The sequence below is a fragment of the Dama dama genome, chromosome 32 (assembly GCF_033118175.1).
Source record: "Dama dama isolate Ldn47 chromosome 32, ASM3311817v1, whole genome shotgun sequence".
NCBI lineage: Eukaryota > Metazoa > Chordata > Mammalia > Artiodactyla > Cervidae > Dama > Dama dama.
In genome coordinates this window covers 13,578,419-13,649,963 of record NC_083712.1, presented here as the reverse complement: position 1 = coordinate 13,649,963, position 71,545 = coordinate 13,578,419, and the positions used below count along the sequence as shown (strand labels likewise).

At 45.7% G+C, this 71,545-nt stretch overlaps 3 protein-coding genes and 1 pseudogene across 3 annotated transcripts; all 4 read left to right on the top strand.

Moving 5' to 3' along the window:
- The first annotated feature begins 2,939 nt into the window (after nt 1–2,939).
- Nucleotides 2,940–3,942, top strand: LOC133050637 (beta-defensin 103A-like). Its single transcript, XM_061134927.1, has 2 exons — nt 2,940–3,047; nt 3,737–3,942. Exons 1-2 carry the CDS (start codon nt 2,990–2,992, stop codon nt 3,880–3,882), a joined length of 204 nt encoding a protein of 67 aa, XP_060990910.1. The 5' UTR covers nt 2,940–2,989; the 3' UTR covers nt 3,883–3,942.
- A 17,303-nt stretch (nt 3,943–21,245) lies between these two features.
- On the top strand, nt 21,246–22,128 carry LOC133050660 (beta-defensin 103A-like). Its single transcript, XM_061134959.1, has 2 exons — nt 21,246–21,303; nt 21,983–22,128. The coding sequence occupies exons 1-2, from the start codon at nt 21,246–21,248 to the stop codon at nt 22,126–22,128; spliced, it is 204 nt and encodes a 67-aa protein (XP_060990942.1).
- A 14,984-nt stretch (nt 22,129–37,112) lies between these two features.
- LOC133050572 (beta-defensin 103A-like) lies at nt 37,113–38,272 on the top strand. The gene is made up of 2 exons (XM_061134816.1): nt 37,113–37,242; nt 37,927–38,272. Exons 1-2 carry the CDS (start codon nt 37,185–37,187, stop codon nt 38,070–38,072), a joined length of 204 nt encoding a protein of 67 aa, XP_060990799.1. The 5' UTR covers nt 37,113–37,184; the 3' UTR covers nt 38,073–38,272.
- Nucleotides 38,273–53,351: 15,079 nt separating this feature from the next.
- LOC133050431 (beta-defensin 103A-like) lies at nt 53,352–54,213 on the top strand (annotated as a pseudogene).
- Nucleotides 54,214–71,545: the final 17,332 nt, after the last annotated feature.

The following is a 71,545-nucleotide window of genomic DNA, read 5'->3' as shown; positions in this document are numbered from 1 at the left end:
CCAGAAAGCTCCTCTTCCATCATGAGGCTCCTGTACCTTCTCTTCCTCTTACTCATATGTCTTATCCAGAAGACATCAGGTTACCAGTGGCGAAGCTGGCTCCAAACTTGGAGCCTGGAGTAGGGAAAGTCAGGTTGATTCCTCATTCAGTGATATGCTGAAATATATAGCGACTGAATGATATATCTGAAAGAAGCATGCATATACAATATGCTCCATTTTTCAAATAAGGAAAGAGAAGCTTAAAGTGAAAAATAATCTCCCATGATTGCCCTTAACTAGTTGGTAGTAAGTCCATAAATTGTAAAGCTGATAGATAACATTTACAGGAGACTTTACAGGTTCCAGATCATTTCATGTGACTAACAGTAACACTAATAGTAATAGCAAGTTATATTGACCACTTCCTCTTTACTGAGACACCAAAACTTTTAATGTCTTCTCCCAAATGTATTCCTCACAGCACTATTTACCAGATAGGTGTTTTTAGCCCAGTTTTTCAGCTCGGAATTAGAAATAAGGTAATTTGTTCAAAGTCGTGCAGGTTCTGTGAAAAATAGCCTTGGTAGCTTGATAGGGATTGCATTGAATCTATAGATTGCTTTGGGTAGTGTAGCCATTTTGACAATATTGATTCTTCCAATCCATGAACACGGTACATTTCTCCATCTGTTTGTGTCCTCTTTGATTTCTTTCACCAGTGTTTTATAGTTTTCTATATATAGGTCCTTTGTTTCTTGAGGTAGATATACTCCTAAGTATTTTATTCTTTTTCTTGCAATGATGAATGGTATTGCTTCCTTAATTTCTCTTTCTGTTTTGTCATTGTCAGTGTATATGAATGCAAGGGATTTCTGTGTGTTAATTTTATATCCTGCAACTAAACCACAATGAGGTACCATTACACGCCAGTCAGGATGGCTGCTATCCAAAAGTCTACAAGCAATAAATGCTGGATAGGGTGTAGAGAAAAGGGAACCTTCTTACACTGTTGGTGGGAATGCAAACAAGTACAACCACTATGAAGAACAGTGTGGAGATTTCTTAAAAAACTGGAAATAGAACTGCCATATGAACCAGCAATCCCACTCCTGGGCATACACACTGAGGAAACAAGATCTGAAAGAGACACGTGCACCCCAATATTCATCACAGAACTGTTTATAATAGCCAGGACATGGAAGCAACCTAGATGCCCATTAGCAGATGAACGCATAAGGAAGATGTGGTACATATACACCATGGAATATTACTCAGGCATTAAAAAGAATTCATTTGAATCAGTTCTAATGAGATGGATGAAACTGGAGCCCATTATACAGAGTGAAGTAAGCCAGAAAATAAAGACCATTACAGTATACTAACACTTATATATGGAATTTAGAAAGATGGTAATGAGAACCTTATATGCAAAACAGATAAAGAGACACAAATGTACAGAACAGACTTTTGGACTCTGTGGGAGAAGGCGAGGGTGGGATGTTTTGAGAGAACAGCATCGAAACATGTATATTATCTAGGGTGAAACAGATCACCAGCCCAGGTTGGATGCATGAGCCAAGTGCTTGGGCCTGGTGCACTGGGAAGACACAGAGGGCTCGGGTAGAGAGGGAGGTGGGATGGGGGATCGGGATGGGGAATACATGTAAATCCATGGCTGATTCATGTCAATGTATGACAAATACCACTACAATATTGTAAAGTAATTAGCCTCCAACTAATAAAAATAAATGTTAAAAAAAAAAAAAAATCGTGCAGGTTGTATGTAGGGAGGACTTTAACTCAAGCACAGGTGGGTTTGATTCCAAAGACCATGTTTTTATTAAGTATTCAACAATCCCAAAAAACAAATTTACTTACTGAATTATATGAACAACACATTTATAGATTTGTTTAATATATTTATATACATATAAATTTATATATTTGTGTATATAAACAAGTACTTTAGCTTGAGTGTGATCTCTGAATCACTTGGGACATACTTATCCTACCAGATTGTTTGTTGATCACCTGAAATCCAAGTTAAACTGGGTGTCCTGCATTTTCCCTGAGCCCTCCTCAAGTGACAGCATGCTCCAGGCTGTGCTGTAGTGACAGTGCCTCCAGATCATAGGACCTAAAAAGAGCCAAAGTTGATTCTTGCTCTAACGACACCAACCCGTGAGGGACCAGGTGATTTGATCAGGCCCCATCCCCGAGGAGCAGCCACCACCGTGGGCGCTGCTGGTCCTGTAGTTGAGGAAGGCGCTCTCAGGATGCTCATGCTGGCGATTAAGGGCCCCAGCTCTGAAGGGAAACGTCAGGCACCTTCCTGACTCACGAATTTGGTGGTTTTCAGACTGCAGTAAAGAATAAGCTATGTTTGATCTGAAATGCCGCACTCCATCACAGGCCAAGGACACAGGGCAGAGTCTCTGGAATGCAGCCCACTTTCCTTCCCTTACCACACTACTTAAAAGCTGATTCCATTTTGGGCGTATCCATGCAGGCTCAGGGCATGACCCACCCCAGTCTACACCTAGATTCTGAATACACCAGCCTTGGACTGGACTGATGGGGCTCAGGCTCTCCCAGGACTTTAGGAAGAAGGCCAAAGCTTAGAAAACCACAGTGGGCACAGGTGAGCTCCCAGCTACATGCCCCAGGACTGCATCCAGGAGTGGGCAGGTCTTTCCCGTCTCAGACAGCCAGACATGAGCCAGCCTACATGAGCACCCAGAGCTCAGAGGCATCAGAACAGGCCTGTGCTCACATCAGGCTCTGAGTCTCCCTGAGGTTTGTAATTAACTCCTGGGGGGAATGGGCATGGTCTGCTTTGTAAGGGACCTTGGCATGAAGCTTAAGGAAATGCATCATATTGTCATCCCTGTAATATTACAGGAATTGCAGCTGCTGAATGCTTCTCCCTAGGGCTGCGGACCTGGAGCCTCTATAAAGTCAGCGAGCACACCGTCCTGTCCAGTCTCACCTGGGAAGCCAGCCAGCCATGAGGGTCTACTACCTTCTCTTTGGGTTGCTCTTCTTGTTCTTGCTGCCTGTTCCAGGTAAGATGGGCTGGGAAATGACAGGACTGAATGGATTGAGAATTTGTCAGTCAGAGTCAGCCCTCTCCATTCATTTGGGAATTTTAGATAAACTAGTTTTGTTGCTTGAGAACTGGACATTACCAGTTTTTCTCCTTTATTTTACTTGACAAAGACAATCAAGAAGCTCAAAGTAGGGTCTCCATCCCTTCTGATTCACTCTTAAGAGACTAATCAGCTCACAAACCATCCCTCTATGGGAGGACTGTTATACCTATTCATGAGACAGGAAGAAAGTGATTTAAATCTTTATTTATTTATTTATTTATTTTAAAATCTTAATACAACAGGAGAAAAGGAACTTAATCTGAGGACAGAAGCACAGGTTCCCTTTTATTAGCTTAGCAGTTGGAGGTAGAGTCTTTAGGCCTCTTAGGGACCCGGGGGACCATAGTGGCCCCTGGCTCCCAGGTATCAGTTCACAAAGGGGCTGCCACGGTCACACCACTTTCTCAGCTGAGTCGATCCCACAGAATCATTGTTAGCAGCTAGCCCCACCATCTTCTTTACTCCAGATGGTAAAGAAAGAGGAAAAAGACATACAAGAACAGAAAATGGCAACACATAACCTATTAGAGAGATTTCAAAAGCCTTGGACTTGCACCTCAGCCTTCCTAAAACGTTCCGTGTGCTCCGTTTCTTCACCGCAGGCAATGGCGGAATCATAAGCGGGTTACAAAGGTATTACTGCAGAAGAAGAAGCGGGCAGTGTGCTCTGATCGGCTGCCTTCCAAATGAGGAACAGATAGGCTGCTGTTCCCTGAGTGGCCGAATATGCTGCCGGAAGAAGAAATGAAAAATCCAGAAACAGGAGGAGAAAGTTGCATAGTGTGAAAATGCCTCCTTGAAGACTCCAGAAGCCAAATCAAAGACTTTTTACAAAATTTAGAGCTTGATTATTATCATGATTATTTTTTAACATTCTGTTTATTGTGCTGCTTGTTACCAAATAGGCAACTTAAAAAATGTTAATGACTCCCCTTTAATTCAAATAAAGTATAATCCCTAGAGGAAGCCACAAGAGGCTCTCAACTGATGTTCCTAAGATTGTCAGATTTTATTCCTCTTTCATAACTTTTACCCCACAGTGACACTGGACCACTTGTTCTTTCTGAAACACTTCCTTTGCCTTCTGTCACCCATCTTAGCTTCCAGGCTGTCCATCTGTCATAGCATCTCCACACCAAATCCATCTCTGAAACTTCAGGGCATCCCTGAGGGTCTTTCCAAGTCCTCCTGAGCACTTTACAGCTCAGAGACACGGGATCCTGGCTCCTCCTCGACCTTGCCTTCAGCTTTCCTCTCACTCTTGCCTCTGTTCTGACTGACCTCAGGCCTGGATAAAAATCTCTCCTCCAGCTATGTCTCCAAACTCATCTCTCAGGGGCACCTTAACTTCTACCTCCTTCTTAAAAACATATTTGTTTCCCCAACGAATATGATCTTTCCTTGTAAAAGGGTTCTGATCTGAGTGCTCCATCTATGAGTCCTGCATGATTTTTACATTCACTACATTTGCATATTTCCAATCTCCATATTTGGCTGCAGGATTTTGAAGGGCACTTCATCATTTAATCACTCCTGGCCCAATTGTTTTCACACAAAACCTGCTCAACAAGTGTTTATTGTGACCCCATGGGCTGGGGCCCACCAGGCTCCTCTGTCCATAAGATTCTTCAGGCAAAAATACTGGCGTGGGTTGCCATGTCCTCCCTTATGAGAGCAGAAGAACACTCCAAGGCCCTGTAACTATTCAGTGGTCTCTAGAGGTTGATACAGAATGATTCCAGCAAATGTGGTGGCAGGCCCATCACCCCCAACAAGAGCCCCCAGTCAAGGAACTGAGTTCTCAGGAAGAAAGGGCAAACACTCAAAGACAAGAGCTTGGAACCCACAATTCAGCGTCTAAAAAAAAAAAAAAAAGGACGTGATGGGACTGTATGCTTCCCTTCTACAGTACACAACTAAGGAACCAGGCAAAACCTGTGAAACCACTGATTCAGACTCTGGCACAAGCAATGCAGGACCATAATTGAGGAGAGTAGAATACAGGTGAGGTGAGGGACTTCCCCACTGGTCTGGGGCTGGGATTCTGTGCTCCCAAGGCAGGTGGCCTGGGTCCACCCCTGGTCAGGGAACTAGATTCCACATGCTGCAACTAGATTCTGCCTGCCGTGATTAAGGTCCAGGGCACACAAATTAATGAATTCGCTAATTAAATTTTTTAAATCCTGTGCTTAACCATTTATAAAAAAAGGAAAAGGAAACAAGTCAAGTGACACTTATGGCATCTCCAGCCTCTACAGATTTCCAGGCCTAAAGCATAGGGAACAAGAACTCAAACAGGCCAACAATTCTCCTGAGTTGAAGAGAGTGGGGTCAAAGTTCAGAGAGTGCAGACATCTTCACTTCTGGACAGAAAACCAGCAACGGGCATCAGGATCAGGGCTGTGTGCCTGTGTGCTAAGTCGCTTCAGTTGTGTCTGACTCTTTGCCACTCTGTGGAGTGTGGAGTTGCTGAAAGCATATGGGAAAACTGTGGTTTTCATTCAATTCTAAAGCTGCTCTAAAACAATGAAATCTATGATACTAGGTGGAAAGTTGGATCCGCCTTACGGGATAAACTGTGATGCTAAGATTCAAGACACTATCTTAAGGAAAGAGATGATCATTTCAGTAGAGAAGAAAAAAACATCAAGAATCAGATATAAGTTATCTGTAATAAACCCACTTGAGATATCATATATAAAGGGAAATGGGTTAATAATGAAAGGATGGAAACAGATCTGCTGCTGCTGTTGTTTAGATGCTCAGTTGTGTCCAACTCTCTTGAGACCCCTATGGAATCATCCAGGCAAGACAGCTGGAGTGGGTTGCCATGCCCTCCTCCTGGGACTCTCCCCACCCAGGGATCAAAACCATGTCTCTGCATCTCCTACATCTCAGGAGATTCTTCACTGTTGAGACAACAGATATGCTATGGAAACATTAATTTAAAGAAAACATAGGAGATTGTATGGTTAATTAACAGGCTTCCTGGTGGTTCAGATGGTAAAGAATGTGCCTGCCACGTGGGAGACCTGGGATCGATTCCTGGTTTGGGAAGATGCCCTGGAGGAGGGCATGGCAACCCACTCCAGTGTTGTTCCCTGGAGAATCCCCATGGACAGAGGAGCCTGGCAGGCTACAGTCTATGTGGTCACAAAGGGTCAGACACGACTGAGTGACTATGCATGGAACACAATCAAGTAACTTTTAGAACAAGGACCAGATATAGAGAGGGGTATTTATCCTAATGATAAAATGTTTAATTCATCAAGAATACATATTATTACTGAATCAGAATGTACTTAGCAAAGGAAGTTTAAAATTCTTAAAGACAACCCATATGAATAAGCATAGAAACAGACAAATTAGCAATTACAATTGGAATTTCCCTGGCAATCCAGTAGTTAAGATCCCTAGCTTTCAATGCAGGGGGCACAGGTTCGTCCCTGCTTGAGCAAGTAAGATCTCTTATATCATATAGAAAATTCAACCCAAGATAGATTAAAGGTTTACAAAAACCACACAACTCCTAAAAGAAAGCATAGGAGAAAAATTCTTTGGCATGGGTCTCCACAAGGATGGTTTTGAGCTTGCCAACAAAAGCACAAGCCACAAAAACAAAGCTAGACAGTAGGATCCCATCAAACTGAAAACTTCTGCACAGCAAAGGAAACAATGAACAAACTGAAAAGACGGTGTTCTTTTAGCGCTCCAGGGATCTCTGAGGCTGGAGGAGACCGCAACAGCGCTGCGGGCAAGAGAGTGGGGTGAGAGAGGATGGTCACATCCCAGGTCATGTCTGAGTCCCTGGGATGGCCACCAGGTGTGGGTACGTGACTTCACATAGGCAGGAATTCAAGAGCCAGTCACGGTGACGTGAAAGAAGGTCAATCCAGGGAGGAAACACTCTATACAGAGAGCATTGGCCATCCTGGAAGGCAAGCGCAGCACCAGGGTATGGGGCAGTCAGTGTTTACAGGGGTGGGTCATTTCATAGGCTGATGAGGGGGAGGAGTATGCCAGCTATTTTGCAGAAAGGGTGGGGATTTCCAGGAACTGGGTCAGCACCCACTTTTTGACCTTTATGGTCAGCCCTGGAACTGTCATGGTGCTTCTGGGTGTGTCACCTAGCTGCCGAATTTCAAAGGGATTTAAAAATATATATTTACTTCAAGTCTTAGTTGTGGTATGCAGGATATTCACCTCAGCACACTGGCTTTGATGGCCCACGGCAAGTGAAGGAAATGGCGACCCACTCCAGTATTCTTGCCTGAAAAATTCCATGGGCAGAGGAGCCTGGTGGGCCAAGGTCCATGGGGTCTCAAACAGTCAAACATGACTGAGGGACCTCACTTTCTTTCTTTCACGTGGAATCCTCCTTCCCAGGCCAGGGACTGAACCCACATCCCCTGCGTTGCAAGGCAGATTCTTACAACTGGACCACCAGGAAGTCCCTATCATTCTTTAAGAGGTAGTGCCCCGCCCACTTCCGGTCTCATCTGCACCAGATAGCGGGCCTTTGACAGCGCTATGGGACCTCTCGCCTTACAGGAGAATGTCCAGGTGAGGCTCTCAGGACGCTGTGTTGACTGCAGGCGGCAGGCAGGACCCTGTGAAGAGAGGGTGATTTTGCTCCAAGTTAGACGATTGCCACTTAGCATGCTGAGGCCTTGGACACACATTTTTGTTGGATTTGCAGTCAATTATAATTGACTTTTTAAGTCAGTTTTGCCTGTGGCCTCACACATGGCTTTCTAGTCCTCAGGACCATCTTGTATAAAACTTGGGTCATACCTACCTGGTGGCTTTGTTTAGGGGAACTCAAAGTGGTAACTTGAATACAAGTGGCCAGCTACTGAGCAAGGCTCATTGCAAAATATAAGTGTGGGACAAGTGCAAAGAAAAAACTACTAAAAGTGTCAGTGGGGGAGCACAGAATTAGACTTAGCCCTAGTCCCCTTCTGAGGACAGGTCTGACTGGGGTGTGACCCAAGTGACCATCAGAAGCCATGGCACCCACCCCATCCACAGGAGAAGGGAACGGGGAACAACGGCCTCTGCCCATTAACACCCAGGGCTCTGTGCTGAGAACACCTGAGTTTGTGGAGTCATAGATTGAAGGGCTTTGCTCTTCAAAACCTTATCTGTAGGACTGGGACACCCCTTCTTGCCTGAGGAACTGATGCACTCTCCCAGAAAGACACTGCCTCAATTTCCTACACACAGGTTAAAGGTTTGGGGACACAGCATTTATCTTCCCTTTAAAGAATGAAACCCTGAGTTGACTCTCAGTCCAGGCATGAAGCAACCATGATCCACATGGCCTTGTTTGTCTTTTAAACTGTGAAAACTAATAATCCATTTAGACTTTACCTACAATGAACCCTTCCCGCTATCTTATATTAAGTCATCTCTGGTTTCTGGTGAGCCACCCCATGGTTTCTTGGGTGTGTGACCTCCTTGCTGAAGCAACAGGACCCTTCCCTGTTGGACAGAGATGCCCCTGGGCTTTATCTCCAGATTAACAGCTCTGTAAAGGAGTCGTCTTTAGATCTCGCCTAGGAAAAATAAGCCACTGCAATTGGAGAATTCCTACAAGGGCCATGTCCCACTAGTGAGGAACTGTGGCAAGAAACTCTCTTGAAACTCACCATGGCACCCTGCAAGCCTTTTGGAAACTTCCTCCTATGAAAACTCATGCCCGGTCTTACACATAAAACTGCATCATCTTCCTTACTGCATCTTTCTTAAAAGAAAAAAAAAAAATCTGCATCTTCCTTAGGAAAAAAAAAAAAAATCTGCTGTGCTGCCAACCATATATCATTAAAACACACCAATTTTTATTTTGTTTACTTATGCAGGCTACATCAGGTCATTGTTCTGGCATGATGGTTCTAGTTCCCTGACCTGCTATGCTTGGGAGTACAGTCTTACCCACTGGACCATCAAGGAAGTCCCAGAAAACAGCATTTTTAAAAATTACATTTAAAAAACACTTTGAATTGGAGCATAGCTGACTAATAATGTTGTGATGGTTTCAGGTGGACAGCAAAGAGACACAGCCATGCATATACATGTATCCATTCTCCCCCAAACTCCCTTCCCATCCAAGCTGTCACATAACATTAAGCAGAGTTTCCTGAAAAACAGCATTTCAAGAAGATCCAATATAGACAACGATTTAGTCTCACTTCTTTCTCCAGTGTAGTATCAGAGCGTGTATGTAAATTAACCCTGTAGCATAGATTTTGACTGCAAGGTCCATAAATAAACAGATACATATATATATCTTATGTGTCAGTTCAGTTCAGTTCAGTCACTCAGTGGTGTCCAAGTCTTTGTGACCTGAAAATGACAGCACGCCAGGCCTCTCTGTCCATCACCAACTCCCGGAGTGCACCCAAACTCACATCCATCAAGTTGGTGATGCCATCCAGCCATCTCATCCTCTGTCGTCCCCTTCTCCTCCTGCCCCCAATCCCTCCCAGCATCAGGGTCTTTTCCAGTGAGTCAACTCTTTGCATGAGGTGGCCAAAGTATTGGAGTTTCAGCTTCAACTTCAGTCCTTCCAATGAACACACAGGACTGATCTCCTTTAGGCTGGACTGGTTGATCTGTATAAATGAGTAGATGATGTCTACCTCTCTCAAATATCATTTACAGCTAAAGCTCTAAACCAAGCTAAAACTAAACCCAGTTTCTCCTTATCAGAAGACTAACTGATTATGCTAATTACATCCAGCACCTGTGGCCCTCCATTTCTGCAGGAGCCACATTCTATATCTGTTATCCTTTAACTGAGTCTAGCCACATCCTGATACTTTATCACATCATAAACCTCCCCTTGTAGTTTAATTTCCCTTCTTTGCTCTGTTACCTCATGTTGATACTTAACTTTACGGTACACTCTGTTTGGAAGCCAACCCCTAGTAGTTTCCCTTCCCCCTTCTGTATTACAGGAAGTAAGTCGCCAGGAAATTCCAAAAGGACAATGGACCCAACAACCAGGACCAACTGCCAGACCCAAAAACCAGCTACCTGACTCTGGCCTATTGACTGTTTCCAGACAGTGCAAAAAGAGAGCATTCAGGACCCTAACACCTTTTGTGGTGTATCTCCAAACCCTGACTGTGAGCACCAATTGTATGATGCCCTCGATTCCCAACGGAGGAGAGGCAGGCTCCTTGAGGTAAGAGCCTACTGTGTTCTCCTTTCTGCCAGCTTAAGGGTTAAAGCCATCTTTCCCTTTGCTCCAAACTCTGTCTCCACAAGTTTTATTCAGCTCCGGTGGGCAGAGAAAACCAAGATTTTGGGGGCAACTGTTGCTGCCAACCCGTAACAGGCTAGCTGGCATGGAGAGAGGGTGGGACCACTGGGCCTCTTCCCTCAGTGCCCCAGGGGCCAGAAAGATGTGGCTGTCTCTGTGGATGCCGGGAGTCAGCAAGTCTTGCCCAGGGAGTGAAACTGCCTCTGAATGACTTAGTCCCTATTTGGGCCTGAAAGAGCCTTTGAGGAACAGAGTGTATGTGATAGTTGCTTAGTTGCATCCGCCTCTCTGCAACCCCACAGACTGCAGCATACCAGGCCCCTATGGCCATGGGATTACCCAGGCAAGAACACTGGAGTTAGTTACCAATTCCTTCTCCAAAAAAACTAAAGATATAACGAAAGTGAAGTCACTCAGTCGTGTCCGACTCTCTGCAACCCCATGGACTGTAGCCCACCAGGCTTGTCCATCCTTGGAATTTTCCAGCAAGAGGACTGGAGTGGGTTGCCATGTCCTTCTGCACAGGAAAACAGTGGGCAGATTCAAAGCCCTGCAGGGATGAGGGTGGGGCTGGGGAGCAGGTAAGCCAAGGTTGAGCAAGAAGTCTATGCCCCTGCCAGGGGAGACAGACCCCTGGGCCTTGCCACACACTTGCCCAACAGCTGAACTGACTTTCAGGGAGAAGCATCTGGTCAAAAGGGAGGCAGGAAAGCTTTTTCTGGGGTTTTCAACAGCCTCATTAGCATAAGAGAGACTGACCCTGCTCTGTGCTATAAAGGCCACTCCCAGGACACACAGAAAGAGACTCAGTTAACCAGTTCATAAGAACCAAATCCACAGCCAGCGAGGAAATCCTCCCGGAACCTGGGACCTTTATAAAGCGGCAAGCGCAGCCTCTTCTCCAGCGTCAGCCCCAGAGCTCCGGCCGCCAGCATGAGGCTCCATCACCTGCTCCTCGCGCTCCTCTTCCTGGTCCTGTCTGCTGGGTCAGGTGAGCTCCTGGGAGCGCCGGGGGAGCCTCAGGCTCGCTCTCCTGTTTCTACCTTCTTCTGTCCTGCTACCCTCATCTACACGTGGTCAGACTAAACCCACCGTCTGTGATGCTTTTGAGAAGCCAGCGCTGAGTCCCAGTAGGAGGAGGGGTCTGAGAACTGCCCTGCAAAGTTCCTGGCTGTTTCTAAGCCACTCTAGCGAGTCAAAGCTTCTGAGCCCATCTCCTCATTGGTTTCATGAGGAGGAAACAGAAGATGCCTTTGTTAAGTGACTCTCCTTTTTATCTTTTTCATAAAAGCAAGAAATCTGATTTTGTCCCATGACAGAAGTGCAGAATGTCGCTTTATAAATCTTTCTACTTGAAGGGTGGCGGCTCTGGGCAACCAGAGAAGTCCAGAGGAGAGTCAGGCCGTGCCTGGGTGTTGGGAGCTGCCCTTGGGCCGCTCGGTGCTAACTCTCCTCAGCAGGAAGGTCCTCCTGGACACGTCGCTGACGATGCGACCCTCGCTCCACAGCTGGGAGGCAGCACATCCAAAGCAGTGTGCAGGATCGGATGTCTAATTTTCATCTTACCTTTGATATTTCCAGAAATAGGATGAAAATATGTAGGAAGAAAGGAAGGAGGGAAGGAGGGAGAGAGAGGATGCGGAGACTGAGACCTGACAACTGATTAGATGTCAGAATGAAGTTGAAAAGCCCTTGTCTATCAGTGTTGTTTATGACTGTAACCCAGCTCTTACACAGTGGCAGGGAGAGAGGCCAGGGGTTTAAGGATGCCGGCCGCTCAGTGCCCGGGACCCGGGTTCAATCCCTGTTGGGGAAACTAGAGGGACCAGAGGTGCCTTGTGGTCAGGAGGAAAAAGGCGTGTGACGGAGATGGAAAGGCCTCTGGTCAGGAAGAAACCACAAAGGGATGAGGAGAGCCTATGGGGAAAGCCGGAAGGCCACTGATCCAGAGGAAACCACAAAGGAAGGAGGACAGGGGCTGACTCCCTCTAGCGCTGAGAGCTCTGAGTCAGTAGAGACAATGATACAAAACTTTTTTTTGAACCATTATCAGTTTCAGTTGTAAGTTACGTTGAGAGTAAGTTCTCTTTAAACAGTTCTTACACTTTCAGCTGCATCTTTTCCTCCTATCTCAGCTCCACTTCTTGACTGACTCCTTGTGTTGGAAAACTAAACAGTGAAAATAGATGGCCGCGGGCTGCTTCTGACTCCTGGCCAGAAGGTGGATGTAGCAGAGCTTCCAGGTCTTTACCCTCGTGGTGGAGCTGACCCCGCACACAACGGTGCTCCTCACGCCCCAGTCCCTCAGCCTCTGCTTCTGGAAACGTGAGGGTCCACCAGAGCCCGGGCAGGGTCAGCGTCTGCCTGGAAACTGGTCCACGGTGTCCTGGACTCACATCGTGGTGTCACGAGGCCGTGTCCTCATCTCAGCACAGAAAGCCCCAGGGCCTCGCTCAGAGGGCACACAGCTGCCCTTCTCGAGATGCCGCTTTTCCTGCTGACACGTTTTTTCCCTCTCTTTCTCTTTTTAGGATTTACTCAAGGAATAAGAAGTGGTGTAAGCTGCCGTTGGAATAGAGGCATCTGTGTGCTAAACAGGTGCCCTGGAAGCTTGAGACAGATTGGCACCTGTACCTGGCCCCAAGTAAAATGCTGCAGAAGGGGATAAAAGAAAGCGAAGAGGTGGCCAGGACTGATGCGGAGTCAGAAACTGCACCCTTCGACAGAGCGTCTAAAATTGAAACCAGAATAAATTTTGTTCAAAATTAAAGAATTGCCCACTAGTCACTGAGGTTGTTGGGTGATGTCTTATCCCAGGCGAATTCTGAAATCCCTGATGATGCTCTCTGAGCTCCTTACGGGAACCATCGGGGGATCGTGGTGGGTGCTCTGATCACCCTGTTCCTTGGGGGCCTGACCTTCCCCAGCCCCTCTGTCTGCTGTCCTTCCTGCTTCGCGGCCCAGGGCACCCTGGCCTGCCCCTCGTCTCCCCTCAAACATGCACCCCAAGGATCCAGAATCACCATAACACCAGTCCTGTAGGAAACCCCCGACCCGTGCTCAGGAGGAAAACCCCTCCTCTGTCCCCCTGCAGCCCTCACTTCCGTTTGGTTTATGCTTCTTACTCCTGCCTGTGCACACATGGATACACTTCCGATTCCCTTTTGGGCTGTAAGGTCTCTGTAGGCATGGACTTGTCCTACTCCTGCATGTGCCGGGCATTGAGCCGAGACATAGCTTCACCAATTGTCATCAGTTGAATGACACAGTTGACAGGGACAAAGCGTGTCGCTCTGTGAGGACATGATACTATGCAACTAAATGCAATGGAAAAACAAGTCCTGTGGAAGCACAATTCAGTGAAGACAACACAGCACGGAACTCAGAGCCCAACAAGGCAGGGTGAGCACGCAGACCTCAGCCTGCCTACAGTTTCTTCAGAGCGTTTGCCAGTTAAACCAAGAGCCTTGCTGGTGCATGCGGTGTGTGTGAGCAGCTCTCTGGTCTTCACACTAACTCTTCCCTCAGTGCAAGCTGAGGTCACCAAGGGGATTGTGTTAGGAGACAGGGCCTTTGGGAGGTGATTTGGTCATGAGGGTGGGACCCTCCTGGGTGGAATGAGGGCCTTTATGAAAGAGACCCCAGAGAGATCGCTCACCCTTGTGCCCTCTGAGGACACAGGGAGAACAGCGCCGTCCACCAGCCACCTGCTCTGTCTTAATCCTGGAGCTCCTAGCCTCCAAAACTGAGAAGTAAAAGTCTGTTGTTAATAAACCACCTATTACAATACCACATGTAAAATAGATAGCCAGCGCGAATTAGCTGTATCACTCAGGGTACTCTGATGGGGGATCTGCGACAAGCTGGAAGGGTGGGATGGGGAAGGAGATGGGATGAGGTTTCGGGAGGGAGGAGACATGGGTGAACCCTTGGGTGATTCTTGTTGATGTATGACAGAAAACCTTGAAATTCTGTAAAGAAATCATCCTTCAATTAAAAGATACAGTGCAGAAAAAGAGCCCCCTAGCCTTTGGTGTTTCTGTTTTGATAGCCTGAAAGAGCAGACACATGACAAGTGAGAATTGTAGCACAGGTGGAATTAAGGTACCTAATCATTGGGGCTTAATATAGGGAAATGACATGGGTTAACTGACTGTGCCCAATGCCATCTCCTTACAAGGAGCCTTCGACGTGGAGGAGGGATGCAGCTCAGTATCAGAGAGATGTGCGCTGAGAGCCTAAACCAGCGTCGGCTTGCACTGACGTGGAGTGGGGCCATAAGCCAAGGAGGGCAGGCAGCCTGTAAGTGTGAAAAGGATGGAAGCCTCCAGAAGGAACAGCGTCCTGCTGACACCGTGATTTGAAGCCAGCGAGACCCATTTGGGACTTTGGATCCTCAGAACCACAATAACAAATATGTGTTCCTTTAAGCCACTTAGCTGGTGGCAATTTGTAAAGCTGTAACAGGAAATCAATACAACAATCGCTTAAAATCATGCCTTGAGCCTAAAATTAGGAGCTCGAAAGAGACAAACCTGTGTGTGTTGATGGAGGAAAAAAATGATAATGGCTGTCAACATTTTACTCAGCTTTATATTTCTTTTTTCACAGAAATGTCCATGGTGCATCTGCCAACTCTTTTTCATCTCAATGGTTGTATTTGGGACTCATTCTTACACCTCATATATCTTATATCCCTTTTATCCTTTATTTTTAATTATTTTTATCATGGCAAGTTTATCTGACATTGAGTGTGGTTTGGTGGTACTGTTTATTAAACTTTTATCATATTCTTCATTGGGATTCCAATTTTTAATTTTTGCTTACTTTTTAAGTTTTATTCTAAATGTATCTGCTGATGTTTTATTGCCATAACATTTCTGGGTGTCATGTTGGACTCTTGCATGGGAGAAATGCTCTTCTCATTTCAGCACCAAGAGGAGGATGGCTTTTCCATGTGACTCATGAACCAAACAGTTTCCTGCTCTGGTCCATAGCCAACCTTTCCACCTGGGGCCTTGATCTCATTTCTCCTGCTTACTTGTGGGTGAGGCCCAAATCAGCTCTACCTCTTGCCTCCATCTACTCAATCTATGGTGAAAGCAATGACACCCCACTCCAGTCCCCTTGCCTGTAAAATCCCATGGATGGAGAAGCCTGGTAGACTGCAGTCTGCGGGGTCGCTCGGAGTTGGACATGACTGAGCCACTTCACCTTCACTTTTCGCTTTCATGCACAGGAGAAGGACATGGCAACCCACTCCAGTGTTCTTGCCTGGGAAAACCCAGGGACGGGGGAGCCTGGTGGGCTGCCGCCTATGGGTCGCACAGTCAGACACGACTGAAGTGACTAAGCAGCAGTAGCACTGCATCTATAGAAACTAATAGCAGGGATTGACCTGGCGTCCAGTGGTTAAAGACTTCATGCTGCCAATGCAGGGGGCTGGAATCCATCCCTGGTTGTGGAACTAAGATTCCACATGCTAAAGAAGAGACCAAAAGTTCGAAAACAGACAAACAAAAAACACCCCCCAAAAGCCAGTGTTAAAAAAAAACAAACCTAAAACAATGAAACAGTTCTCCTTTGACCTGATGGCAATCATGAGCTCGGTCTTCTTTGCACTTAGTATTTCAGCAAAACTCTTCAGAAGGAGTGTCTGCAGCCCCACTTCCTCTCGTCACTCTCAGGGTGGTTGGTACCATCAACTCTGGCAGGTCCCCCACCTTTCCCCCAGGATGACTCCTGCCAACAGGGATCACGAGGCATCCTGTGTGACCTCACTCAGCCCTTCCCCTGCCCTTTGTTGACCTGGCCCCTCACTGTGGGGCAATGGACAGGGGCTCTTGGCTGTCTCTGTCTGAGTGGACGGGCCGCAGTGCACCTGAGAAGGGCGGAGGAGCCAACTATAAGGTAGATTTTCATGAGAGAGAGAGACATCGGTGGTTGAAGAAAGGGTGGGAACAGATGCATAACATTTAGGGAGTCAGTGTAAAGGATTGCTTTCCCTATAAGAGTAGAAGAGAGAAATGTGACCCAATGCTTTTAGTTTATACTTTCTTTTCTATTATTATGAAAGTACTGTTGCTGGGGCCAAGGAAATAAAACCCTCACAGCTATTCTGTAGAATTAGGTAAGACTTACTGAAACAGCTTACTGCAAACACTCATTCTATTTTTAGGTTGATGTCACTAAATTAAAATAGATCTCCACTTAGTGAAAGATTCAAATGCTGATCAAAATATTAAAAGTGAAAATATTTTATTGCTAAGTTGTCTCAGGACAGAGAGAAATGTCAGAACATACAGTTCATGTAAGATGGAAGAGAGGTGGGTGAGTGAGGGCTAGAGACCATGACGTATTATGACAAGCTTTGACCTGTTATGTTGGGAATGGGTGAGTGGGTGCTTGTGCTTGGTAACTTTGGGATAAAGCAAATTAATGGGCTCTCTCCAGACCCCCAAAACCCTAAGGATTATACCTAAGCCTTCCTTCCTTTTCTCCTTGCCTCCTTCCCTCCCTGATTCCCTCCATTCATCCATTTATTCATTCACCCATAGGTTGACTTTTCCATACTAGGATCTTGTTCATACAAAGGTTTGACTGACCGCCTGCTCTATGCCAGGAACTGATCAAGATGTGAGATAATAAAACAGGACTTGTTACTTTAGATATTTACATATAAAGAAAAAGAGAGATATGAACACTGTAAAACAAAACTGGGATGGAGAGAAGGAAGAGATGGAGAAAAATTTCAGTTATTTACCTGGTATGCGTGTGTGCTGAGTTACTTCAGTCTTGTCCAACACCTTCCAACCCCACGGACTACAGCCCATCAGGTTGCTCTGGCCATGGGATTTCCCAGACAAGAAAAGTGGAGTTAGTTATTTGACATCCAGGGGATCTTGCTGACCCAGAGATCAAAGCTGCATCTCCTGCATTGGCAGGTGGGCTCTTTAGCACTAGGACCACCTGGGAAGCCCTACAGCTAGTACCCTCTTATGCTTTTAACTTAAGAATATGTTGATGTAATACCTCTATTAAGAAATGCTCTAGCCTATAAAGCCTCACCTGGTGGTGTTCTGTGCAAGAGATGACCTGGTAAGCTTGCTTAGGATGGATCAGTCTCTCTGGAAATGGTAGCAAGAAATATGTTGAGAGTGCAAAAGGAGAGAAGATCATTTCTGTTTCCAAAATTCTTTTTGCTTTTTAATTGCAAAAGGTGTATGGGGGGGGGGGCGGGGGGGTGCAGTATTTATTCTGAAAGGATAAAGAGACAGATGCAGCGATATGCAAAAAACTGAATAAAAAATGAATAATTTGTTAATAGAATACAATTTTTAATGATTTTTCTCATAAAAAAAAAAAAAAACAAAACAGAAAAACCCAAACCTCAGAGCCATAAGGAGAAGTCACAACGAAAGTGCAAATCCTGACTTCCTGCAAACCTCTTCCTTTGCAAAAGGGAGACACTTGGGTCTGGGACGCTGAGTCCACAGATGAGACACCCTCACATTACTCCCAGGCCATAACTGAATATCTCTATATCTGGGACTTCCCAGGTGGCACAGTGGTAAGGAAACACAGGAGACCCAGATCCGATCCCTGGATCAGCAAGTTCCCCTGGAGTAGGAAATGGCAACCCACTCCAGTACTCTTGCCTGGAAGATTCCATAAACAGAGGAACCTAGTGGGCTACATCCCCCGGGGTTGCAAAGAGTCCATCCAGACAGAGCAGAGTACCACCACCAGTCGGAATACAAGTCCTTTCTCTCTACCTGTTGGTCAAACTCTTTCCCAGATCATCTGCCCAATTCAGGTGTGCCATCAGACACTGCTGGGTCAACCTGGAATCCAGAAAGCTCCTCTTCCATCATGAGGCTCCTATACCTTCTCTTCCCCTTACTCATATGTCTTATCCAGATGACACCAGGTAATCGGTGGCTAGGCTGGCTACAAACTCGGAACTTGGAGTAGGGAAATCCAGGTTGATTCCTCATTCAGTGATATGCTGAAATATATAGTGACTGAATAATGTATCTGAAAGAAGCATGCATATACAATATGCTCCGTTTTTCAAATAAGGAAAGAGAAGCTTAAAGTGAAAAATAGTCTCCCATGATAGCCCTTAACTAGTTGGTAGTAAGTCCATAAATTGTAAAGCTGATAGACAACATTTACAGGAGACTTTACAGATTCCAGATCATTTCATGTGACTAACAGTAACACTAATAATAATAGTAAATTATATTGACCACTTCCTCTTTACTGAGACACCAAAACTTTTAATATCTTATCCCAAATGTATTCCTCCCAGCGCTATTTACGGGATAGGTGTTTTTAACCCCGTTTTTCAGCTGGGACTTAGAAATAAGGTAATTTGTTCAAAGTCATGCAGGTTCTGTGAAAAATAGCCTTGGTAGCTTGATAGGGATTGCACTGAATCTATAGATTGCTTTGGGCAGTATAGCCATTTTGACCATATTGATTCTTCCAATCCATGAACACGGTATATTTCTCCATCTGTTTGTGTCCTCTTTGATTTCTTTCATCAGTGTTTTATAATTTTCTATATATAGGCCCTTTGTTTCTTGAGGTAGATATACTCCTACCTAAGTATTTTATTCTTTTTCTTGCAATGGTGGATGATATTGTTTCCTTAATTTCTCTTTCTGTTTTCTCATTGTTAGTGTATAGGAATGCAAGGGATTTCTGTTTGTTAATTTTATATCCTGCAACTAAACCACAATGAGGTACCATTACATGCCAGTCAGGATGGCTGCTATCCAAAAGTCTACAAGTAATAAATGCTGGAGAGGGTGTGGAGAAAAGGGAACCCTCTTACATTGTTGGTGGGAATGCAAACTAGTACAGCCGCTATGGAGAACAGTGTGGAGATTTCTTAAAAAACTGGAAATAGCACTGCCATATGAACCAGCAATCCCACTGCTAGGCATACAAACTAAGGAAACCAGTCTGAAATAGACACGTGCACCCCAATATTCATCACAGCACTGTTTATAATAGCCAGGACATGGAAGCAACCTAGATGCCCATCAGCAGATGAATGCATAAGGAAGCTGTGGTACATATACATCATGGAATATTACTCAGGCATTAAAAAGAATTCATTTGAATCAGTTCTAATGAGATGGATGAAACTGGAGCCCATTATACAGAGTGAAGTAAGCCAGAAAATAAAGAACATTACAGTATACTAACACATATATATGGAATTTAGAAAGATGGTAATGAGAACCCTATATGCAAAACAGATAAAGAGACACAGATGTACAGAAGAGGCTTTTGGACTCTGTGGGAGAAGGCGAGGGTAGGATGTTCGAGAGAACACCATGGAAACAAGTATATTATCTAGGGTTAAACAGATCACCATCCCAGGTGGGATGCATGAGACAAGTGCTCAGGCCTGGTGCACTGGGAAGACCCAGAGGGATCGGGTAGAGAGGGAGGTGGGAGGGCGGATCCGGATAGGGAATACATGTAAATCCATGGCTGATTCATGTCAACGTATGACAAATACCACTACAACATTGTAAAGTAATTAGCCTCCAACTAATAAAACTGAATGTTAAAAAAAAAAAATTCATGCAAGTTGTGTGTAGGGAGGACTGTAACTCAAGCCCAAGTTGGTTTGATTCCAAAGACCATGTTTTTATTAAATATTCAACAATCCCAAAAAAAAAAATTTACTTACTGAATTATATGAACAACATATTTATAGATTTGTTTAATATATTTATATATATATAAATTTATATATTTGTGTATATAAACAACAAATACTTTAGCTTGAGTGTGCTCTCTCCATCACTTGGGACATACTTATCCTACCAGATTATTTGTTGATCACCTGAAATCCAAGTTAAACTGGGTGTCCTGCATTTTCCCTGGAGCCCTCCTCAAGTGACAGGATGCTCCAGGCTGTGCTGTAGTGACAGTGCCTCCAGATCATAGGATCTAAAAAGAGCCAAAGATGATTCTTGCTCAAATGCCACCAACCCATGAGGGACCAGGTGCATTGATCACGCCCCACCTCCGAGGAACAGCCACCACTGTGGGTGCTGCTGGTCCTGTTGTCGAGGAAGATGCTCTCAGGACTCTCGTGCTGGTGATTAAGGGTCCCAGCCCTGAAGGGAAACGTCAGACACCTTCCTGACTCACGAATTTGGTGGTTTTCAGACTGCAGTAAAGAATAAGCTATGTTTGACCTGAAATGCCACACTCCATCACAGGCCAAGGACCCAGGGCAGAGTCTCTGGAATGCAACCCACCTTCCTTCCCTTCGCACACTACTTAAAAGCTGATTCCATTTCAGGCATATCCAGGCAGGCTCAGGGCATGACACACCCCAGTCTACACCTAGATTCTGAATGCACCAGCCTTGGACTGGACTGATGGGGCTCAGGCTCGCCCAGGACTTTAGAAGAAGGCCAAAGCTTAGAACACACAGTGGGCACAGGTGAGCTCCCAGCTACATGCCCCAGGACTGCATCCAGGAGTGGGCAGGTCTTTCCCATCTCAGACAGTCAGACCTGAGCCAGCCCTACACGAGCACCCAGAGCTCAGAGGCAACAGAACAAGCATGTGCTCACATCAGGCACTGAGTCTCCCTGAGGTTTGCAATTAACTCCTGGGGAGAATGCGCATGGTCTGCTTTGTAAGGGACCTTGGCATGAAGCATCAGGAAATACATCATATTGTCATCACTGCAATATTACAGGAATTGCAGCTGCTGAATGCTTCTCCCTATGGCTGTGGACCTGGAGCCTCTATAAAGTGAGCGAGCACACCGTCCTGTCCAGTCTCAGCTAGGAAGCCAGCCAGCCATGAGGGTCTACTACCTTCTCTTTGCATTGCTCTTCTTGTTCTTGCTGCCTGTTCCAGGTAAGAAGCGCTGGGAAATGACAGGGCTGAATGGATTGAGAATTTGTTAGTCAGAGTCAGCCCTCTCCATTCATTTGGGAATTTTAGATAAGAGAGATTTATTGCTTGGGAACTAGACATTACCAGTTTTTCTTTTTTTTTTTCTTCACAGAGAGCATCAAGAAACTCAAAGTAGGCTCTCCATCCCTTCTGAATCACTCTGAAGAGACTAATCAGCTCACGAACCATCCCTCCATGGGAGGACTGTTATACCTGTTCATGAGACAGGAAGAAAGTGATGTAAATCTTTATTTATTTATTTTATAAATCTTAATACTGACAGGAGAAAAGGAACTTAATCTGAGGACAGAAGCACAGGTTCCCTTTTATTAGCTTACAGTCGGAGGTACAGTCTTTAGGCCTCTAAAGGACTTGGGGGACCATCGTGGCCCCTGCCTCCCAGGTGTCAGTTCACAAGGGGGCTGCCATGGTCACACCACTTTCTCAGCTGAGCTGAACCCACAGAATCATTGTTAGTAGCTAGCCCCACCATCTTCTTTACTCCAGATGGTAGAGAAAGAGGAAAAAGACATACAAGAACAGAAAATGGCAACAGATAACTTATTAGAGAGATTTCAAAGCCTTGGACTTCACCTCGGCCTTCCTAAAACCTTCCATGTGCTCCGTTTCTTCACCACAGGCAATGGCGGAATCATAAGCGGGTTACAAAGGTATTACTGCAGGAGAAGAAGCGGGCAGTGTGCTCTGATTGGCTGCCTTCCAAATGAGGAGCAGATAGGCTGCTGTTCCCTGAGTGGCCGAATATGCTGCCGGAAGAAGGAATGAAAAATCCAGAAACAGGAGGAGAAAGTTGCATAGTGTGAAAATGCCTCCTTGAAGACTCCAGAAGCCAAATCAAAGACTTTTTACAAAATTTAGAGCTTGATTATTGTCATGATTATTTTTTAACATTCTGTTTATTGTGCTGCTTGTTACCAAATAGGCAACTTAAAAAGTGTTAATGACTCCCCTTTAATTCAAATAAAGTAGAATCCCTAGAGGAAGCCACAAGAGGGTCTCAACTGATGTTCCAAAGATTGTCAGAATTTATTCCTCTTTCACAACTTATACCCCACAATGGCACTGGACCACTTGTTCTTTCTGAAACACTTCCTTTGCCTTCTGTCACTCATCTGAGCTGTGCAGTCTGTCCATCTGTCATAGCATCTCCCCAGCAAATCCATCTCTGAAGCTTCAGGGTATCCGTGAGGGTCTTCGCAGGTCCTTCTGAGCACTTTCCAGCTCAGAGACACGGGGACCCTGGCTCCTCCTCGACCTTGCCCTTAGCTTTCCTCTCACACTCTATAAAATCTCTCCTCCAGCTATGTCTCCAAACCCATCGCTCAGGGGCACCTCAAGTTTTACCTCCTTCTTAAAAACACATATTTGTTTCCCCAACAAATATGATCTTTCCTTTCAAAAGGGTTCTGATCTGAGTGCTTCTGTGTCCACAAGATTATTCAGGCAAATATACTGGAGTGGTTTGCCATGTCCTCCTTTCTGTGAGCTGAGGTACATTCCAAGGCCCTGTAACTATTCATGGTCTCTGGAGGTTGATACAGAATGATTCGAGCAAACGTGGTGGCAGGCCCATCACCCCCAACAAGAGCCCCCAGTCAAGGAACTGAGTTCTCAGGAAGAAAGGGCATGCACTCAAAGACAACAGTTTGGACCCCCACAATTCAGCATTAAAGAAAAAAAAGTACGTGATGGGACTGTATGCTGCCCTTCTACAGTACACAACTAGGAACCAGGCAAAACCTGTGAAACCACTGATTCAGACTCTGCCACAAGCAATGCAGGATCGTAATTGAGGAGAGCAGAAAACAGGTGAGGTGAGGGACTTCCCCGGCGGTCTGGGGCTGGGATTCTGTGCTTCCAATGCTGGGGGCCTGGGTCCACCCCTGGTCAGGGAACTAGATTCCCTGCAACTAGATTCTGCCTGCTGTGATTAAGGTCCAAGGCAGAAAAAATAATGAATCAACTAATTAAATTGTAAAAATATCTGTGCTCAGCCATTTAAAAAAAAGAAAAAACAACTGAAGTGAGACTTATGTCATCTCCAGCCTCTGCAGATTTCCAGGCCTAAAGCATAGGGAACAAGAACCCAAACAGGCCAACAATTCTTCTGAGTCGAAGAGAGTGGGGTCAAAGTTCAGAGAGTGCAGATATCTTCACTTCTGGACAGAAAACCAGCAACGGGCCTCAGGATCAGGGCTGTGTGCCTGTGTGCTAAGTCACTTCAGTTGTGTCCGACTCTTTGCCCTCTGTGGACTGTGGAGTTGCTGAAAGCATAGGGGAAAACTGTGCTTTTCATTCAATTCTAAAACTGCTCTAAAAAAATGAAGTCTATGATACTAGGTGCAATTTTGGTTCAGCCTTATGGAATAAACTGTGATGCTAAGATTCTAGACACTATCTTAAGGAAACAAATGATCATTTCAGTTAAAAAAGAAACAAAAAGCAAGAAAAGCAAGAATCAGATATTAATTATCTATTAAAAAAACCCACTTGAGATATCAAATATAAAGGCAAATGGATTAAAAATGAACGGATGGAAAGAGATATGCTGCTTCTGTTGTTTAGATGCTCAGTCATGTCCAACACTCTTGTGACCCCTATGGAATCATCCAGGCAAGGTTACTGCACTGGGTTGTCATGCCCTCCTCCAGGGAATCTCCCCCTCCCAGGGATCAAAACCATGTCTCTGCATCTCCTGCATCTCAGGCAGATTCTTCAGTGTTGAGACAACAGATATGCTGTGGAAACATTAATTTAAAGAAAACACAGGAGGCTCTATTGGTTAACTGACAGGCTTCCTGGTGGCCGAGATGGTAAAGAATCTGCCTGCCATGTGGGAGACCTGGGTGGGATTCCTGGTTTGGGAAGATGCCCTGGAGGAGGGCATGGCAACCCACTCCAATATTCTTCCCTGGAGAAGCCCCATGGACAGAGGAGCCTGGCAGGCTACAGTCTATGGGGTCACAAAGGGTCAGACACGACTGAGTGACTAAGCATGGGACACAATCAAGTACTTCTAGGACAAGGACAAGATATAGAGAGGGGTATTTATCCTAATGATAAATGTTTAATTCATCAAGAAAACATATGAATAGTGAATCAGAATGTACTTAACAAAGAAAGTTTAAAATTCTTAAAGAAAACTTATAGGAATAAGCAGAGAAACAGACAAATTAGCAATTACAAGTGGAATTTCCCTGGCCATCCAGTGGTTAGAATCCCTAGCTTTCAATGCAGGGGGCACAATTCCGTCCCTGGTGGAACTCTTATATCATATACAAAATTAAACACAAGATACATTAAAGGTTTACAAAAACCACAGAACTCCTAAAAGAAAGCATAGGAGAAAAATTCTTTGGCATGGGTCTCCACAAGGATGGTTTTGAGCTTGCCACCTAAACCACAAGCCACAAAAACAAAGCTAGAAGGTAAGATCCATCAAACTGAAAACTTCTGCACAGCAAAGGAAACAATGAACAAACTGAAAAGACGGTGTTCTTTTAGCGCTCCAGGGATCTCTGAGGCTGGAGGACATGGCAGGAGTGCTGGGGGCAAGAGAGTGGGGTGAGAGAGGATGGTCACATCCCAGGTCATGTCCGAGTCCCTGGGATGGCCACCAGGTGTGGGTACTTGGCTTCGCATAGGCAGGAATTCAAGAGCGAGTCACGGTGAAGTGAAAGAAGGTCAATGCAGGGAGGAAACACGCTACACAGAGAGCATTGGCCATCCTGGAAGGCAAGCCCAGCTCCAGGGTATGGGGCTGTCAGTGTTTATAGGGGGGGTCAATTCATAGGTTGATGAGTGGGCAGAGTATGCCAGCTATTTTCAGGAAAGAGTGGGGATTTCCAGGAACTGGGTCAGCACCCACTTTTTGACCTTTATGGTCAGCCTTGGAACTGTCATGGTGCCTCTGGGTGTGTCACCTAGCTGCCGTGTTACAAAGGGATTTAAAAATATATATTTTCTTCAAGTCTCACTTGCGGTATGCAGGATGTTCATCTCAGCACACTTCCTTACTTGCCCCACAGCATGTGGAGAAGGATATGGCAACCCACTCTACTATTCTTGCCTGGAAAATGCCATGGACGGAGGAGCCTGGTGGGCCAGGGTCCATGGGGTCACAAAGAGTCTGAAACGACTGAGCGACCTCTTTTTCTTTCCTTTACGTGGAATCCTACTTCCCAGGCCAGGGACTGAACCCACATCCCCTGCTTTGCAAGGCAGAGTCTTAACAAGTGGCCCACCAGGGAAGTCCCTCTCATTCTTTTAAAGGTATGCCCCACCCACTTCCGGTCTCATCTGCACCAGATAGCTGGTCTTTCACAGCGCCATGGGAGCTCTCCCCTTACAGGAGAATGCCCTGGTGAGGTTCTCAGGTCGCTGTGCTGACTGCAGGCGGCAGGCAGGACCCTGTGAAGAGAGGCTGATTTTGCTCCAAGTTAACACCACTGCCACTTAGCAGGCTGTGGCCTTGGACACACCTTTTTGTTGGATTTGCAGCCAATTTTAATTGACTTTTTAAGTCAGTTTTGCCTGTGGCCTCACACATGGCTTTCTAGTCCTCAGGACCATCTTGTATAAAACTTGGGTCATACCTACCTGGCGGGTTTGTTTAGGGGAACTCAAAGTGGTAACTTGAATACAAGTGGCCAGCTACTGAGCAAGGCTCATTGCAAAATATAAGTGTGGGACAAGTTCAAAGAAAAAACTACTAAAAGTGTCAGTGGGGGAGCACAGCATTAGACCCAGCCCTGGTCCCTTTCTGAGGACAGGTGTCACCGGGGTGTGACCCACGTGACCATCAGAAGCCATGGCACCCACCCCATCCACAGGAGAAGGGAACTGGGAACAACGGCCTCTGCCCATTAACACCCAGGGCTCTGTGCTGACAACACCTCTGTTTGTGGAGTCATAGATTGAAGGGCTTTGCTCTTCAAAACCTTATCTGTAGGACTAGACACCCCTTCTTGCCTGAGGAAGTGATGCACTCTCCCGGAAAGACACTGCCTCAATTTCCTACTCACAGGTTAAAGGTTTGGAGACACAGCATTTATCTTCCCTTTAAAGAGTGAGACCCTGAGTTGCCTCTCAGCCCAGGCATGAAGCAACCATAATCCACATGGCCTTGTTTGGCTTTGAACCTGTGAAACCTAATACTCCATTTAGACTTTACTTACAATGAACCCTTCCCTCTATCTTATATTAAGTCATCTCTGGTTTCTGGTGAGCCACCCCATGGTTTCTTGGGTGTGTGACCTCCTTGCTGAAGCAACAGGACCCTTCCCTGATGGACAGAGATGCCCCTGGGCCTTATCTCCAGATTAACATCTTTGCAGAGCAGTCATCTTTAGATCTTGCCTAGGGAAAATAAGCCTTGCAATTGGAGAATTCCTACAAGGGCCATGTCCCAGTAGTGAGGAACTGGGGCAAGAAACTCTCTTGACACTCACCATGGCACCATGCAAGCCTTTTGGAAACTGCCTTCTGTGAAAACTCATGCCCGGTCTTACACATGAAACTGCATCATCTTCCTTAAAAGAAAAAAAAATCTGCTGTGCTGCAAACCATAGATCATTAAAACACACCAATTTTTATTTTGTTTATTTATGTAGGCTACACCAGGTCATTGTTGTGGCATGTGGGTTCTAGTTCCCTGACCTGCTATGCTTGGGAGTACAGTCTTACCCACTGGACTATCAAGGAAGTCCCGGAAAACAGCATTTCTAAAAATTATATTAAAAAACACTTTGAATTGGAGTATAGCTGACTAATCATGTTGTGATGGTTTCAGGTGGACAGCAAAGAGACTCAGCCATGCGTATATGTGTATCCATTCTCCCCCAAACTCCCTTCCCATCCAAGCTGTCACATAACATTAAGCAGAGTTCCCTGAAAAACAGCATTTTCAATGAAGAGCCACTGTAGACAACGATTTAGTCTCACTTCTTTCTTCAGTATAGCTTTAGAGCATGTATGTAAATTAACCCTGTAGCATAGATTTTGACTGCAAGGTCCATAAATAAACAGATACATATATATACCTTATGTATCAGTTCAGTTCAATCACTCAGTGGTGTCTGACTCTTTGCAACCTCATGAATCACAGCATGCCAGGCCTCCCTCTCCATCACCAACTCCCGGAGTTCACCCAAACTCATGTCATCAAGTTGGTGATGCCATCCAGCCATCTCATCCTCTGACGTCCCCTTCTCCTTCTGCCCCCAATCCCTCCCAGCATCAGGGTCTTTTCCAGTGAGTCAACTCTTTGCATGAGGTGGTCAAAGTATTGGAGTTTCAGCTTCAACATCAGTCCTTCAATGAACACACAGGACTGATCGCCTTTAGGATGGACTGGTTGGATCTGTATAGATAATGATATATATATAAGTAGATGGTGTCTACCTCTCTCAAATATCATGTAGAGCTAAAGCAGAAGGAATCATGATGAAGACAACTTATTTTCCATCAGAAAATTCCTATGCCTGGGAGCCAGCCAGGGACTCTATCTGTTCGAGACAACCTCCATGGCTTTGCTGAGCCTCAGATGTGAGATGCTGAGCCACAGTGGGGAACCTGAACAGGACTGAAGTTCTGAGGGCTCCTTCAGGACGGGGTCCACCCGGGGTACCCACATTTCTAAAGGGCTTGGAGTTCTACTCAGAGCTACATGGCAAGCTCCATCCTGAGCTTTAGCATTTCTGAAAAGCCGGGTCAGTGTCTCTCTAGCACTGAGATGGATGGATGTTACTAAGTGAGGGATGTTACTAAGTGAGGGCTGTTACTTAGTGATGGAGGTCCCTCTTAACCCAGTGAAAGGGTCCCCACTGCTGGACCTTCGTGATACTAGGCTGGGGAGTTGTGTTTAGTGGCAGTATCATCCTCCCACTCTGTCTCTGATGAAAGAAAACGGAGCATCCATCTGCCCATCACGTGTCCCACTGAGATTTTTTGAGACTGGCGTGTGATTGTCTTGCAGTGAATCAAGAAAAGTTTTTTTTCCCTCTTTCTTTTTTCCCTTTTGCATCTTTCTCCACTTTACCTGTTCCTAACCTACAGTCTGCACTGATAACCAAGTTTCTTCTTATCAGAAGACTAACTGATTATGCAAACTACATCTGGCACCTATTGCCCTCCTTTTCTGCAGGAGTCATATCTGCATCTGTTATCCTTTAATTTAGTCTAGCCACATCCTGATACTTAACTCTATCGCATCATAAACCTCCCCTTGTAGTTTAATTTCCCTTCCTTTGCTCTGTGTTACCTCATGTTAATGCTTTTCTTTACGGTACACTCTCTTTGGAAGCTACCCCCTAGTAGTTTGCTTTCCCACTTCTGTATTACAGGAAGAAAGTTGCCAGGAAATCCCCAAAGGACAATGGACCCAACCACCAGGACCAACTGCCAGACCCAAAAACCAGCTACCTCATTCTGGCCTTGACTGTTTCCAAACAGCCCTAAAAGAGAGCATTCAGGACCTCTACACCTTTTGTGGTGTATCTCCAACCCGTGACTGAGAGGGCCAATTGTATGATGCCCTCGATTCCCAACGGAGGGGAGACAGGCTCCTTGAGGCAAGAGCCTACTCTGTTCTCCCTTCTGCCAGCTTAAGAGTTAAAGCCATCTTTCCCTTTGCTCCAAACTCTGTCTCCACAAGTTTTATTCAGCTCCGGTGGGCAGAGAAAACCAAGACTTTGGCGGCGACTGTTGCTGCCAAGCCGTAACAGGCTAGCTGGCGTGGTGAGAGGGTTGGGACCACTGGGTCTCTTCCCACAGGGCCCCAGGGGCCAGAAAGAGGATGGCTGTCTCTGTGGATGCTGGGAGTCATCAAGTCTTGCCCAGGGAGTGAAATTGCCTCTGGACGAGTTAGTCCCTATTTGGGCCTGAAACAGCCTTTCAGGAAAACAGTGTATGTGTGAGTTGCTTAGTTGTGTCTGCCTCTCTGCAACCCCACAGACTGCAGCACACCAGGCCCCTCTGTCCATGGGACTCTCCAGGCAAGAACACTGGAGTTGGTTGTCATTTCCTCCCCAAAAGAACTAGAGAAATAAAGAAAGTGAAGTCGCTCAGTCGTGTCCGACTCTCTGCGACCCCATGGACTGTAGCCCACCAGGCTTATCCATCCTTGGAATTTTCCAGCAAGAGGACTGGAGTGGGTTGCCATGTGCTTCTGAACAGGAAAACAGTGGGCAGATTCAAAGCCCCGGAGGGGTGAGGGTGGGGCTGGGGAACGGGTAAGCCAAGGTTGAGCAAGAAGTCTGTGCCCCTGCCAGGGGAGACAGGCCCCTGGGCCTTGCCACACCCTTGCCCAACAGCTGAACTGACTTCCAGGGAGAAGCATCTGGTCAAAAGGGCAGCAGGAAAGCTTTTTCTGGGGTTTTCAACAGCCTCATTAGCATAAGAGAGACTGACCCTGCTCTGTGCTATAAAGGCCACTCCCAGGACACACAGAAAGAGACTCAGTTAACCAATTCATAAGAACCAAATCCACAGCCAGCGCGGAATTCCTCCCGGAACCTGGGACCTTTATAAAGCGGCAAGCACAGCCTCTTCTCCAACGTCAGCCCCAGAGCTCCGGCCGCCAGCATGAGGCTCCATCACCTGCTCCTCGCGCTCCTCTTCCTGGTCCTGTCTGCTGGGTCAGGTGAGCTCCTGGGAGCCCCGGGGGAGCCGCGGGCTCTCTCTCCTGTTTCTACCTCCTTCTGTCCTGCTACCCTCATCTACACAGGGTCAACTAAACCCACCGTGTGTGATGCTTCTGAGAAGACAGCGCTGAGTCCTTACTAGAGGGAGGGGTCTGGGAACCGCCCTGCAAAGTTCCTGGCTGTTTCTAAGCCACTCTAGTGAGTCAAAGCTTCTGAGCCAGTCTCCTCATTGGTTTCATGCGGAGGAAACAGAAGGTGCCTCTGTTAAGGGACTCTCCTTTTTATCTTTTTCATAAAAGCAAGAAATCTGATTTTGTCCCATGACAGAAGCACAGAATGTGGCTTTATAAAGCTTTCTACTTGAAGGGCGGCAGCTCTGGGCAACCAGAGAAGTCCAGAGGAGAGTCAGGCCGAGCCTGGGCTTTGGGAGCTGCTCTTGGGACAATCGATGCTGAGTCTCCTCAGCAGGAAGGTCCTCCAGGACACGTCGCTGATGATGCGACCCTCACTCCTCAGATGGGAGACAGCACATCCAAAGCAGTGGGCAGGATCGGATGTCTAATTTTCATCTTATCCTTGGTATTTCCAGAAATGGGATGAAAATATGTAGGAAGAAAGGAAGGAGGGAAGGAGGGAGAGAGAGGTTCCAGAGACTGAGACCTGACATCTGATTAGATGTCAAAACGAAGTTGAAAAGCCCTTGTCATCAGTGTTGTTTTTGACTGTAACCCAACTCTTACACAGTGGCAGGGAGAGAGGCCAGGGGTGCAAGGATGATGGCTACTTAGTGCCCAGAGCCCGGGTTCAATCCCTATTGGGGGAACTAGAGGGACCAGAGGTGCCTTGTGGTCAGGAGGAAAAAGGCGTGTGACGGAGATTGAAAGGCTGCTGGTCAGGAGGAAACCACAACGGGAGGAGGAAGGCTGTGAGGGAAGCTGGAAAACCGCTGGTCAGGAAGAAACCACAAAGGGAGGAGCAAGGCTGTGAGGGAAGCGGGAAGGCGGCCGGTCAGAAGGAAACCACAAAGGGAGGAGGAGATCCTGTGAGGAAGGCTGGAAGGCCGCTGGTCAGGAGGAAACCACAAAGGGATGAGGAGAGCCTGTGAGGAAAGCAGATAGGCCGTTGGTCAGGAAGAAACCACATAGGGATGAGGAGAGCCTATGAGGAAAGCGGGAAGGCCACTGATCCGGAGGAAACCACAAAGGAAGGAGGAGAGGGGCTGACTCCCTCCAGCACTGAGAGCTCTGAGTCAGTAGAGACCATGATACAAAACTGTTTTTTTCGAACCATTATCAGTTTCAGTTGTAAGTTACATTGAGAGTAAGTTCTCTTTAAAAAGTTCTTACGCTTTCAGCTGCATCTTTTCCTCCTATCTCAGCTCCACTTCTTGACTGACTCCTTGTGTTGGGAAACTAAACAGTGAAAATAGACGCCCGAGGGCCTCTTCTGACTCCTGGCCAGAAGGTAGATGTAGCAGAGCTTCCTGGTCTTTGCCCTCGTGGTAGAGCTGACCCCGCACACCACTGCCCTCCTAATGCCCCAGTCCCTCAGCCTCTGCTTCTGGAAATGTGAGGGTCCACCGGAGCCCGGGCAGGGTCAGCATCTGCCTGGAAACTGGTCAATGGTGTCCTGGACTCACATCCTCCTGTCACGAGGCCGTGTCCACATCTCAGCACAGAAAGCCCCAGGGCCTCGCTCAGAGGGCACACAGCTGCCCTTCTCGAGATGCCACTTTTCCTGCTGACACATTCTTTCCCTCTTCGTTCTCTTTTTAGGATTTACTCAAGGAATAAGAAGTGGTATAAGCTGCCGTTTGAATAGAGGCATCTGTGTGCCAAATGGGTGCCCTGGACGCTTGAGACAGATTGGCCTCTGTTTCTGGCCCCGAGTAAAATGCTGCAGGAGGGGATAAAAGAAGGCGAAGAGGTGGCCAGGACAGATGCGGAGTCAGAAACTGCACCCTTCGACAGAGCATCTAAAATTGAAACCAGAATAAATTTTGTTCAAAATTAAAGAATTGCCCACTGGTCACTGAGGTGGTTGTGTGATGTCTGATCCCAGGTGAATTCCCAAATCCCTGATGATGCTCTCTGAGCTCCTTACGGGAACCAGGGGGTATCGTGGTGGGTGCTTTGATCCCCCTGTTCTTGGGGGCCTGACCTTCCCCAGCCCCTCTGTCTGATGTCCTTCCTGCTTCGCGGGCCAGGGCACCCTGGCCTGCCCCTCGTCTCCCCTCAAACATGCACCCCAAGGGTCCAGAATCACCAGAACACCAATCTGGTAGGAAGCCCCCAACCCCTGCTCAGGAGGAAACCCCCTCCTCTGTCCCCCTGCAGCCCTCACTTCCGTTTGGTTTATGCTTCTTACCCCTGCTTGTGCACACGTGGATACACTTCTGGTTCCCATTTGGACAGTAAGGTCTCTATAGGCACGGACTTGTCCTATTCTTGTATGTGCCGGGCATTGAGCCGAGACATAGCTTCACAAATTGTCATCAGTTGAATGACAGAGTTGACATGGACAAAGCATGTCTCTCTGTGTGGACATGATAGGATGCAACTAAATGTGATGGAAAAACAAGTCCTGTGGAAGCACAATTCAGTGAGGACAACATAGCACGAACTCAGAGCCCGCCAGGGCAGGGTGAGCACGCGGAACTCAGCCTGCCTGCAGTTTCTTCAGAGGGTTTCCCAGTTAAACCACGAGCCTGGCTGGTGCATGCGGTGTGTGTGAGCAGCTCTCTGGTGTTCACACTAACTCTTCCCTCAGTGCAAGCTGAGGTCACCAAGGGGATGGTGTTAGGAGACAGGGCCTTTGGGAGGTGATTTGGTCATGAGGGTGGGACCCTCAAGGGTGGAATGAGGGCCTTTATGAAAGAGACCCCAGAGAGATCGCTCACCCTTGTGCCCTCTGAGGGCACAGGGAGAACACCACCGTCCACCAGCCACTTGCTCTGTCTTGATCCTGGAGCTCCCAGCCTCCAAATCTGAGAAGTAGAGTCTGTTGTTAATCAGCCACTATTACAATACCACATGTAAAATAGATAGCCAGCAGGAACTAGTTGTATCACTCAGGGAACTCTGACGGGGGCTCTGTGACCAGCAGAAAGGGTGGGATGGGGAAGGAGATGGGATGAAATTTCGGGAGGGAGGGGACATGGGTGAACCCTTGGATGATACTTGTTGATGTATGACAGAGAACCTTGAAATTCTGTAAAGCAATCATCCTTCAATTAAAAAATACAGTGCAAAAAAAGAGCCACCTAGCCTTTGGTGTTTCTGTTTTAGTAGCCTGAAAGAGCAGACACATGACAAGTGAGAATTCCAGCACAGGTGGAATTAAGGTACCTAATCATTGAGCCTTAAGATAGGGAAATGACGTGGATTATCAGGCTGTGCCCAATGCCATCTCCTTCCGAGGAGCCTTAGACATGGAGGAAGGATGAAGCTCAGTGTCAGAGAGATAAGGGCTGAGAGACTAAACCAGCCCCGTCTGGCACTGACATGGAGGGGGGCCATAAGCCAAGGACAGCAGGCAGTTACTGAGCATGAAAAGGATGGAAGCTTCCAGAAGGAACAGCGTCCTGCTGACACCATGATTTGAAGCCACCGAGACCCATTTGGGACTTTGGATCCTCAGAACTACAATAACAAGTATGTGTTGCTTTAAGCAACTTAGCTGGTGGCAATTTGCTAAGCTGCAACAGGAAATCAATACAGCAATCGCTTAAAATCATGCCTTGAGCCTAAAATGAGGAGTTCAAAAGAGACAAACCTGTGTGTGTTTAATGGAGGAAAAAAACGGCTGTCAACGTTTTGCTCAGCTTTATATTTCTTTTTTCACAGAAATGCCCATGGTTCATCTGCCAAAGTTTTTCATCTCCAAGTTTATATTTGGGACTCAGTCTTACACCTCATGTATCTTATATCCCTTTTATCCTTTATTTTTAAGTTTCTATCATGGAAATTTTATCTGATATTTAGTGTGGTTAGGTAGTACTGTTTATGAAACTTTTATCATATTCCTTATTGGGATTTCAATTTTCAATTTTTGCTTAACTTTTAAAGTTATATTCTAAATGTATCTGCTGATGTTTTATTGCCATAACATTTCTGAGTGTCTTGTTGCACTCTTGCGTGGGAGGAATGCTCTTCTCATTTCAGCACCAAGAAGAGGATGGCTTTTCTATGAGACTCATGAACCAAACAGGTTCCTGCTCTGGTTCATAGCCAACCTTTCCACCTGAGTCCCTGATCTCATTTCTCTTGCTTACTTGTGGGTGAGGCCCAAATCAGCTCCACCTCTTGCCTCCATCTACTCAATCTATGGCAAATGCAATTGTACCCCACTCCAGTCCTCTTGCCTGGAAAATCCCATGGACAGAGGAGCATGGTAGGCTGGAGTCTGTGGGGTCCCTAGGAGTCAGACATGACTGACCACTTCACCTTCAATTTTCACTTTCATGCACAGGAGAAGGACATGGTAACCCACTCCAGTGTTCTTGCCTGAGGAATCCCAGGGACGGGGGAGCCTGGTGGGCTGCCGCCTATGCGTCGCACAGAGTCAGACTCGACTGAAGTGACTTAGCAGCAGTAGCACTGCATCTATAAAAACTAACAGCAGGGATTGACCCGGCGTCCAGTGGTTAAAGACTTCATGCTGCCAATGCAGGGGGCTGGATTCCATCCCTGGTTGTGGAACTAAGACTCCACATGCTAAGGAAGAGGCCAAAAGTTCCAAAACAGACAAACAAAAACCACCCCGCAAAAGCCAGTGTTAAAAAAAAAAATCCTAAAAGCAGGAAACAGTTCTTCATTGACATGATAGCAATCATGAGCTCGGTCTGCTTTGCACTTAGTTTTTCAGCAAAACTCTTCAGAAGGAGTGTCTGCAGCCCCCACTTCCTCTCATCACTCTCAGGGGGATTGATACCATCAAGTCTGGCTGGTCCCAGCCCTCTCCCCCAGGATGACTCCTGCCAACAGGGATCACGAGGCATCCTGTGTGACCTCACTCAGCCCTTCCTCTGCCCTTTGTTGACCTGGCCCCTCACTGTGTGGCAATGGACAGGGGCTCTCGGCTGTCTCTGCCTGAGTGGACGGGCCGCAGTCCACCCGAGAAGGGCGGAGAAGCCAACTGTAAGGTAAGTTGTCAGGAGAGAGAGAGAGACATCAGTGGCTGACGAAGGGGTGGGAATAGCTGCATAACATTTAGGGAGTCAGTGTAAAGGATCGCTCTCAGTAGAAGAGTACCAGAGAGAAATGTGACCCAATGCTTTTTAGTTTATGCTTTCTTTTCTATTATTATGAAAGTACTGTTGCTGGGGCCAAGGAAATAAAACCCTCACAGCTATTCTGTAGAATTAGACTTATTGAAACAGCTTACTGCAAACACTCATTCTATTTTTGGGTTGATGTCACTAAAATAAAATAGATCTCTACTTAGTGAAAGATTCAAATGCTGATCAAAAGATTAAAAGTGAAAACATTTTATTGCTAAGTTGCCTCAGGACAGAGCGAAAAATCTCAGAACATACATCATGTAAGATGGAGGAGAGGCAGGTGAGTGAAGGCTAGAGACCATGATGTATTATGAGAAGCCTTTCCCTGTTATGTTGGGAATGGGTGAGTGGGTGCTTGTGCTCGGGAACACTTTGGGAGAAAGCAACTTAATGGGCTCTCTCCAACCCTCAAAACTCTAAGGATTTTGCCCCAGCCTTCCTTCCTTTTCTCCTTCCCTCCTTCTCTCCCTGATTCCCTCCATTCATCCATTTATTCATTCACCCATAGGTTGACTTTTCCATGCTAGGACCTCTTTACTGAGACACCAAAACTTTTAATGTCTTCTCCCAAATGTATTCCTCAAGCACTATTTACGGGATAAATGTTTTTAGCCCTGTTTTACAGCTGGATTTAGAAATAACGTAATTTCTTCAAAGCCATGCAGATTGTGTGTAGGGAGGACTTTAACTCAAGCCCAAGTGGGTTTGATTCCAAAGACCACGTTTTTATTAAATATTCAACAATCCCAAAAATAAATTTACTTACTGAATTACATAAACAACACATTTATAGATTTGTTTATATATTTATATATATAAATTTATATATTTGTTTATATATAAACAACAAATACTTTAGCTTGAGTGTGATCTCTCCATCACTTGGGACATACTTATCCTACCAGATTGTTTGTTGATCGCCTGAAATCCAAGCTAAACTGGGGGTCCTGCATTTTCCCTGCAGACCTCCTCAGGGGACAGCATGCTCCAGGTTGTGCTGTGGTGACAGCGCCTCCAGATCTTAGCGTCTCAAAGGAGCCAAAGTTGATTCTTGCTCAAATGACGCCAACCTGTGAGGGCCCAGGTGCTCTGATCAGACCCCATCCCTGAGGAGCAGCCACCACCATGGGCGCTGCTGGTCCTGTTGTCGAGGAAGACGCTCTCAGGACTCTCATGCTGGCAATTAAGGGCTCCAGCCCTGAAGGGAAATGTCAGACACCTTCCTGACTCACAAGTTTGGTGGTTTTCAGACCACAGTAAAGAATAAGCTAGGTTTGACCTGTAATGCCGCACTCCATCACAGGCCAAGGACACAGGGCAGAGTTTCTGGAATGCAATCCACTTTCCCTCCCCTCCCGCACAACTTAAAAGCTGACTCCATTTCGGGCATATCCATGCAGGCTCAGGGTGTGGCCCAGCCCCAGTCTACACCTAGATTCTGAATACACCAGCCTTGGACTGGACTGATGGGGCTCAGGCTCGCCCAGGACTTTGGGAAGAAGCAAAAGCTTAGAAGACACAGTGGGCACAGGGGAGATCCCAGCTACATGCCCCAGGACTGCATCCAGGAGTGGGCAGGTCTTTCCCGTCTCAGACAGTCAGACCTGAGCCAGCCCCACACGAGCACCCAGAGCTCAGAGGCATCAGAACAGGCCTGTGCTCACATCAGGCTCTGAGTCTCCCTGAGGTTTGTAATTAACTCCTGGGGTGAATGGGCATGGTCTGCTTTGTAAGGGACCTTGGCATGAAGCGTCAGGAAATACGTCATATTGTCATCCCTGTAATATTACAGGAATTGCAGCTGCTGAATGCTTCTCCCTATGGCTGTGGACCTGGAGCCTTTATAAAGTGAGCGAGCAGACCGTCCTGTCCAGTCTCAGCTGGGAAGCCAGCCAGCCATGAGGGTCTACTACCTTCTCTTTGCGTTGCTCTTCTTGTTCTTGCTGCCTGTTCCAGGTAAGATGGGCTGGGAAATGACAGGGCTGAATGGATTGAGAATTTGTCAGTCAGAGTCAGCCCTCTCTATTCATTTGGGAATTTTAGATAAAGGAGATTTATTGCTTGGGAACTAGACATTACCAGTTTTTCTTTTTTTTTTTCTTGACAAAGATCATCTAGAACCTCAAAGTAGGCTGTCCATCCCTTCTGATTCACTCTTAAGAGACTAATCAGCTCACAAACCATCCCTCCATGGGAGGATTGTTATACCTGTTCATGAGACAGGAAGAAAGTGATGTAAATCTTTATTTATTTATTTATTTTATAAATCTTAATACCAACAGGAGAAAAGGAACTTAATCTGAGGACAGAAGCACAGGTTCCCTTTTATTAGCTTAGCAGTCGGAGGTACAGTCTTTAGGCCTCTAAAGGACTTGGGGGACCATCGTGGCCCCTGCCTCCCAGGTGTCAGTTCACAAAGGGGCTGCCACGGTCACTCCATTTTCTAGCTGAGCTGAACCCACAGAATCATTGTTAGTAGCAAGCCCCACCATCTTCTTTACTCCAGATGGTAAAGAAAGAGGAAAAAGACATACAAGAACAGAAAATGGCAACAGATAACTTATTAGAGAGATTTCAAAAACCTTGGACTTCACCTTGGCCTTCCTAAAATCTTCCGTGTGCTCCGTTTCTTCACCGCAGGCAATGGCGGAATCATAAGCGGGTTACAAAGGTATTATTGCAGAAGAAGAAGCGGCCAGTGTGCTCTGATCGGCTGCCTTCCAAACGAGGAACAGATAGGCCGCTGTTCCCTGAGTGGCCGAATATGCTGCCGGAAGAAGAAATGAAAAATCCAGGAGGAGAAAGTTGCATAGTGTGAAAATGCCTCCTTGAAGACTCCAGAAGTCAAATCAAAGACTTTTTACAAAATTTAGAAGCTTGATTATTGTCATGATAATTTTTTCACATTCTGTTTATTGTGCTGCTTGTCACCAAATAGGCAACTTAAGAAGTGTTAATGACTCCCCTTTAATTCAAATAAAGTATAATCCCTAGAGGAAGCCACAAGAGGCTCTCAACTGATGTTCCAAAGATTGTCAGATTTTATTCCTCTTTCACAATTTTCACCGCACAATGACACTGGACCACTTGTTCTTTCTGAAACACTTCCTTTGCCTTCTGTCACCCATCTGAGCTGTGCAGTCTGTCCATCCTTCAGAGCATCTCCCCACCAAATCCAACTCTGAAACCTCAGGGCATCCCTGAGGGTCTTCCCAGGTCCTTCTGAGCACTTTCCAGCTCAGAGACACGGGGACCATGGCTTCTCCTCAGCCTTGCCCTTAGCTTTCCTCTCACTCTTGCCTCTGTTCTGACTGACCTCAGGCCTGGATAAAATCTCTCCTCCAGCTATGTCTCCAAACCCATCTCTCAGGGGCACCTCAAGTTCTACCTCCTTCTTAAAAACACATATTTGTTTCCCCAACAAATATGATCTTTCCTTTTAAAAGGGTTCTGATCTGAGTGCTTCTGTGTCCATAAGATTCTTCAGGCAGATATACTGGAGTGGGTTGCCATGTCCTCCTTTCTGTGAGCTGAAGTACATTCCGAGGCCCTGTAACTATTCATGGTCTCTGGAGGTTGATACAGAATGATTCGAGCAAACGTGATGGCAGGCCCATCACCCCGAACAAGAGCCCCCAGTCAAGGAACTGAGTTCTCAGGAAGAAAGGGCAAACACTCAAAGACAAGAGCTTGGACCCCACAATTCAGCATTAAAAATAAAAAGGATGTAATGGGACTGTATGCTGCCCTTCTACAATATACGACTAAGGAACGAGGCACTGATTCAGACACTGCCACAAGCAATGCAGGACGGTAATTGAGGAGAGCAGAAAACGGGTAGGTGAGGGACTTCCCCACCGGTCTGGGGCTGGGATTCTCTGCTTCCAATGCAGGGGGCCTGAGTTCACCCCTGGTCAGGGATCTAGATTCCACATGCTGCAACTAGATTCTGCCTGCTGTGATTAAGGTCCAAGGCAGATAAAATAGTGAATTGACTAATTAAATTGTAAAAATATCTGTGCTCAGCCATTTAAAAAAAGAAAACAACTGAAGTGAGACTTATGGCATCTCCAGCCTCTGCAGATTTCCAGGCCTAAAGCATAGGGAACAAGAACCCAAACAGACCAGCAATTCTTCTGAGTCAAAGAGAGTGCGGTCAAAGTTCAGAGAGTGCAGACATCTTCACTTCTGGACAGAAAACCAGCAACGGGCATCAGGATCAGGGCTGTGTGTCTGTGTACTAAGTCGCTTCAGTTGTGTCCGACTCTTTGCCCTCTGTGGACTGTGGAGTTGCTGAAAGCATAGGGGAAAACTGTGCTTTTCATTCAATTCTAAAACTGCTCTAAAAAAATGAAGTCTATGATACTAGGTGAAATTTTGGTTCAGCCTTATGGAATAAACTGTGATGCTAAGATTCTAGACACTATCTTAAGGAAACAAATGATCGTTTCAGTTAAAAAAGAAACAAAAAGCAAGAAAAGCAAGAATCAGATATTAATTATCTATTAAAAAAACCCACTTGAGATATCAAATATAAAGGCAAATGGGTTAATAATGAACGGATGGAAACAGATATGCTGCTTCTATTGTTTAGATGCTCAGTCATGTCCAACACTCTTGTGACCCCTATGGAATCATCCAGGCAAGGTTACTGCACTGGGTTGTCATGCCCTCCTCCAGGGAATCTGCCCCTCCCAGGGATCAAAACCATGTCTCTGCATCTCCTGCATCTCAGGCAGATTCTTCAGTGTTGAGACAACAGATATGCTATGGAAACATTAATTTAAAGAAAACACAGGAGGCTGTATTGGTTAACTGACAGGCTTCCTGGTGGCCCAGATGGTAAAGAATCTGCCTGCCATGTGGGAGACCTGGGTGGGATTCCTGGTTTAGGAAGATGCCCTGGAGGAGGGCATGGCAACCCACTCCAATGTTCTTCCCTGGAGAAGCCCCATGGACAGAGGAGCCTGGCAGGCTACAGTCTATGGGGTCACAAAGGGTCAGACACGACTGAGTGACTAAGCATGGGACACAATCAAGTACTTCTAGAACAAGGACAAGATATAGAGAGGGCTATTTATCCTAATGATAAATGTTTAATTCATCAAGAATACATATGATTACTGAATCAGAATGTACTTAACAAAGGAAGTTTAAAATTCTTAAAGAAAATTTATAGGAATGAGCAGAGAAACAGACAAATTAGCAATTACAACTGGAATGTCCCTGGCAATCCAGTGGTTAGGATCCCTAGCTTTCAATGCAGGGGGCACAGGTTCCGTCCCTGGTTGATCTCTTATATCATATACAAAATTAAACACAAGATAGATTAAAGGTTTACAAAAACCACACAACTCCTAAAACAAAGCATAGGAGAAAAATTCTTTGGCATGGGTCTCCACAAGGATGGTTTTGAGCTTGCCACCTAAACCACAAGCCACAGAAAGAAAGCTAGACGGTAGGATCCATCAAACTGAAAACTTCTGCACAGCAAAGGAAACAATGAACAACCTGAAAAGACGGTGTTCTTTTAGCGCTCCAGGGATCTCTGAGGCTGGAGGACATGGCAGCAGTGCTGGGGGCAAGAGAGTGGGGTGAGAGAGGATGGTCACATCCCAGGTCGTCTCCGAGTCCCTGGGATGGCCACCAGGTGTGGGTACTTGGCTTCGCATAGGCAGGAATTCAAGAGCGAGTCACGGTGAAGTGAAAGAAGGTCAATCCAGGGAGGAAACACGCTACACAGAGAGCATTGGCCATCCTAGAAGGCAATCCCAGCTCCAGGGTATGGGGCTGTCAGTGTTTATAGGGGTGGTCATTTCATAGGCTGATGAGTGGGAGGAGTATGCCAGCTATTTTGCAGAAAGGGTGGGGATTTCCAGGAACTGTGTCAGCACCCACTTTTTGACCTTTATGGTCAGCCCTGAAACTGTCATGGCGCCTCTGGGTGTGTCACCTAGCTGCCGTGTTACAAAGGGATTTAAAAATATATATTTTCTTCAAGTCTCACTTGCGGTATGCAGGATGTTCATCTCAACACACTGCCTTACTTGCCCCACAGCATGTGGAGAAGGATATGGCAACCCACTCTACTATTCTTGCCTGGAAAATGCCATGGACGGAGGAGCCTGGTGGGCCAGGGTCCATGGGGTCACAAAGAGTCTGAAACAACTGAGTGACCTCTTTTTCTTTCTTTTTTGTGGTATCCTAGTTCCCAGGTCAGGGACTGAACCCACATCCGCTGCTTTGCAAGGCAGATTCTGAACCACTGGACCACCAGGGAAGTCTCTCTCATTCTTTTAAAGGTAGTGCCCCGCCCACTTCCGGTCTCATCTGCACCAGATAGCTGACCTTTGACAGAGCTATGGGAGCTCTCACCTTACAGGAGAAAGCCCTGGTGAGGTTCTCAGGACGCTGTGCTGACTGCAGGCGGCAGGAAGGACCCTGTGAAGAGAGGCAGATGTTGCTCCAAGTTACACCACTGCCATGTAGCATGCTGAGGCCTTGGACACAAATTTTTGTTGGATTTGCAGCCAATTTTAATTGACTTTTTAAGTCAGTTTTGCCTGTGGCGTCACACACGTGGCTTTCCAGTCCTCAGGACCATCTTGTATAAAACTTGGGTCATACCTACCTGGCGGGTTTGTTTAGGGGAACTCAAAGTGGTAACTTGAATACAAGTGGCCAGCTACTGAGCAAGGCTCATTGCAAAATATAAGTGTGGGACAAGTGCAAAGAAAAAACTACTAAAAGTGTCAGTGGGGTAGCACAGCATTAGACCCAGCCCTAGTCCCCTTCTGAGGACAGGTGTGAACGGGGTGTGATCCGGGTGACCATCAGAAGCCATGGCACCCACCCCATCCACAGGAGAAGGGAATGGGGAACAACAGCCTCTGCCCATTAACACCCAGGGCTCCATGCAGAGAACACCTGTGTTTTGTGGAGTCGTAGATTGAAGGGCTTTGCTCTTCAACACCTTATCTGTAGGACTAGGACATCCCTTCTTGCCTGAGGAACTGATGCACTCTCCCAGAAAGACACTGCCTCAATTTCCTACTCACAGGTTAAAGGTTTGGGGACACAGCATTTATCTTCCCTTTAAAGAATGAGACCCTGAGTTGCCTCTCAGCCCAGGCATGAAGCAACCATGATCCACATGGCCTTGTTTGGCTTTGAACCTGTGAAAACTAATAATCCATTTACACTTTACCTACAATGAACCCTTCCCTCTATCTTATATTAACCCATCTCTGGTTTCTGGTGAGCCACCCCATGGTTTCTTGGGTGTGTGACCTCCTTGCTGAACAACAGGACCCTTCCCTGATGGACAGAGATGCCCCTGGGCTTTATCTCCAGATTAACAGCTCTGCAAAGCAGTTGTCTTTAGATCTTGCCTAGGAAAAATAAGCCACTGCAATTGGAGAATTCCTACAAGGGCCATGTCCCAGTAGTGAGGAACTGTGGCAAGAAACTCTCTTGAAACTCACCATGGCACCCTGCAAGCCTTTTGGAAATTTCCTTCTGTGAAAACTCATGCCTGGTCTTACACATAAAACTGCATCATCTTGCTTAAACTGCATCTTCCTTAAAAAAAAAAAAAAAAAAAAAAATTCTGCATCTTCCTTAAAAGAAAAAAAAATCTGCTGTGTTGCAAACCATAGATCATTAAAATACACCAATTTTTTTTTGTTTATTTATTTAGGCTACACCATGTAGTCGTTGTGGCATGTGGGTTCTAGTTCCCTGACCTGCTATGCTTGGGAGTACAGTCTTACCCACTGGACCATCAAGCAAGTCCCTGAAAACAGCATTTCTAAAAATTATATTTAAAAAACACTTTAAATTGGAGTATAGCTGACTAATAATGTTGTGATGGTTTCAGGTGGACAGCAAAGAGACACAGCCATGCATAAACATGTATCCATTCTCCCCCAAACTCCCTTCCCATCCAAGCTGTCACATAACATTAAGAAGAGTTCCCTGAAAAACTGCATTTTCAACAAAGAGCCACTGTAGACAGCGATTTAGTCTCACTTCTTTCTCCAGTGTAGTATTAGAGCATGCATGTGAATTAACCCTGTAGCATAGATTTTGACTGCACGGTCCATAAATAAACAGATACATATATATATCTTACATATCAGTTCAGGTCAGTTCAGTCACTCAGTCGTGTCTGACTCTTTGCCACCCCATTAATCACAGCATGCCAGGCCTCCCTGTCCATCACCAACTCCCGGAGTTCACCCAAACTCACGTCATCAAGTTTGTGATGCCATCCAGCCATCTCATCCTCTGACGTCCCCTTCTCCTCCTGCCCCCAATCCCTCCCAGCATCAGGGTCTTTTCCAGTGAGTAAACCATTTGCATGAGGTGGCCAAATATTGGAGTTTCAGCTTCAACATCAGTCCTTCCAATGAACACACAGGACTGATCTCCTTTAGGATGGACTGGTTGGATCTGTATAGATAATGATATATATATAAGTAGATGATGTCTATCTCTCTCAAATATCATTTAGAGCTAAAGCAGAGAGAATCATAATCAAGACAACTTATTTTCCATCAGAAAATTCCTATGCCTGGGGGCCAGTCAGGGACTCTGTCTGTTGGAGGCAGCCTCCATGGCTTTGCCAAGCCTCAGATGTGAGATGCTGAGCCGCAGCAGGGGACCTGAACAAGACAGAAGCTCTGCGGGCTCCTTCAGGACCGGGTCCACCCGGGGTACCCACATTTCTAAAGGGCTTGGAGTTCTACTCAGAGCTGCATGGCAAGCTCCATCCTGAGCGTTAGCATTTCTGAAAAGCTAGGTCAGTGTCTCTCCAGCACTGAGATGGATGGATGTTACTAAGTGAGGGCTGTTACTTAGTGATGGAGGTCCCTCTTAACCCAGTGAAGGGGTCCCCACTGCTGGGCCTTTGTGATACTAGACTGGGGAGATGCATTCAGTGGCAGTATCATCCTCCCACTCTGTCTCTGATGAAAGGAAACAGAGCACCCATCTGCCCATCATGTGTCCCACTGAGATTTTATGAGACTGGCATGTGATTGTCTTGCAGTGAATCAAGAAAAGTTTTTTTCCCTCTTTTTTTTGCCCTTTTGTGTCTTTCTCCACTTTAACTGTTCCTAACCTACAGTCTGCACTGATAACCAAGTTTCTTCTTATCAAAAGACTAACCGATTATGCAAACTACATCTAGCACCTATTGCCCTCCTTTTCTGCAGGAGTCATATCTGCATCTGTTATCCTTTAACTGAGTCTAGCCACATCCTGATACTTTATCGCATCCTAAACCCCTCCTTGTAGTTTAATTTCCCTCTCTTAGCTCTGTGTTACCTCATGTGGATGCTTAACTTTACGGTACACTCTCTTGGAAGCCACCCCCTAGAGGTTTGCTTTCCTCCTTCTGTATTACAGGAAGAAACTTGCCAGGAAATCCCCAAAGGACAATGGACCCAACCACCAAGACCAACTGCCAGACACGAAAACCAGCTATCTGACTCTGGCCTTGACTGTTTCCAAACAGTGCAAAAAGAGATCATTAAGGACCCATACACCTTTTATGGTGTATCTCCAACCCGTGACTGAGAGCACCAATTGTATGATGCCCTCGATTCCCAACGGAGGGGAGACAGGCTCCTTGAGCCAAGAGCCTACTGTGTTCTCTCTTCTGCCAGCTTAAGGGTTAAAGCCATCTTTCCCTTTGCTCCAAACTCTGTCTCCTCAAGTTTTATTCAGCTCCAGTGGGCAGAGAAAACCAAGACTTTGGCAGCCACTGTTGCTGCCAACCGGTAACAGGCTAGCTGGCGTGGTGAGAGGGTTGGGACCACTGGGTCTCTTCCCTCAGGGCTCCAGGGGCCAGAAAGAGGATGGCTGTCTCTGTGGACGCTGGGAGTCAGCAAGTCTTGCCCAGGGAGTGAAACTGCCTCTGAGTGAGTTAGTCACTATTTGTCCCTGAAACAGCCTTTGAGGAAAACAGTGTATATGTGAGTAGATTAGTTCTCTCTGACTCTGCAACCCCATAGACTGCAGGACACAGGCCCCTCCGTCCATGGGACTCTCCAGGCAAGAACACTGGAGTTGGTTACCATTTCCTTTTCCAAAAGAACTAAAAAAATAAAGAAAGTGAAGTCGCTCAGTCGTGTCCGACTCTCTGCAACCCCATGGACTGTAGCCCACCAGGCTTCTCCATCCTTGGAGTTTTCCAGGCAGGAGTACTGGAGTGGGTTGCCATGTCCTTCTGCACAGGAAAACAGTGGGCAGATTCAAAGTCCTGGAGGGATGAGGGTGGGGCTGGGGAGCGGGTCAGCGAAGGTTGAGCAAGAAGTCTGTGCCCCTGCCAGGGGAGACAGGCCCCTGGGCCTTGCCACACCCTTGCCCAACAGCTGAACTGACTTCCAGGGAGAAGCATCTGGTCAAAAGGGCAGCAGGAAAGCTTTTTGTGGGGTTTTCAACAGCCTCATTTGCATAACAGTGACTGACCCTGCTCTGTGCTATAAAGTCCACTCCCAGGACACACAGATAGAGACTCAGTTAACCAGTTCATAAGAACCAAATCCACAGCCAGCGCGGAATTCCTCCCGGAACCTGGGACCTTTACAAAGCGGCAAGCGCAGCCTCTGCTCCAGCGTCAGCCCCAGAGCTCCGGCCGCCAGCATGAGGCTCCATCACCTGCTCCTCTCGCTCCTCTTCCTGGTCCTGTCTGCTGGGTCAGGTGAGCTCCTGGGAGCCCCGGGGGAGCCGCGGGCTCTCTTTCCTGTTTCTACCTCCTCTGTCCTGCTACCCTCATGTACACGGGGTCAGACTAAACCCACCATCTGTGATGCTTTGAGAAGACAGCACTGAGTCCTTAGTACTGGGAGCGGTCTGAGAACCGCCCTGCAAAGTTCCTGGCTGTTTCTAAGCCACTCTAGCGAGTCAAAGCTTCTGAGCCCGTCTCCTCATTGGTTTCATGCGGAGGAAAACAGAAGGTGCCTCTGTTAAGGGACTCTCCTTTTTATCTTTTTCATAAAAACAAGAAATTTGATTTTGTCCCATGACAAAGTGCAGAATGTGGCTTTATAAAGCTTTCTACTTGAAGAGTGGTGGCTCTGGGTAACCAGAGAAGTCCAGAGGAGAGTCAGGCCGAGCCTGGGCTTCGGGAGCTGCTCTTGGGACACTCCGTTCTGAGTCTCCTCAGCAGGAAGGTCCTCCTGGACACGTCGCTGATGATGTGACGCTCGCTCCTCAGCTGGAGGCAGCAAATCCAAGGCAGTGTGCAGGGTCGGATGTCTAATTTTCATCTTACCCTTGATAATTCCAGAAATAGGATGAAAATATGTGGGAAGAAAGGAAGGAGGGAAGGAGGGAGAGAGAGGATGCGGAGACTGAGACCTGACAACTGATTAGATGTCAAAATGAAGTTGAAAAGCCCTTGTCATCAGTGTTGTTTATGACTGTAACCCAACTCTTACACAGTGGCAGGGAGAGAGGCCAGGGGTGTAAGAACGACGGCTGCTTAGTGCCCGGGGCCTGGGTTCAATCCCTGTTGGGGGAACTAGAGGGACCAGAGGTGCCTTGTAGTCAGGAGGAAAAAGGCGTGTGACGGAGATTGAAAGGCTGCTGGTCGGAAGGAAACCACAAAGGGAGGAGGAGACCGTGTGAGGGAAGCGGGAAGCTGCTGGTCAGGAAGAAACCACAAAGGGAGGAGGAAGGCTGTGAGGAAAGCGGGAAGGCGACCGGTCAGAAGGAAACCACAAAGGGAGGAGAGCCTGTGAGGAAAGCGGGAAAACCGCTGGTCAGGAAGAAACCACAAAGGGAGGAGGAGAGCCTCTGAGGAAAGCGGATACGCCGTTGGTCAGGAGGAAACCACAAAGGGAGGAGGAAGGCTGTGAGTGAAGTGGGAAGGCGGCCGGTCAGAAGGAAACCACAAAGGGAGGAGGAGAGCCTGTGACGAAGGCGGGAAGGCCGCTGGTCAGGAGGAAACCACAAAGGGATGAGGAGAGCCTGTGAGGAAAGTGGATAGGCCGTTGGTCAGGAAGAAACCACAAAGGGATGAGGAGAGCTTGTGAGGAAAGCTGGAAGGCCACTGGTCAGGAGGAAACCACAAAGGGAGGAGGAGAGGGGCTGACTCGCCCCAGCGCTGAGAGCTCTGAGTCAGTAGAGACAGTGATACAAAACATTTTTCCCGAATCATTATCACTCTCAGTTGTAAGTTACTTTGACAGTAAGTTCTCTTTAAACACTTACACTTTCAGCTGCATCTTTTCCTCCTATCTCAGCTCCATTACTTGACTGACTCCATAAGTCGGAAAACTAAAGGGTGAAAATAGACGGTCACAGGCCGCTTCTGACTCCTGACCAAAAGGTGGATGTAGCACAGCTTCCTGGTCTTTGCCCTCGTGGTGGAGCTGAACCCGCACACAACCGTGCTCCTCATGCCCCAGTCCCTCAGCCGCTGCTTCTGGAAACGTGAGGGTCCACCGGAGCCCAGGCAGGGTCAGCCTCTGTCTGGAAACTGGTCCACGGTGTCCTGAACTCACATCCTGTTGTCACGAGGCCGTGTCCGCATCTCAGCACAGAAAGCCCCAGGATCTCGCTCAGAGGGCACACAGCTGCCCTTCTCGAGATGCCGCTTTTCCTGCTGACACGTTCTTTCCGTCTTCATTCTCTTTTTAGGATTTACTCAAGGGATAAGAACTTTTGTAGGCTGCCGTTTGGAAGGAGGCCATTGTCTGCCAGTCAGGTGCCCTGGACACATGAGACAGATTGGCACCTGTCTCGGGCCCCGAGTAAAATGCTGCAGAAGGAGATAAAAGAAGGCGAAGAGGTGGCCAGGACAGATGCAGATTCAGAAACTGCACCCTTCAACAGAGCATCTAAAAGTGAAACCAGAATAAATTTTGTTCAAAATTACAGAATTGCCCACTGGTCACTGAGGTTGTTGAGTGGTGTTTGATCACAGGCAAATTCCAAAATCCCTGAGGATGCTCTCTGAGTGCCTTATGGGAACCATGGGGGGATCGTGGTGGGAGCTCTGATCACCCTGTTCTTGGGGGCCTGACCTTCCCCAGCCCCTCTGTCTGCTGTCCTTCCTGATTCCTGGCTCAGGGCACCCAGGCCTGCCCCTCGTCTCCCCTCAAACATGCACCCCAAGGGTCCAGAATCACCAGAACACCAGTCTGGTAGGAAATCCCGACCCCTGCTCAGGAGGAAACCTCCTCCTCTGTCCCCCTACAAGCCCTCACATCCGTTTGGTTTATGCTTCTTCCTCCTGCCTTGTGCACACGTGGATACACTTCTGGTTCCCATTTGGGCTCTAAGGTCTCTATAGGCATGGACTTGCCCTATTCGTGTATGTGCCGGGCATTCAGCTGAGACATAGCTTCACAAATTGTCATCAGTTGAATGACACAGTTGACATGGAGAAATCATGTCTCTCTGTGAGGACATGATACGATGCAACTAAATGCGATGGAAAAACAAGTCCTGTGGAAAGCACAATTCAGTGAAGACAACACAGCATGGAACTCAGAGCCCGCCAGGGCAGGGTGAGCCCGCGGACCTCAGGCTGCCTGCAGTTTCTTCAGAGGGTTTGCCAGTTAAATCAAGAGCCTTCCTGGTGCAGGCGGTATGTGTGAGCAGCTCTCTGGTCTTCACACTAACTCTTCCCTCAGTGCAAGCTGAGGCCACCAAGGGTATGGTGTTAGGAGACAGGGTGGTTGGGAGGCGATTTGGGTATGAGGGTGGGACCCTCAAGGGTGGAATGAGGGCCTTTATGAAAGAGACCCCAGAGAGATCGCTCACCCTTGTGCCCTCTGAGGACACAGGGAGGACAGCGCCGTCCACCAGCCACCTGCTCTGTCTTGATCCTGGAGCTCCCAGCCTCCAAATCTGAGAAGTGGAGGTCTGTTGTTAATAAGCCACCTATTACAATACCACATGCAAAACAGATAGACAGCTGGAATTAGCTTTTGACTCAGGGAACTCAGACAGGGCTCTGCGACCAGTTAGAAGGGTGGGATGGGTAAGGAGATGGGACAAAGTTTTGGGAGGGAGGGGACATGGGTGAACGTGTGGATGATTCTTATTGATGTATGACAGAAAATCTCGAAATTCTGTAAAGCAATCATGCTTCAATTAAAAAATACAGTGCAAAAAAAAGAGCCACCTAGCTTTTGGTGTTTCTGCTTTAATAGCCTGAAAGCACAGACACATGACAAGTGAGAATTCCAGCACAGGTGGAATTATAGTACCTAGTCATTGGCCCTTAAGATAGGGAAATGACATGGATTAACTGACTGTGCCCAATGCCATCTCCTTACAAGGAGCCTTAGATGTGGACAAGTGATGCAGTTCAGTGTCAGAGAGATGTGGGCTGAGAGACTAAACCAGCCCTGGCTCCCACTTACATGGAGGGGGCCATAAGCCAAGGAGGGCAGGCAGCTTCTAAGCATGAAAAGGATGGAAGCCTCCAGAAGGAACAGCATTCTGCTGACACCGTGATTTGAAGCCAGCGAGACCCATTTGGGACTTTGGATCCTCAGAACCACAATAACAAGTATGTGTTCCTTTAAGCCACTTAGCTGGTGGCAATTTGCAAAGCTGCAATAGGAAATCAATACAGCAATTGCTTAAAATCATGCCTTGAGCCTAAAATGAGGAGCTCAAAAGAGACAAACCTGTGTGTTTAATGGAGGAAAAAAATGATAACAGCTGTAAACATTTGCTCAGCTTTATATTTCTTTTTTCACAGAAATGCCCATGGTGCATCTGCCAACTCTTTTTCATCTCAAAGGTTGTATTTGGAACTCAGTCTTACACCTTATAATCTTATATCCCTTTTATCCTTTATTTTTAAAATTTTATCATGGACAGTTTATCTGATATTGAGTATGTTTGGTAGTACTGTTTATTAAAGTTTTATCATATTGTTTATTGGGATTTCAATTTTTTATTTTTGCTTGACTTTTAAAGTTTTATTCTAAATGTATCTGCTGATGTTTTATTGCCATAACATTTCTGAGTGTCTTATTGAACTCTTGCATGGGAGGAATGCTCTTCTCATTTCAGCACCAAGAAGAGGATGGCTTTTCCATGTGACTCATGAACCAAACAGGTTCCTGCTCTGGTCCAAAGCCATCCTTTCCACCTGAGTCCTGGATCTCATTTCTCTTGTTTACTTGTGGGTGAGGCCCAAATCAGCTCCACATCTTGACTTCATCTACTCAATCTATGGCAAATGCAATGGCACCCCACTCCAGTACTCTTGCCTGGAAAATGCCATGGATGGAGGAGCCTGGTAGGCTGCAGTCTGTGTGGTCGCTGGGAGTCGGACACAATTGAGTGACTTCACCTTCGTTTTTCACTTTCATGCAGAAGAGAAGGATATGGCAATCCACTCCAGTGTTCTTGCCTGGGGAATCCCAGGGACGGGGGAGCCTGGTGGGCTGCCGTCTATGGGTTGCACAGAGTCAGACACGACTGAAGTGACTTAGCAACAGTAGCACTGCATCTATAGAAACTAACAGCAGGGATTGACCTGGCAGTCCAATGGTTAGAGAGTTCATGCTGCCAATGCAGGGGGCTGGAATCCATCCCTGGTTGTGGAACTAAGATTCCACATGCTAAGGAAGAGGCCAATAGTTCCAAAACAGACAAACAAAAAATACCCCCCAAATGCCAGTGTTTAAAAAAATAAAACCTAAAAGAAGGAAACAGTTCTTCATTGACATGATAGCAATCATCAGCTTGGTTTTCTCTGCACTTAGTTTTTCAGCAAAACTCTTCAGAAGGAGTGTCTGCAGCCCCCACTTCCTCTCATCACTCTCAGGGCAGTTGGTACCATCAACTCTGGCTGGTCCCACCCCTTTCCCCCAGGATGACTCCTGCCAACAGGAATCATGAGGCATCCTGTGTGACCTCACTCAGCCCTTCCTCTGCCCTTTGTTCACCTGGCCCCTCCTTGTGTGGCAATGGAGAGGACCTCTCGGATGTCTCTCCCTGAGTGAATGGGCCGCAGTGCACCTGAGAAGGGCTGAGGAGCCAACTGCAAGGTATTCAGGAGAGAGAGAGAGAGACATCTGCGTTTGAAGAAGTGGTGGGATAGATGCGTAACATTTAGGGAGTCAGTGTAAAGGATGGCTTTCCTTGTAAGAGTACAAGAGAGAAATGTGACCCAATGCTTTTAGTTTCTCCTTTCTTTTCTATTATTATAAAAGTACTGTAGCTGGGGCCAAGGAAATTAAACCCTCACAGATATTCTGTAGAATTAGGTAAGACTTACTGAAACAGCTTACTGCAAACACTCATTCTATTTTTAGGTTGATGTCCCTAAATTAAAATAGATCTCTACTTAGTGAAAGATTCCAATGCTGATCAAAAGATTAAAGGTGAAAACATTTTATTGCTAAGTTGCCTCAGGACAGAGGGAAAAATCTCAGAACATACAGTTCATGTAAGACGGAAGAGAGGTGGGTGAGTGAAGACTAGAGACCATGACGTATTATGAGAAGCTTTTCCCTGTTATGTTGGGAATGGGTGAGTGGGTGCTTGTGCTCAGGAACACTTTGGGAGAAAGCAACTTAATGGGCTCTCTCCAGATCCTTAAAACTCTAAGGATTATGCCTGAGCCTTCCTTCTTTTCTCCTTCCCTCCTTCCCTCCCTGATTCCCTCCATTCATCCATTTATTAATTCACCCATAGGTTGAATTTTCCATACTAGGACCTCTTTACTGAGACACCAAAACTCTTAATGACTTCTCCCAAATGTACTCCTCACAGCACTATTTACGGGATAAATTGTTTTAGCCCTGTTTTACAGCTGGATTTAGAAATAACATAATTTCTTCAAAGCCGTGCAAGTTGTGTGTAGGGAGGACTTTAACTCAAGCCCAGGTGGGTTTGATTCCAAAGACCATGTTTTTATTAAATATTCAACAATCCCAAAAAACAAATTTACTTACTGAATTATATAAACAACACATTTATAGATTTGTTTATATATTTATACATATATATATTTATATCTTTGTTTATATAAAAACAACAAATACGTTAGCTTGAGTGTGACCTCTGCATCACTTGGGACATACTTATCCTACCAGATTGTTTGTTGATCACCTGAAATCCAAGCTAAACTGGGTGTCCTGCATTTTCCCTGCAGCCCTCCTCAGGGGACAGCCTGCTCCAGGCTGTGCTGTGGTGACAGCGCCTCCAGATCTTAGCGTCTCAAAGGAGCCAAAGTTGATTCTTGCTCAAACGACACCAACCCGTGAGGGACCAGGGGCTCTGATCAGACCCCATCCCCAAGGAACAGCCATCGCCTTGGGCGCTGTTGGTCCTGTGTCAAGGAAGGAGCTCTCAGGACTCACGTTGGCGATTAAGGGCCCTAGCCCTGAAGGGAAACGTCCGACACCTTCCTGACTCATGAATTTGGTGGTTTTCAGACTGCAGTAAGAATAAGCTATGTTTGACCTGAGATGCTGCACTCCATCACAGGCCAAGGACACAGGACACAGTCTCTGGAATGCAGCCCACTTTCCTTCCCTTCCCACACATTAAAAGCTGATTCCATTTCGGGCATATCCATGCAGGCTCAGGGCATGACCCAGGCCCAATCTACACCTAGATTCTGAATACGCCAGCCTTGGACTGGACTGATGGGGCTCAGGCTCTCCCAGGACTTTAGGAAGAAGCAAAAGCTTAGAAGACACAGTGGGCACAGGGGAGCTCCCAGCTACATGCCCCAGGACTGCATCCAGGAGTGGGCAGGTCTTTCCCGTCTCAGACAGTCAGACCTGAGCCAGCCCCACACGAGCACCCAGAGCTCAGAGGCATCAGAACAGGCCTGTGCTCACATCAGGCTCTGAGTCTCCCTGAGGTTTGTAATTAACTCCTGGGGGGAATGGGCATGGTCTGCTTTGTAAGGGACCTTGGCATGAAGCATCAGGAAATACGTCATATTGTCATCCCTGTAATATTACAGGAATTGCAGCTGCTGAATGCTTCTCCCTATGGCTACGGACCTGGAGCCTCTATAAAGTGAGCGAGCACACCGTCCTGTCCAGTCTCAGCTGGGAAGCCAGCCAGCCATGAGGGTCTACTACCTTCTCTTTGCGTTGCTCTTCTTGTTCTTGCTGCCTGTTCCAGGTAAGATGGGCTGGGAAATGACAGGGCTGAATGGATTGAGAATTTGTCAGTCAGAGTCAGCCCTCTCCATTCATTTGGGAATTTTAGATAAAGGAGATTTATTGCTTGGGAACTAGAAATTACCAGTTTTTCTTTTTCTTTTTTCTTGACAAAGACCATCAAGAAGCTCAAAGTAGGGTCTCCATCCCTTGTGATTCACTCTTAAGAGACTAATCAGCTCACAAACCATCCCTCCATGGGAGGATTATTATACCTGTTCATGAGACAGGAAGAAAGTGATGTAAATCTTTAATACCAACAGGAGAAATGAACTTAATCTGAGCACAGAAGCACAGGTTCCCTTTTATTAGCTTAGAGGTTGGAGGTACAGTCTTTCGGTCTCTTAAGGACTTGGGGGATCATCGTGGCCCCTGCCTCCCAGCTGTCAGGTCACAAGCGGGCTACCATGTTCATGCAACTTTCTCAGCTGAGCTGAACCCACAGAATGATTGTTAGTAGCTAGCCCCACATTCTTCTTTACTCCAGATGGAAAAGAAAGAAGAAAAAGACATAAAAGAACAGAGAATGGCAACAGGTAACTTATTAGAGAGATTTCAAACCCTTGGTCTTGCACCTCGCTCTTCTTAAAACCTTCCGAGTGCTCCGTTTCTTCACCGTAGGCAATGGCGGAATCATAAGCTGGTTACAAAGGTATTACTGCAAAAAAGAAGTGGCCGGCATGCTCTGATCAGCTGCCTTCCAAAGGAGGAACAGATAGGCCGCTGTTCCCTGAGTGGACGAAAATGCTGCCGGAAGAAGAAATGAAAAGTCCAGAAACACAAGGAGAATGTTACATAGTGTGAAAATGCCTCCTTGAAGACTCCAGAAGCCAAATCAAATTAAAGACTTTTAACAAAAACTTAGAAGCTTGATTATTATCATGATTATTTTTTAACATTCTGTTTATTGTGTTGTTGTTACCAAATAGGCAACTTAGAAAGTGTTAATGACTCCCCTTTAATTCAAATAAAGTATAATCCCTAGAGGAAGCCACAAGAGGGTCTCAACTGATGTTCCAAAGATTGTCAGATTTTTTTCCTCTTTCACAATTTTCACCCCACAATAAGGTTGGACCACTTGTTCTTTCTGAAACACTTCCTTTGCCTTCTGTCACCCATCTGAGCTGTGCAGTCTGTCCATCTGTCAGAGCATCTCCCCACCAAATCCATCTCGGAAACTTCAGGGTATCCCGGAGGGTCTTCCCAGGTCCTTCTGAGCACGTTCCAGCTCAGAGACAGGGGCACCCTGGCTCCTCCTCGACCTTGCCCTTAGCTTTCCTCTCACTCTTGCCTCTGTTCTGACTGACCTCAGGCCTGGATAAAATCTCTCCTCCAGCTATGTCTCCAAACCCATCTCTCAGGGGCACCTCAAGTTCTACCTCCTTCTTAAAAACACATATTTGTTTCCCCAACAAATATGATCTTTCCTTTTAAAAGGGTTCTGATCTGAGTGCTTCTGTGTCCATAAGATTATTCAGGCAAATATACTGCAGTGGGTGGCCATGTCCTCCTTTCTGTGAACTGAAGTACATTCCAGGGCCCTGTAACTATTCAGTGGCCTCTGGAGGTTGATACAGAATGATTCGAGCAAACGTGGTGGCAGGCCCATCACCCCCAACAAGAGCCCCCAGTCAAGGAACTGAGTTCTCAGGAAGAAAGGGCAAACACTCAAAGACCAGAGCTTGGACCCCACAATTCAGCATTAAAAATAAAAAAGGATGTGATGGGACTGTATGCTGCCCTTCTACACTACACAACTAGGAACCAGGCAAAACCTGTGAAACCACTGATTCAGACTCTGGCACAAGCAATGCAGGATCGTAATTGAGGAGAGCAGAAAACAGGTAGGTGAGGGACTTCCCTGGCGGTCTGGGCTGGGAATCTGTGCTCCCAACGCAGGGGGCCTGAGTCCACCCCTAGTCAGGGAACTAGATTCCACATGCTGCAACTAGATTCTGCCTGCTGTGATTAAGGTCCAAGGCAGATAAAATAGTGAATTAACTAATTAAATTGTAAAAATATCTGTGCTCAGCCATTTAAAGAAAGAAAAGAAAACAACTTAAGTGAGACTTATGGCATCTCCAGCCTCTGCAGATTTCCAGGCCTAAAGCATAGGGAACAAGAACACAAACAGGCCAACAATTCTTCTGAGTTGAAGAGAGTAGGGTCAAAGTTCAGAGAGTGCAGACATCCTCACTTCTGGACAGAAAACCAGCAACGGGCATCAGGATCAGGGCTGTGTGCTTATGTGCTAAGTCACTTCAGTTGTGTCCGACTCTTTGCCCTCTGTGGACTGTGGAGTTGCTGAAAGCATAGGGGAAAACAGTGCTTTTCATTCAATTCTAAAACTGCTCTAAAAAAATCAAGTCTGGGGAGGAGCCAAGATGGCGGAGGAGTAGGACGGGGAGACCACTTTCTCTCCTACAAATTCATCAAAAGAATAACTGAACGCAGAGCAAACTTCGCAAAACAACTTCTGATCGCTAGCTGAGGTCATCAGGCGCCCAGAAAAGCAGCCCATTGTCTTCGAAAGGAGGTAGGACAAAATATAAAAGATAAAAAGTGAGACAAAAGAGCTAAGGACGGAGATCCCTCCCGGGAGCTCTTAGGCGGCATTGCTTGGGGTAGGGTCCGGGCCTGAGTGCCCTGAGGACAATCGGAGGGAGCTTCTGTGAGTTGCCAACTTGAACTGTGGGAGACCAAAAGAGAGAGAGTAAATTAACCGGCCCGAACACACTGCCGGCCGTTCGCAGAACAAAGAGACCGAGAGGGTCCAGAGAGGAGCTCGCAGGCTGCGGACCGGCCCAGCTCCGCCGGAGGCAGGAGGCAGGGGGGAGGGGAAGGTCGCGGCGAGACACAGGGCGCAGGCACCCGACCGGCGCGGGCGGGGACTGGGGCTGGGGACGCGGAGGGCAGAAGGCGCGCGCACCCGACTGGCGCCAGCGGAAACTGAGACTGGGTCCGCGGAAGGGAGTAGGCGCGCCACACCTGGGGAGAGTGCGCCCACCAAGCCCCTCGCTGCCTGGACTGCTCTGACGGGGAAGGCACAGAGAGCAGGCGCAGCTTTTCCTTCCGCGCTTTTGTGGAACACCCGAGGGCTGGAACCTCGCGCAGCGCGGGGCGCGCTCCATATAGAACAGCCGGGAGCCTGAGCAGCGCAAACGGAGAAAGCAGCGTCAGCCCCTCCCGGCAGCCCCAGCCCATCCCCGCGGCGCAAGCCTGTCCCCACAGCGCCAGCCCCTCCCGGCAGCGCAAGCCCCCCCCCCACCTCCCCGCGGAGCGATGGAACTAGCTACCTGAATAAGAGTCCACCTCCGCCCGCCTGTGTCAGGGCGGAAATGAGGCTCTGAAGAGACCGGCAAACAAAAGCCAAATAAACAAAGGGAACCGCTTCAGAAGGGACTGGTGCAACAGATTAAAATCCCTCTAGGAAACATTGACTACACCGGAGGAGCCTATAGATATCGAGAAGCGTAAGCTGGAACGAGGAGCTATCTGAAACTGAGCCGAACCCACACTGACTGCAACAGCTCCAGAGAAACTCCTAGATATAATTTTACTTTTTTCTTTTTTTTTTTTTTATTTTTTTCTTTTTTTCTTTTTTTTCTTTTTTCTTTTTTCTTTTTTCTCTTTTATTTTCCTTTAAAATCCCCTATTACTCCCCCATTACTCCTTAACTTTCATTTCCATAGACTTTTACGATTTTTTAATTAGGGGGAAAAAAAAATTTTTTTTTCTTTTTTTTTTTTTCTTTTTTTTCTTTCCTTTTTCTCTTCTATTTTCTATTTTTCTTTTTCTCTTATTTCTTTTAAAGTCCTCTAGTACTCCTCTACTACTCCTTAATTTTCACTTTCAATACACTATAAACTTACAAAAAAAAAAAAAAAGAAGAGAAGCCCTATTTTTAAACCGAAGATTATTCTCTCCCAATCTTGACTCTCTGTTTTCTACCTCAGAACACCTCTATTTCCTCCTTTCCCCTTCTCTTCCCAATCCAATTCTGTGAATCTTTGTAGGTGACTGGGCTACGGAGAACACTCTGGGAACAGACAGCTGCGTAGATCTATCTCTCTCCTCTTGAGTCCCCCTTTTTCTCCTCCTGTTCATCTCTATCTCCCTCCTCCCTCTCCTCTTCTTCATGTGACTCTGTGAACCTCTCTGGGTGTCCCTAATGGGGGAGAATCTTTTAGCCATTAACCTAGAAGTTTTCTTATCAGGGCTGTATAGTTGGAGAAGTCCTGAGACTACAGGAAGAATAAAACTGAAATCCAGAGGCAGGAGACTTAAGCCCAAAACCTGAGAACACCAGAAAACTCCTGACTACAAGGAACTTTAAGTAATAAGTGACTGTCCAAAAGCCTCCATACCTACACTGAAACCAACCACCACACAAGAGCCAATAAGTTTTAGAGCAAGACATACCACGCAAATTCTCCAGCAACGCAGGAACATAGCCCTGAACATCAACATACAGGCTGCCCAAGGTCACACCTAACACATAGACCCATCTCAAAACTCATTACTGGGCACTCCATTGCTCTCCAAAGAGAAGAAATCAAGTTCCACGCACCAGAACACTGACTCAAGCTTCCCTAACCAGGAAATCTCGACAAGCCAATCGTCTAACCCCACCCACTGGGTTAATCCTCCACAACAAAAAGGAACCACAGACCTCCAGAATACAGAAAGCCCACTCCAGATACAGCAATCTAAACAAGATGAAAAGGCAAAGAAATACCCAACAGGTAAAGGAACATGAAAAATGCCCACCAAGTCAAACAAAAGAGGAGGAGATAGGGAATCTACCTGAAAAAGAATTTAGAATAATGATAATAAAAATGATCCAAAATCTTGAAAACAAAATGGAATTACAGATAAATAGCCTGGAAACAAAGATTGAAAAGATTCAAGAACTGTTTAATAAAGACCTAGAAGAAATAAAAAATAGTCAATTACAAATGAATAATGCAATGAATGAGATCAAAAACACTTTGGAGGGAACCAAGAGTAGAATAACGGAGGCAGAAGATAGGATAAGTGAGGTAGAAGATAAAATGGTGGAAAGAAATGAAGCAGAGAGGAAAAAAGAAAAAAGGATCAAAAGAAATGAGGACAACCTCGGGGACCTCTGGGACACTGTGAAACGCCCCAACATTCGAATCATAGGAGTTCCAGAAGAAGAAGACAAAAAGAAAGGCCATGAGAAAATACTCGAGGAGATAATAGCTGAAAACTTCCCTAAAATGGGGAAGGAAATAGCCACCCAAATCCAAGAAACCCAGAGAGTCCCAAACAGGATAAACCCAAGGCGAAACACCCCAAGACACATATTAATCAAATTAACAAAGATCAAACACAAAGAACAAATATTAAAAGCAGCAAGGGAAAAACAACAAATAACACACAAAGGGATTCCCATAAGGATAACAGCTGATCTATCAATAGAAACCCTCCAGGCCAGAAGGGAATGGCAGGACATACTGAAAGTAATGAAAGAGAATAACCTACAACCTAGATTACTGTATCCAGCAAGGATCTCATTCAGATATGAAGGAAAATTCAAAAGCTTTACAGATAAGCAAAAGCTGAGAGAATTCAGCACCACCAAACCAGCTCTTCAACAAATGCTAAAGGATCTTCTCTAGACAGGAAATGCAGACAGGTTGTATAAACGTGAACCCAAAACAACAAAGTAAATGGCAACAGGACCACACCTATCAATAATTACCCTAAATGTAAATGGGTTGAATGCCCCAACCAAAAGACAAAGATTGGCTGAATGGATACAAAAACAAGACCCCTATATAGGCTGTCTACAAGAGACCCACCTCAAAACAAGAGACACATACAGACTAAAAGTGAAGGGCTGGAAAAAAATATTTCATGCAAACGGAGACCAAAAGAAAGCAGGAGTCACAATACTCATATCAGATAAAATAGACTTTCAAATAAAGGAAGTGAAAAGAGACAAAGAAGGACACTACATAATGATCAAAGGAGCAATCAAAAAAGAAGATATAACAATTATAAATATATATGCACCCAACATAGGAGCACCGCAATATGTACGGCAAACGCTAACGAGTATGAAAGAGGAAATTAATAGTAACACAATAATAGTGGGAGACTTTAATACCCCACTCACAACTATGGATAGATCAACTAAACAGAAAATTAACAAGGAAACACAAACCTTAAATGACACAATGGACCAGCTAGACCTAATTGATATCTATAGGACATTTCACCCCAAAACAATCAACTTCACCTTTTTCTCAAGTGCACACGGAACATTCTCCAGAATAGATCACATCCTGGGCCATAAATCTGGTCTTGGAAAATTCAAAAAAATTGAAATCATTCCAGTCATCTTTTCTGACCACAGTGCAGTAAGATTAGATCTCAATTACAGGGAAAAAATTGTTAAAACTTCAAACATATGGAGGCTAAATAACACGCTTCTGAATAACCAACAAATCATAGAAGAAATCAAAAAAGAAATCAAAATATGTATAGAAATGAATGAAAATGAAAACACAACAACCCAAAACCTATGGGACACTGTAAAAGCAGTGCTAAGGGGAAGGTTCATAGCATCACAGGCTTACATCAAGAAACAGGAAAAAATCCAATTAAATAACCTAACTCTACACCTAAAGCAATTAGAGAAGGAAGAAATGAAGAACCCCAGAGTTAGCAGAAGGAAAGAAATCTTAAAAATCAGGGCAGAAATAAATGCAAAAGAAACTAAAGAGACCATAGCAAAAATCAACAAAGCTAAAAGCTGGTTTTTTGAAAAAATAAACAAAATTGACAAACCATTAGCAAGACTCATTAAGAAACAAAGAGAGAAAAACCAAATTAACAAAATTAGAAATGAAAATGGAGAGATCACAACAGACAACACTGAAATACAAAGGATCATAAGAGACTACTACCAGCAGCTCTATTCCAATAAAATGGACAACTTGGATGAAATGGACAAATTCTTAGAAAAGTATAACTTTCCAAAACTGAACCAGGAAGAAATAGAAGATCTTAACAGACCCATCACAAGCAAGGAAATCGAAACTGTCATCAAAAATCTTCCAGCAAACAAAAGCCCAGGACCAGATGGCTTCACAGCTGAATTCTACCAAAAATTTAGAGAAGAGCTAACACCTATCTTACTCAAACTCTTCCAGAAAATTGCAGAAGAAGGTAAGCTTCCAAACTCATTCTATGAAGCCACCATCACCCTAATTCCAAAACCAGACAAAGATGCCACAAAAAAAGAAAACTACAGGCCAATATCACTGATGAACATAGATGCAAAAATCCTTAAAAAATTCTAGCAAACAGAATCCAACAACATATTAAAAAAATCATACATCAGGACCAAGTGGGCTTTATCCCAGGAATGCAAGGATTCTTTAATATCCGCAAATCAATCAATGTAATACACCACATTAACAAATTGAAAGATAAAAACCATATGATTATCTCAATAGATGCAGAGAAAGCCTTTGACAAAATTCAACACTCATTTATGATTAAAACTCTCCAAAAAGCAGGAATAGAAGGAACATACCTCAACATAATAAAAGCTATATATGACAAACCCACAGCAACCATCACCCTCAATGGTGAAAAATTGAAGGCATTTCCCCTGAAATCAGGAACAAGACAAGGGTGCCCACTCTCACCACTACTATTCAACATAGTGTTGGAAGTTCTGGCCACAGCAATCAGAGCAGAAAAAGAAGTAAAAGGAATCCAGATAGGAAAAGAAGAAGTAAAACTCTCACTGTTTGCAGATGACATGATCCTCTACATAGAAAACCCTAAAGACTCTACCAGAAAATTACTAGAGCTAATCAATGAATATAGTAAAGTTGCAGGATATAAAATTAACACACAGAAATCCCTTGCATTCCTACATACTAACAATGAAAAAACAGAAAGAGAAATTAAGGAAACAATACCATTCACCATTGCAACAAAAAGAATAAAATACTTAGGAGTATATCTACCTAAAGAAACAAAGGACCTATACATAGAAAACTATAAAACACTGATGAAAGAAATCAAAGAGGACACAAACAGATGGAGAAACATACCGTGTTCATGGATTGGAAGAATTAATATTGTCAAAATGGCTATTCTACCCAAAGCAGTCTATAGATTCAATGCAATCCCTATCAAGCTACCAACGGTATTTTTCACAGAACTAGACCAAAGAATTTCACAATTTGTATGGAAATACAAAAAACCTCGAATAGCCAAAGTAATCTTGAGAAAGAAGAATGGAACTGGAGGAATCAACCTGCCTGACTTCAGACTCTACTACAAAGCCACAGTCATCAAGACAGTATGGTACTGGCACAAAGACAGAAATATAGATCAATGGAACAGAATAGAAAGCCCAGAGATAAATCCACGAACCTATGGACACCTTATCTTTGACAAAGGAGGCAAGGATATACAATGGAAAAAAGACAACCTCTTTAACAAGTGGTGCTGGGAAAACTGGTCAACCACTTGTAAAAGAATGAAACTAGAACACTTTCTAACACCATACACAAAAATAAACTCAAAATGGATTAAAGATCTAAATGTAAGACCAGAAACTATAAAACTCCTAGAGGAGAACATAGGCAAAACACTCTCCGACATAAATCACAGCAAGATCCTCTATGACCCACCTCCCAGAATATTGGAAATAAAAGCTAAACTAAACAAATGGGACCTAATGAAACTTAAAAGCTTTTGCACTACAAAGGAAACTATAAGTAAGGTGAAAAGACAGCCCTCCGATTGGGAGAAAATAATAGCAAATGAAGAAACAGACAAAGGATTAATCTCAAAAATATACAAGCAACTCCTGCAGCTCAATTCCAGAAAAATAAATGACCCAATCAAAAAATGGGCCAAAGAACTAAATAGACATTTCTCCAAAGAAGACATACAGATGGCTAACAAACACATGAAAAGATGCTCAAAATCACTCATTATTAGAGAAATGCAAATCAAAACCACAATGAGGTACCATTACACGCCAGTCAGGATGGCTGCTATCCAAAAGTCTACAAGCAATAAATGCTGGAGAGGGTGTGCAGAAAAGGGAACCCTCTTACACTGTTGGTGGGAATGCAAACTAGTACAGCCGCTATGGAAAACAGTGTGGAGATTTCTTAAAAAACTGGACATAGAACTGCCATATGACCCAGCAATCCCACTTCTGGGCATACACACTGAGGAAACCAGATCTGAAAGAGACACGTGCACCCCAATGTTCATCGCAGCACTGTTTATAATAGCCAGGACATGGAAGCAACCTAGATGCCCATCAGCAGATGAATGGATAAGGAAGCTGTGGTACATATACACCATGGAATATTACTCAGCCATTAAAAAGAATTCATTTGAACCAGTCCTAATCAGATGGATGAAGCTGGAGCCCATTATACAGAGTGAAGTAAGCCAGAAAGATAAAGAACATTACAGCATACTGACACATGTATATGGAATTTAGAAAGGTGATAACGATAACCCTATATGCAAAACAGAAAAAGAGACACAGAAATACAGAACAGACTTTTGAACTTTGTGGGAGAATGTGAGGGTGGGATATTTCAAAAGAACAGCATGTATACTATCTATGGTGAAACAGATCACCAGCCCAGGAGGGATGCACGAGACAAGTGCTCCGGCCTGGTGCACTGGGAAGACCCAGAGGAATCGGGTGGAGAGGGAGGTGGGAGGGGGGATCGGGATTGGGAATACATGTAAATCCATGGCTGATTCATATCAATGTATGACAAAACCCACTGGAAAAAAAAAAATAATAATAATAATAAAAAAATTAAAAAAAAAAAAAACCATATGATTATCTCAATAGATGCAGAGAGAGCCTTTGACAAAATTCAACACTCATTTATGATTAAAACTCTCCAAAAAGCAGGAATAGAAGGAACATACCTCAACATAATAAAAGCTATATATGACAAACCCACAGCAAGCATCACCCTCAATGGTGAAAAATTGAAGGCATTTCCCCTGAAATCAGGAACAAGACAAGGGTGCCCACTCTCACCACTACTATTCAACATAGTGTTGGAAGTTCTGGCCACAGCAATCAGAGCAGAAAAAGAAGTAAAAGGAATCCAGATAGGAAAAGAAGAAGTAAAACTCTCACTGTTTGCAGATGACATGATCCTCTACATAGAAAACCCTAAAGACTCTACCAGAAAATTACTAGAGCTAATCAATGAATATAGTAAAGTTGCAGGATATAAAATTAACACACAGAAATCCCTTGCATTCCTACATACTAACAATGAAAAAACAGACAGAGAAATTAAGGAAACAATACCATTCACCATTGCAACAAAAAGAATAAAATACTTAGGAGTATATCTACCTAAAGAAACAAAGGACCTATACATAGAAAACTATAAAACACTGATGAAAGAAATCAAAGAGGACACAAACAGATGGAGAAACATACCGTGTTCATGGATTGGAAGAATCAATATTGTCAAAATGGCTATTCTACCCAAAGCAGTCTATAGATTCAATGCAATCCCTATCAAGCTACCAACGGTATTTTTCACAGAATTAGAACAAATAATTTCACAATTTGTATGGAAATACAAAAAACCTCGAATAGCCAAAGTAATCTTGAGAAAGAAGAATGGAACTGGAGGAATCAACCTGCCTGACTTCAGACTCTACTACAAAGCCACAGTCATCAAGACAGTATGGTACTGGCACAAAGACAGAAATATAGATCAATGGAACAGAATAGAAAGCCCAGAGATAAATCCACGAACCTATGGACACCTTATCTTTGACAAAGGAGGCAAGGATATACAATGGAAAAAAGACAACCTCTTTAACAAGTGGTGCTGGGAAAACTGGTCAACCACTTGTAAAAGAATGAAACTAGAACACTTTCTAACACCATACACAAAAATAAACTCAAAATGGATTAAAGATCTAAATGTAAGACCAGAAACTATAAAACTCCTAGAGGAGAACATAGGCAAAACACTCTCCGACATAAATCACAGCAAGATCCTCTATGACCCACCTCCCAGAATATTGGAAATAAAAGCTAAACTAAACAAATGGGACCTAATGAAACTTAAAAGCTTTTGCACTACAAAGGAAACTATAAGTAAGGTGAAAAGACAGCCCTCCGATTGGGAGAAAATAATAGCAAATGAAGAAACAGACAAAGGATTAATCTCAAAAATATACAAGCAACTCCTGCAGCTCAATTCCAGAAAAATAAATGACCCAATCAAAAAATGGGCCAAAGAACTAAATAGACATTTCTCCAAAGAAGACATACAGATGGCTAACAAACACATGAAAAGATGCTCAAAATCACTCATTATTAGAGAAATGCAAATCAAAACCACAATGAGGTACCATTACACGCCAGTCAGGATGGCTGCTATCCAAAAGTCTACAAGCAATAAATGCTGGAGAGGGTGTGCAGAAAAGGGAACCCTCTTACACTGTTGGTGGGAATGCAAACTAGTACAGCCGCTATGGAAAACAGTGTGGAGATTTCTTAAAAAACTGGACATAGAACTGCCATATGACCCAGCAATCCCACTTCTGGGCATACACACTGAGGAAACCAGATCTGAAAGAGACACGTGCACCCCAATGTTCATCGCAGCACTGTTTATAGTAGCCGGGACATGGAAGCAACCTAGATGCCCATCAGCAGATGAATGGATAAGGAAGCTGTGGTACATATACACCATGGAATATTACTCAGCCATGAAAAAGAATTCATTTGAACCAGTCCTAATGAGATGGATGAAGCTGGAGCCCCTTATACAGAGTGAAGTAAGCCAGAAAGATAAAGAACATTACAGCATACTGACACATGTATATGGAATTTAGAAAGGTGATAACGATAACCCTATATGCAGAACAGAAAAAGAGACACAGAAATACAGAACAGACTTTTGAACTTTGTGGGAGAATGTGAGGGTGGGATATTTCAAAAGAACAGCATGTATACTATCTATGGTGAAACAGATCACCAGCCCAGGAGGGATGCACGAGACAAGTGCTCGGGCCTGGTGCACTGGGAAGACCCAGAGGAATCGGGTGGAGAGGGAGGTGGGAGGGGGGATTGGGATTGGGAATACATGTAAATCCATGGCTGATTCATATCAATGTATGACAAAACCCACTGGAAAAAAAAATAATAGTAAATAAATAAATAAATGCACTTTCCAAGTTAGAAAAAAAAAAAAATCAAGTCTATGATACTAGGTACAATTTTGGTTCCGCCTTATGGAATAAACTGTGATGCTAAGATTCTAGACACTATCTTCAGGAAACAAATGATCATTTCAGTTAAAAAAGAAACAAAAAAACAAGAAAAGCAAGAATCAGATATTAATTATCTATTTAAAAAACCCACTTGAGATATCAAATATAAAGGCAAATGGATTAAAAATGAACGGATGGAAACAGATAGGCTGCTTCTGTTGTTTAGACGCTCAGTCGTGTCCAACACTCTTGTGACCCCTATGGAATCATCCAGGCAAGGTTACTGCACTGGGTTGTAATGCCCTCCTCCAGGGAATCTCCCCCTCCCAGGGATCAAAACCATGTCTCTGCATCTCCTGCATCTCAGGCAGATTCTTCAGTGTTGAGACAACAGATATGCTGTGGAAACATTAATTTAAAGAAAACACAGGAGGCTGTATTGGTTAACTGACAGGCTTCCTGGTGGCCAAGATGGTAAAGAATCTGCCTGCCATGTGGGAGACCTGGGTGGGATTCCTGGTTTAGGAAGATGCCCTGGAGAAGGGCATGGCAACCCACTCTAGTGTTCTTCCCTGGAGAATCCCCATGGACAGAGGAGCCTGGCAGGCTACACTCTATGGGGTCACAAAGGGTCAGACACGACTGAGTGACTAAGCATGGGACACAATCAAGTACTTCTAGAACAAGGACAAGATATAGAGAGGGCTATTTCTCCTAATGATAAATGTTTAATTCATCAAGAATGTATATGATTACTGAATCAGAATGTACTTAACAAAGGAAGTTTAAAATTCTTAAAGAAAATTTATAGGAATGAGCAGAGAAACAGACAAATTAGCAATTACAATTGGAATTTCCCTGGCAATCAAGTGGTTAGGATCCCTAGCTTTCAATGCAGGGGGCACAGGTTCCGTCGCTGGTTGACAAAATTAAACACAAGATAGATTAAAAGTTTACAAAAACCACACAATTCCTAAATGAAAGCATAGGAGAAAAATTCTTTGGCATGGGTCTCCACAAGAATGGTTTTGAGCTTGACACCAAAAGCACAAGCCACAAAAACAAAGCTAGACGGTAGGATCCATCAAACTAAAAACTTCTGCACAGCAAAGGAGACAATGTACAAACTGAAAAGTCGGTGCTCTTTTAATGCTCCAGGGATCTCTGAGTCTGGAGGAGATGGCAGCAGTGCTGCGGGCAAGAGAGTGGGGTGAGAGAGGATGGTCACAACCCAGGTCATGTCCGAGTCCCTGGGATGGCCACCCAGTGTGGGCACTTGACTTCACATAGGCAGGAATTCAAGAGCGAGTCACCGTGACGTGAAAGAAGGTCAATCCAGGGAGGAAACACACTACACAGAGAGCGTTAGCAATCCTGGAAGGCAAGCCAAGCACCAGAGTATGGGGCTGTCAGTGTTTATAGGGGTGGGTCATTTCATAGGCTGATGAGGGGGACGAGGATGTCAGCTATTTTCAGGAAAGAGTGGGCATTTCCAGGAAATGGGTCAGCACCCACTTTTTGAGCTTTATGGTCAGCCCTGGAACTGTCATGGTGCCTCTGGGTGTGTCACCTAGCTGCTGTGTTACAAAAGGATTTAAAAAAACATTTACTTCAAGTCTTAGTTGTGGTATGCAGGATATTCATCTCAGCACACTGGTTTAGTTGCCCCACAGTAAGTGGAGAAGGAAATGACAACCCACTCCAGTATTCTTGCCGGGACAATGCCGTGGACGGAGGAGCCTGGTGTGCCAAGTCCATGGTGTTGGCAAATAGTTGGACATGACTGAGGGACCTCACTTTCTTTCTTTCACGTGGAATCCTACTTCCCAGGCCAGGGACTGAACCCACATCCCCTGCATTGCAAGGCAGATTCTTAACACTCAGACCACGAGGAAAGTCCCTGTCATTCTTTTGGAGGTTGTGCCCTGCCCACTTCCGGTCTCATCAGCACCAGATAGCGGGCCTTTGACAGCTCCATGGGACCTCTCGCCTTACAGGAGAATGCCCTGGTGAGGTTCTCAGGACGCTGTGCTGACTGCAGGCGGCACGCAGGACCCTGTGAAGAGAGGCTGATTTTGCTCCAAGTTACACCACTGCCACTTAGCAGGCTGTGGCCTTGGACACAAATTTTGTTGGATTTGCAGCCAATTTTAATTGACTTTTTAAGTCAGTTTTGCCTGTGGCCTCACACATGGCTTTCTAGTCCTCAGGACCATCTTGTATAAAACTTGGGTCATACCTACCTGGCGGGTTTGTTTAGGGGAACTCAAAGTGGTAACTTGAATACAAGTGGCCAGCTACTGAGCAAGGCTCATTGCAAACCATAAGTGTGGGACAAGTTCAAAGAAAAAATTACTATAAGTGTCAGTGGGGGAGCACAGCATTAGACCCAGCCCTGGTCCCTTTCTGAGGACAGGTGTGACCGGGGTATGACCCGGGTGACCATCAGAAGCCATGGCACCCACCCCATCCACAGGAGAAGGGAACTGGGAACAACAGCCTCTGCCCATTAACACCCAGGGCTCTGTGCTGAGAACACTTCTGTTTGTGGAGTCATAGATTGAAGGGCTTTGCTCTTCAAAACCTTATCTGTAGGACTAGACACCCCTTCTTGCCTGAGGAAGTGATGCACTCTCCCGGAAAGACACTGCCTCAATTTCCTACTCACAGGTTAAAGGTTTGGAGACACAGCATTTATCTTCCCTTTAAAGAGTGAGACCCTAAGTTGCCTCTCAGCCCAGGCATGAAGCAACCATAATCCACATGGCCTTGTTTGGCTTTGAACCTGTGAAAACTAATAATCCATTTAGACTTTACTTACAATGAACCCTTCCCTCTATCTTATATTAACTCATCTCTGGTTTCTGGTGAGCCACCCCATGGTTTCTTGGGTGTGTGACCTCCTTGCTGAAGCAACAGGACCCTTCCCTGATGGACAGAGATGCCCCTGGGCTTTATCTCCAGATTAACAGCTCTGCAAAGCAGTCATCTTTAGATCTTGCCTAGGAAAAATAAGCCATTGCAATTGGAGAATTCCTACAAGGGCCATGTCCCACTAGTGAGGAACTGGGGCAAGAAACTCTCTTGAAACTCACCATGGCACCATGCAAGCCTTTTGGAAACTTCCTTCTGTGAAAACTCATGCCCGGTCTGACACATAAAACTGCATCATCTTGCTTAAACTGCATCTTCCTTAAAAGAAAAAAAAAATCTGCTGTGCTGCAAACCATAGATCATTAAAACACACCAATTTTTATTTTGTTTACTTATTCAGGCTACATCAGGTCGTTGTTCTGGCATGAGGGTTCTAGTTCCCTGACCTGCTATGCTTGGGAGTACAGTCTTACCCACTGGACTATCAAGGAAGTCCCGGAAAACAGCATTTCTAAAAATTACATTTAGTAAAAAAGTTTGAATTGGAGTATAGCTGACTAATAAGGTTGTGATGGTTTCTGGTGGACAGCAAAGAGACACAGCCATGAATATACAGGTATCCATTCTCCCCCAAACTCCCTTCCCATCCAAGCTGTCACATAACATTAAGTAGAGTTCCCTGAAAAACAGCATTTTCAATGAAGAGCCACTGTAGACAACGATTTAGTCTCACTTCTTTCTCCAGTATAGTATTAGAGCATGTATGTAAATTAACCCTGTAGCATAGATTTTGACTGCAAGGTCCATAAATAAACAGATACATATATATACCTTATGTATCAGTTCAGTTCAATCACTCAGTGGTGTCTGACTCTTTGCAACCCCATGAATCACAGTATGCCAGGCCTCCCTCTCCGTCAACAACTCCCGGAGTTCACCCAAACTCACGTCATCAAGTTGGTGATGCCATCCAGCCATCTCATCCTCTGTTGTCCCCTTCTCCTTCTGCCCCCAATCCCTCCCAGCATCAGGGTCTTTTCCAGTGAGTCAACTCTTTGCATGAGATGGTCAAAGTATTGGAGTTTCAGCTTCAACATCAGTCCTTCTAATGAACACACAGGACTGATCTCCTTTAGGATGGACTGGTTGGATCTGTATAGATAGTGATATATATATAAGTAGATGATGTCTACCTCTCTCAAATATCATGTAGAGCTAAAGCAGAGAGAATCATGATCAAGACAACTTATTCTCCATCAGAAAATTCCTATGCCTGGGAGCCAGCCAGGGACTCTATCTGTTCGAGACAACCTCCATGGCTTTGCCGAGCCTCAGATGTGAGATGCTGAGCCACAGTGGGGAACCTGAACAGGACTGAAGTTCTGCGGGCTCCTTCAGGACTGGGTCCACCCGGGGTACCCACATTTCTAAAGGGCTTGGAGTTCTACTCAGAGCTGCATGGCAAGCTCCATCCTGAGCGTTAGCATTTCTGAAAAGCCAGGTCAGTGTCTCTCCAGCACTGAGATGGATGGATGTTACTAAGTGAGGGATGTTACTAAGTGAGGGATGTTACTTAGTGATGGAGGTCCGTCCCTCTTAACCCAGTGAAAGGGTCCCCACTGCTGGACCTTTGTGATACTAAGCTGGGGAGATGTGTTTAGTGGCAGTATCATCCTCCCACTCTGTCTCTGATGATAGGAAAGGAAGCACCCATCTGCCCATCACGTGTCCCACTGAGATTTTATGAGACTGGCATGGGATTGTCTTGCAGTGAATCAAGAAGAGTTTTTTTTCCCTCTTTCCTTTTTCCCTTTTGCATCTTTCTCCACTTTAACTGTTCCTAACCTACAGTCTGCACTGATAACCAAGTTTCTTCTTATCAGAAGACTAACTGATTATGCAAACTACATCAGCAGCTATTGCCCTCCATTTCTGCAGGAGTCACATCTGCATCTGTTATCCTTTAATTTAGTCTAGCCACATCCTGATACTTAACTCTATCGCATCATAAACCTCCCCTTGTAGTTTAATTTCCCTTCCTTTGCTCTGTGTTACCTCATGTTGATGCTTAACTTTACGGTACACTCTCTATGGAAGCTACCCCCTAGTAGTTTGCTTTCCCCCTTCTGTATTACAGGAAGAAAGTTGCCAGGAAATCCCCAAAGGACAATGGACCCAACCACCAGGACCAACTGCCAGACCCAAAAACCAGCTACCTGATTCTGGCCTTGACTGTTTCCAAACAGCCCTAAAAGAGAGCATTCAGGACCTCTACACCTTTTGTGGTGTATCTCCAACCCGTGACTGAGAGTGCCAATTGTATGATGCCCTCGATTCCCAACGGAGGGGAGACAGGCTCCTTGAGGCAAGAGCCTACTCTGTTCTCCCTTCTGCCAGCTTAAGAGTTAAAGCCATCTTTCCCTTTGCTCCAAACTCTGTCTCCACAAGTTTTATTCAGCTCCGGTGGGCAGAGAAAACCAAGACTTTGGCGGCGACTGTTGCTGCCAACCCATAACAGGCTAGCTGGCATGGTGAGAGGGTTGGGACCACTGGGTCTCTTCCCTCAGGGCCCCAGGGGCCAGAAAGAGGATGGCTGTCTCTGCGGATGCTGGAAGTCAGCAAGTCTTGCCCAGGGAGTGAAATTGCCTCTGGACGAGTTAGTCCCTATTTGGGCCTGAAACAGCCTTTCAGGAAAACAGTGCATGTGTGAGTTGCTTAGTTGTGTCCGCCTCTCTGCAACCCCACAGACTGCAGCACACCAGGCCCCTACGTTCATGGGACTGTGCAGGCAAAAACACTGCAGTTGGTTGCCATTTCCTCCCCAAAAGAACTAGAGAGATAAAGAAAGTGAAGTCGCTCAGTCATGTCCGACTCTCTGTGACCCCATGGACTGTAGCCCACCAGGCTTCTCCATCCTTGGAATTTTCCGGCAAGAGGACTGG

What these genes read in the sequence shown, in the direction of transcription:
- LOC133050637 (XM_061134927.1), top strand. Translation starts at nt 2,990, where the DNA reads ATGAGGGTCTACTACCTTCTCTTTGGGTTGCTCTTCTTGTTCTTGCTG. An exon ending in GTTCTTGCTGCCTGTTCCAG is followed by an intron (nt 3,048 to 3,736) that starts GTAAGATGGGCT and finishes TCTTCACCGCAG; the next exon opens with GCAATGGCGGAATCATAAGC.
- LOC133050660 (XM_061134959.1), top strand. Translation starts at nt 21,246, where the DNA reads ATGAGGGTCTACTACCTTCTCTTTGCATTGCTCTTCTTGTTCTTGCTG. An exon ending in GTTCTTGCTGCCTGTTCCAG is followed by an intron (nt 21,304 to 21,982) that starts GTAAGAAGCGCT and finishes TCTTCACCACAG; the next exon opens with GCAATGGCGGAATCATAAGC.
- LOC133050572 (XM_061134816.1), top strand. Translation starts at nt 37,185, where the DNA reads ATGAGGGTCTACTACCTTCTCTTTGCGTTGCTCTTCTTGTTCTTGCTG. An exon ending in GTTCTTGCTGCCTGTTCCAG is followed by an intron (nt 37,243 to 37,926) that starts GTAAGATGGGCT and finishes TCTTCACCGCAG; the next exon opens with GCAATGGCGGAATCATAAGC.